Source organism: Acartia tonsa, chromosome 8 (genome assembly GCF_053477335.1).
Source record: "Acartia tonsa isolate MP-2025a chromosome 8, ASM5347733v1, whole genome shotgun sequence".
Taxonomy (NCBI): Eukaryota; Metazoa; Arthropoda; class Copepoda; order Calanoida; family Acartiidae; genus Acartia; species Acartia tonsa.
In genome coordinates this window covers 28180-100268 of record NC_137267.1, presented here as the reverse complement: position 1 = coordinate 100268, position 72089 = coordinate 28180, and the positions used below count along the sequence as shown (strand labels likewise).

Sequence of the window (72089 nt, the reverse complement as noted above, 5' to 3'; positions counted from 1 at the left end):
GCTGCCAAATACATTTTATTTTACGAAGATAACTCAATTATTAAGGGAGTAATAAGCGTTTTAAAAAAAAACAGTTTACGAGGGACACCCTGTAGTATCAAACATTATCATACAATTCTTACAATTTCCAAAGGCATGCAAGATACATAAATATGAAATAAATGTATCTAAATTATTTTTGGTATTGCTTGACCAAAGATTGTTATCTGATCTGCATTTCTAACAAGCCATTTTAGTTTTAGTCATGTTATTCTACTACTCTATTTAGACATTTTAGAGTAGCTTCAGTATTTTAACTTATATAAGATATTAATTGTGATATTAAATGATGAAAAGAATAAATTTGAACATTGCATACCTAATTATAAAATATTATTAGATGAGGAAAGGTGTTCTGAACGACAAGGTAACAATTCATATTCTATTTAGATTATATAATACCTTTAAGCTTAATAGTGAATGTAAACAATCTTAAAAGCAAAGCTCACCAAATTAATTGTAATTAATTATGGCATATATTTTTAGAATCTTTTATCTTATCCAATTTATCATATCCAATTTCTATTAGCATGTATTCAGACAGACATAGTAGTCTAAGAATGATCTACACAATGATCAACACCAAGCAAATTTCACTATCCTATTATACGAAGTAGTAAGCTTTTTTTTATCTGTAGCAAAGGATCTTGCTAACCACTGAGCCAACATGGTCATCCTTTACAGTGAAGCTTCTTAAAGGATCTAGGATGGTTTTAGGCTATTTTTTACAAAAGCTTGGGTATGGTTTTAAAATATATATATGCCATATCCCTTTGACTATATATTCCCTAGATGCTAGGGTCACAGAAGTTAGTTAAATAATAAGTAAATAAAGACAGATGGAACAAAATGAGGTATTGTGAAATTGTTCTTCCCCTATATCCCAATGTGCCCATACCTAAACATTTAATTTTGGTTTTTCCTAAAGTACTTGGTTATCACAACCCTCTCCTCCCAATTATTATTTTAAAAGTTCTACACTTTCCCGTTTATCCAATCTATTTCAAAATAAGAAGGGGAGGGTAGATTGTTTACTGTAAAACAATGCTGCTAAAATTTGTCATTTATTGGCACAAGAACCCTGAGGCTTGGATTAATGATTTTTATGATGATTTATGTATATACTTGAATTTTTATACATAATTTTTGTGTACAACACACATAAATCAGATTCAGACAGTTAGGTGGTTTAAACAGTTTTATAAAAGCAGAAGTATAATTTATGATTTGACCTTTGACAATATGATAGACTGAACTGGAATAATTTCAACCACCTAACTGGAAAAAACTTTTTTATATTTATAAAAAATTATACTTTTAACCATACTTTTTTTTTAAATCAAAAGCATTAGTAATTTTTGTATTTCTATTTTAGCCTATATACCAAACACTAAATGGGATTGTTCTAAATACATGGATTCTTCATATTGCAAGGTTAAGAAATAATAAAAATAATAAAGTTAGAAAGAAAAAAAAGAACAGACAATTTCTATTGGTAAAATTATGAAAAGAAACAAGACAAGGTCAAAAATGACAGACAAACCTTAAATAGGATTGTCTAAATTGCATTAAAGTAAGAATATTTTTTTTAAATATTGTTTCAGGGTGGTGCTAGTGTCATAGAAACAGAAATAAAAACAGTTAATCTAAAAATAGACAAATTATTTCTCAAATTAGATATTTGAAATAAAAAAAAACCTTTAAAGTGCCATTAGCCTATAGTATACCCCTTAAGTTTTTAGCTAGTACAGAAACCTCCAACCCTCATTATTTTCAGGTAAATTTAAAATTTAAATGGGTTTATTTTTTGGTCAGGTGATATTGAATATTGAAAGACACTTCACCTATGGGCACTCCAGGGGTTGGGTAAACAAAAAGATTCCTTGTTCCATATTTAAAATTTATTTTCAAAATAATGGAGTAGGGAATTTATTGTGCTTTGAGGAAAAGCACCTATAAGCCCAAAGGTAACATCCTAAATAAATATATACACAAACATACAATTTCCAAGAAGGGGTTTTTCCATCTCTCTTACAAAATTTTCTTAGTAATGATTACAAGTTCATTCCTCCCCCCCCAAGCTCTATAAATAATTCATATTTAACACTTTTTCAAAGATTTAAACATTATGGATGCTTTTCTCTTTTTTAAATTAAAAAAAAAAAAAATCAGCTCTGTAAAGAGTCTAATTTGTAGTGTATTTATCTAAATTTTCAATCTCATAAATTTATGGTCATAGCTTTTATAAGACTTGAGTAATTGGTAGAGTAAGCTATTATATCACTTGTTCTTTTTTGTACTAGAAACACCTGCTATCCCAGACTACTGTGAAAATGGAAATAAATCTCTAAAAAAAATATACAATTTCTATTTGTAGAATTATTGTAAGAAATAAGACCTTTATAAGGTTTTCTTCATGGTATCACTTGAGAATGAATTGGTTTATTTTGTATTAATTTTTGACCAAAACTGAAGGTTTTTTTTATATTGAAAAAAGTGAAGCAATATTTTTTAAAACACACTTTGTATTTGAAAAGTTGAAAATGAAATGGGTATTTATATAAAGAAATGGGATGTAGGAATCAAACCCCTCTTGACAGGTTTCTCTAACCCATGATTTACCACTCTAAAATTGATTTCACACATATTAAAATTTATGTTGGTGTAATATGCTTCCATTTGTTCATTTTGAATTTTATGTTTGTCTATATAAATTTATTATTTAAGTATATGATTTGATGTGAGATTTATTTAGATAGCTATACTTTTTATCATTTTATTAAATGTCCACCCTAAGGCTTGACTACCAAACCATACACCTGACACTGATATAACATCTTCTTGATGTCTGTACATCATACTTTATATTAATTTTTATACTTTAAAACTGAATAAAAACCTATATTCTAAAGCACCTTTATCTGTACTAATCAACCAAAAACATTCTCTTAACAAATACATTGAAAATCTCAACATTAAAATTATTTCAATGATGATAATACTCTTTTTTTATTTTGTTAGATGATAAAAGAAAAAACTTTTAGGAATTAAGATATACTTTTATCAGACTGTACTTTTAACAAAAAAATTTACATATACTGATATTGATAAAGTAGGGCAAGAGATAGGCCAACTGAAGTTAATTGGACACTTATAAAGAAAACAATTGCGCAAAATTAAAACCTTTTACTGGCCCCCCTCCTCCTTATTTTCTGTTCAGGGATACATCAATTACTAAAATCAGTCAATAAATAAGGAAATTATGCCCCAAAACATGAATATCTCGTAATAAGGTTTCCCCTCTGGCATACTGGATTTACTTGATTTACCTCACTCAACTTTCTGGCGTGTTGTACAGTGAAAAAACTACCCCCCCCTTATTTTTGATTTTCTTCAAAATTAAGGGGGGGGGTTAATTCTTTGCCTTGCCGTGCTTTTTTCCTCCTTGCCGTTTTCCAGACATTAAAAAACTACCCCCCCCTTATTTTTGATTTTTGTCAAAACTAAGCGGGGGGGGGGGGGGTTTTCGGTGCTCCAGTCTACCACATGTAAGCAAGTACCAAAAACACTGTATAAACCTACTGCAGGGGTGTTGAGACAATCCCTATTCTTTGAGGCACTGCACTGCTGTACTTAAAAAACAAAGAAAATAAGCCATTAGTCATTAATTTCTGATGACTAGAAGTGAGGTTAAATAGCTTTCAAAAAGTTCTCATAAAAAACACACACTGTAGTTTATTAACTTGATATCATGATGCAACTAAGCCTATCTTTGGGACATAGGACTTAGGTAATAGAAAATTATTGTTTCTAAATGATATCTTTCTATTATTTAGATATTTCAATTAGAAACTACCACTTCTACTACAACAAATACTACAACTCTATCAACAACAACTACCACCACTACTACAACAACAACAACTCTATCAACAACAACTACAACTACTACTACAACTCCATCAACAACAACTACCACCACTACTACAACAACAACAACTACCGCTACTACAACAACAACTACTACAACTCTATCAACAATAACTACTACAACAACAACAACTCCTACTACATCAACTACCACTACTACAACAAAAACTACTACCAATAGTAAAACAACAAAAATAACTACTATTACCACTGCTACAACAACTACTACAACTCAATCAACAAAAACTACCAGCACTACTACAACAACAGTTAGAGAATGTACCAAAATAGGTAATAAAATAAATCAATAGACAGAGCATACATTGAATTCTTGTCTTTTAAAATAGATTAGGCATAAAGATGTTTTGGGATTAAATCAAAATTTAAGTTAGAATTTCCAAAGAAAAGTAGCAAACAAAAGGTTAAATAAATAGTACATAGAGTTTCATAGTTACATTTAATTTATGTTATCTTTTACAGATAAGCGGGGTATGGAATGGGTGGCATTATTTAATGAACTAGCAATAAAAAACTGTTCTGAAAATTCCAATTCCGCAGGTGCAGTATACTGTCAATTTCAATTTTAAAGGTTTTGATTAAACATATTAGAAAAAGCCATGGTTTATTTTATGATTTAGATTTTAAGTTATTCTTTCAAACCTGAAATTGTAAATGTAAGTTTGAGTCTGTTTCTAATTTATCTAAAATTGATTAAAGTATTAAAGTATATAAAAGTATATAAAAGTCAGTTGTTTGAATGATATTAAGGTTAACCAAAATAATGACTTTTGGTATATAAATGCTACAGGTTACTGAAAAGTATTTTGAGAAAAGCAAAGAAATGTTTTCTTATGAAACTAAAACTTAAATGTACATTGAGATATAAGTATTGAGGTACTATATAAATATTTCAGAAGGATATGCATATTGGTTTTGTGATGGAATAATAGGAGACTTCAACAGTTCAGAGCCTGATAGGTAAGTTATTATCCAAATCAACGAAAATAGATTAACATCCTAAAATAAAAAGTGAAATGTTCCTAGAGGTCCTTAAAGTGGCTGTGAATTTGCAAATAACGTTATATATATAGGTAGATAACTGACAATTGAAGATAAAACTTTAAAAATATTGCCTTAAAAAAATCATAAATATCTGATTAGATGAAAAAGAATTTTCAAATTTTGTGAACAGTTCAATACCGTTCGTATCATTTTTATCAAAACTGAATAATAAATGCATTAAATACGAACAATGGCAGTGTTTTATAGAGAATTGCGTTCAAAATAGGTAAAACATTGTGTTTTTTTTTTAAATGTCATTTAAAAGTAACATACATTACAATCATTTTAATGATAAAAAATGAAAAAAATAAAAATAGCCAATGGTTCGAAATTTAAAATCTATTTTATTATCACGGGATTTCCTCTCTCTCTCTCGATCGCTCTCTCCATAACTCTACCTACCTTGGTAGCTCAGTGAGTGTGTCATGTGTGTGTGTGTGAGTAATGTACGTAGTGTGTGTGTGCGTTTAATGGGAGGTATATAACAAAACTATCTATCTATCTATTTATCTATCTATCTCTCCATCTCTCCTCTTGACATATTTGAGAAGATTTGTAAAGAAATAAAAATGAATATTTTTATGTAAATATTATACACTGCTAAATTTTTGCTGAATATGTCCGGCAAATATTATTTGTTTATTCTATTTAAACAATTCAATTCTTAAATATCATTCTTTCTAGGGATTTAAACAATTTTTCTATTGTCTTTATACCAACTGAAACATACCGAAATTTGGTTAATGATTTTATAAAATAAACCAAACTTTTTTATTACATTTTAAAGAAAGTTTGAAGACAAATATTAATAGAGGTTTATTACAAAATTATTTCCTAAGTATTGATTTTTTTTTTTTTTATCTGCAAGCGAAGAAATGGCTTATTTTCTTATAGTTTAATTGTTGCTCAAATTTTAACGTTAACTTCGTGTTGAATTGAACTTGGCATTTTAATCTAATTTTTTTCTAACTTCTTGGAGCTTTTAAGAAATTATTCCACGAAAATTACTTAAAAAATAAGGAAAGGTAAATAAAAATGAATTCTGAAAAAACTAATTCGTGATCTCTTTAAACAAATGGCCTTAACAATTGTGAGAAAGGATAAAAAAAAAATTGTTTTTAGGAGCCAATGTTATGAATCCTGGGTAGCGGACATAGACAACATGATAAATGAAGGTGAAAATATTTTGAACTGTTATTTTACCAAACAATGGATCAAGGCTACTTTTTACAAATTATGATTATTTAAAATGATAAGATTATTATTGTGTTGATACAATATCTTAAAGGACGAATATAGGTCCGATATGATATGAGCTTATATCAAAAGTGCCATTACATACTTTTAGAATATCTATGCCAAATTTAATAATTCAAAAAAATCCTTAAGTAGATTTTGCAATTTTCTGTTTCAATTGAACATATAATAAATGAGATTGCCAACAAAATTGATTATTTTAGCCCTTTACAAGACTTTTTTTTTTACTATTTTGCTTAAGTTTGATTGACTATTACATTAGCACACATCTTAAATGATAATTTAAATGTTTATTATTTTAGATTAAATACTATTTTATTTCATTTTTAAAAAGCGTAAAAATAATCTTAAAGTTTATTTTCTGTACAAAAGATAATTGATTAAATCTAGATGATATAAACACCCTTAATTACGCATTTTCAACACACACACACAGGGCCACAAAAAAAACAGGGATTTGAAATCATTCTTCCTCCAAGAAAATTTTATTGATTATTTTTTTTACTTTTTACATTATTTGATGTTTTTTTAAATATTTTACTTATACATTTTGTATGAAGGTAGATTGAGGGTATATTTACCCCTGATTAATTCCCGAAACCTTTTTCTCATTTATTTGTACTGCTTAATAACAACAGTATTTAGGCAAACTCTACACGCATCCTGTTGTGAATATGGGTATTTCAATATGTTAGGGAACCACTCCTCTGACGTCTATAGAATAGTTATTTAGTATTCCCCTGTATATCTCTCCTTTTGTTTGTCAGTGTGTTGTTCTAACGCATGTAATTATATTTTTTTGAGCTATGATTGCTGATTTTTATGATATCTTTGTATTTATAACAATGTATTTCTATTTGAATGCTACCCTGTCTCTCTTTTGGTCAAAAATTAGATATTTTCAATTTCTGTTGACAAATTATTATCATAGTTTTTAGGCTTTTACTGACAACCATCTAAACTCTGTTATTCTAAAACTTTACTTTACAATTAAATAATCTAACACAATACTTTTAAATCCTTTTTGAAGGTTCCAATATTGACATTGAAATTGTTGATTACATCAATGAAGAATTGAGCAAGGATAACAAGGTATTGACCATTTTCTCTTCTCTAACCTAGAAAATCTAAAGTAATTATCATTTTAAGTTATTTATTTTCTTATATTGATTAGGAGCAATTTGGGGGAACTATAATAAGATTAACAGATGCATTAGATAAACTTGTTTTTGATGGACAAAATGAGTCCAGGTAAAGTTTGTATTAAATTGTTATTCCAATTGAAGGTATTTTTAGGGAAGCCATATTGTTTTCATTCTTTCCTGTTGTTCTTGTTTAACCCTTACAGATCGGGCCCCTATTCCCACCTTAATAGATCAGGGGGGGGGGGGTCATATTGACCCCCCCCTCTATCTCGGCTCCTGTTACAGTTAGAGACATAAAATTTTTTTCTGGTGGTTCATGTGTATTTTTAGAGAAAATTACTTTTTCTAGTAATAGCGGTCAGACCACTCCTTAGCCGCTTTTTAGCGGCCAGCCGCTAAATATTAAAACAGCTGTAGAGCGGCCAATTTTGCAGCTAGGATGACCAAATTTTAGGACGAACTTTTATTTTTCATAACAAAAAAATTACTTTTTCAGATCATCGCCGAAAAACAGCAAATTACGGAAACCGCCATTTTTGGCGGTTACGGCGGTAAAACGGCGGTTGGCGGCGCCAATTAATATTTTTATCTGTTTACTGTTGCTCAAGGATTTACCAAAAAAAATTTTAGGCCTCTAGCTGTAATAGAAGCCACGATATTCATGATATATGTCTGTAGTAAAAGTCGGACAAAAATCGGTCATAAAGTCGGTCAGGGAGCGGTCAAATGGTCATAACACCACTTTTCTCAGAAGGTCATTGATATCTAAGTATTCACCAAAAAAATTTTAGGTTTCTACCTTATAAACAAAAGTCATAATGTAGAAATTAAGATTTATTTAGAATTTTTTCTAAATTTGGTTCCACCTAACCGACTTTGACCGGACGCCACGACCGACACAGACCAGATATCCTTATAAGATCAACTCTTGCCGACGTATAATTACTAAACTTAAAAAGTCATGAAGTCACAACTCTCTATCTTACCTACAAAAAAAATGACATTGAAAAAACAGAGGGGGGGGTCAATATGACCCCCCCCCCCGATCTGTAAGGGTTAAAGTTTTCCACATTTAACATCAGACAGTAGGTAAATCTGAAACATGATAGCACTGGATGTTGATTTAGATTTGTCTTAAAACTTGACATGGTGATTCCTGTAACAGATTAGTACAGTTTATAAATTGCAGAAACCTTCTTTTATTTACAGAGATTTGTACACAGTCTCTATATTATCTAGTTTATATACTTTCATATTGGTTCTTTACTGTAAATTTTTTATCCGATTTTATATCTTGTAAAGATCTGCCACTCTCCTGATTTTGAGTCTAGTTTTTATGGAAAATGTAAACTAAAATAAAACTTTTTTTGCTCTTGGCAACATTTGTTGCAAGAACATATTGTAGGTACTGTATTATGTAAGGTCATATAATGTATAATTTACTTTTTTGTTTAAATCATTGAAAAATTAATTTATAGTTTGGGTAAATATGAGACTGATATTTCATTTCATTCAGCCTTTGCAGAACTTTTCTACATATTTGATGCTTTGATGCTGTTAAAGTGCCTGTCAAGCATTGGAACCCTCCACCTCATTTTAAAATGAATTGAAAATAACGAGGGCTTAAAAGTCTAATATTTTTTTATGTACTATAGTGAAGATGGCTATGATAACATTTTTGTCAACACATACCTGAATGTGACAGATCAGATTTTTAGGTATAAAAAGAATTCTATAAATAATTTATTATGTAGAAAGATGTCGAAGCTTTTTTTATTATGGTAGGGGTAATTTCATTTAAGTACATTATTTTCAGAAAGAGAAATAATATATCAGAACATAAATCAAAAGTTATATAGATTACCAAAGAATATGGTATCATGATTATGCAAAACGAATTTTTTTTTCATGTCCAAAATCTATTACTCTTCAAAACTTAGTCACTACATATGTTAGCAAAACAAAATGAAAATGAAAAATACACCATGGGAAATCTAATTAATGATATATCTAGGTCTTATCTTGGCTGGGAGGAAATTACTGATATGGAAACTAAAATGAACACTGTAGTTAAAAATCTAGGTATGAATATATAACAGTAATTTTTATCCACTTCCATTTAATTTAAATCTTTTTTATTATATTTACATTGTATTTTAGAAACAATTGATCAAGTGGGATACAAGCTGGGAAAAGCATTTGTCAATACTAATTCTAGGTAATCTCATTTTATTTTATTAATCCTATTGTAAGAGAATTCTCTCATAGTATTATAATTAAAAGCATATTAAATAGAACTATAATTACAAAAACATTTTAGTTTATATTTTTTATTAAGAATGTGTAAAGCATCTTGTCTTTACAAAAATTTTGTCAAAGTAAAATCAAGTTTTAATTCTGTTTTTCAGATGTGAAGACTCAGTCACTGAACAATTTGCAGCAATAGAGCTTCAAGTTAAAAATATAGTCCAAAATCAAGATTCAAATGAATACTGTTTTCAACTAAACCAAGTAAATATGTATTAAGATGTTATGGATAAATAAACTCCAATTATAATACTAATCATCTTTAATTATCTTTATGATTGTTATTTAGGGAACAATATGTGTTGGGTTGGAATTGGATAATTTGGATTGTAATATTTTTGTGCTGACATCAATAAAGTCAAAACAAGATGTTAATGACAAGAACTCTCCCATATTTGCAGAGTAAGTTGATATCATTTTTATCAAGTATGTAAATTATAACAAGGATAAGGTTAATACACTTGAGAAGAATACTATTTTACTACATCTATTTCTTTAATTCATCTAAATTCTATTGTTTACTAATATGCTAAATTTATTGCAATTATTCATGGCTCAAAAAATATTTTCACTATTAAAAAAAATATTTTATTACCATATTATCTATTTCATAATATTTCAAACATTATTGTTTTTCTAAAGTTTGCCAATGGATTCACTGAACAATGGAGGTATGCTTGGTGATAGACTCCTAGGTAATTTAAGATAATATTAAAGGGGATGTACACTTTAGTATTTTAATAAAGTTTTGAATCAGAATATCTTTTTTAGCAAAATATAGTCTCAAGATTTCAAATCTTCTGACTTGAAATATATTATAGCATCTAAAAGCCCTCTTCCCTCCCCTTTATAATCTACAAAAGTGTTTATTTCACATCCATATTTTGATAAAAAAAACAAACATGAATTTCACATTCTTTTCATTAAGTCATTAATAAATAAACACATTTTAAAATCTAATAGGACTGACCATTAACAATGGAAGCTACAGCAAGGACAAACTGATCTCAACTATAACTTTTAATATGGGAGAAGTATATGAGGTAAACTTGAAAATATCTAAAAAATATATCAATAATTTCATTTTATTTACCATAATTTTTGTAGAATATTCCTGGATGCCAGTTTATCCCTGGGTATCCAGATTGTATATACTTGGATACTGAAGAAAATGAGTGGTCTACTAAAGGATGTGTGGTAAGAATTATGTATTGTATGAGTTGGAAGATTGAAACCAACTTCATGTTAAAAAAAATATAATTTATGATGAATATTTACAGTTACTTTACACTCTTGTCTCATATTAGTTTTTGTAATCCTAAGTCCTAAGTACAGTTTGTTTTTCTGTTTTTTTTCATATACATAATCTAACCCTTGCCCTTATTTTGATATAAATAGAAAACAAGAGGGTATTGTTATTTATGTTTAATACTTTAGGTTATGGTTAAGATTTTATTAGATATATTTATGTTAATATATTATATTAAAGAAATAGGTTTTAAAAAAATTAAAGAAAATAATAATAAGAAAAAAACATGACAAATGGTGTTTGATCACATCAGCTTAATTATCAAATCTGCTCAGAGTTGTACATTCAAAAAAGGACCATATAGAAGAAACAAAAATAGAGGGATTATTTTTTTAAAAGTGGGTAGCTACGAATTTTCATTTGGTAGATCATAAATGAACTGTTGTATTTTGTCCATTCAAATTTTAAGATTTTATGTGGTATTGATATACCACCTTTATAAACACAAATACAAAACTAGTTCCATTTATAAAAAATAAAAAATTTTAGGCTATATACAGAAAACGCCTATCTCAAAATACGCCCATCTCAGAATTCAACTATCTTAACCCTTACAGCTCAGGCCCCAATTCCCACCTTAATAGATCGGGGGGGGGGCTCCAAGAGCCCCCCCCTCTATCTCGGCTCCTGTTACAGATAAAGACGTAAAATTTTTTTCTGGTGGTTCATGTGTATTTTTAGAGAAAATTACTTTTTCTAGTCATAGCGGCCAGGCCGCTCCTTAGCCGCTTTTTAGCGGCCAGCCGCTAAATTTTAAAACAGCTGTAGAGCGGCCAATTTTGCAGCTAGGTTGACCAAATTTTATGACAAACTTTTATTTTTCATAACAAAAAAATTACTTTTTCTGATCATCGCCGAAAAACGGCAAATAACGGAAACCGCCATTTTCGGCGGTTACGGCGGTAAAACGGCGGTTGGCGGCGCCAATTAATATTTTTATCTGTTTGATGTTGCTCAAGGATTTACCAAAAAAAATTATAGGTCTCTAGCTGTAATAGAAACCACGATATTCATGATATATGTCTGTAGTAAAAGCCGGACAAAAATCGGTCATAAAGTCGGTCAGGGAGTGGTCAAACGGTCATAACACAACTTTTCTCAGAAGGTCATTGATATCTAAGTATTCACCAAAAAATTTTAGGTTTCTCCTTATACACAAAAGTCATAATGTAGAAATTAAGATTTATTTAGAATTTTTTTCTAATTTTGGTGCTACCCAACCGACTTTGACCGGACACCACGACCGACACAGACCAGATATCCTAATAAAATCAACTCTTGCCGACGTATAATTACTAAACTTAAAAAGTCATGAAGTCACAGCACTCCATCTTACCTACAAAAAAATTGAGATTGAAAAAACTAGAGGGGGGGGCTCTTGGAGCCCCCCCCCCCCGATCTGTAAGGGTTAAAAAACGCCTTTTTCATAAGATGCCTACTACATTTTTAAATATTATCTTGTAGTGAAACATGTCAGTCCAAGAAGGTATTGTGAGTATTGTATAATATGTACATTTAAATCTTCTTTTTGAAATATCTATCCCTAAAGTATAATATCACTCTTGTACATTCCTTAGGCACTTTTTATTCTTTTAAGCATTTTGATAACAACATACTAAAGGTTTGCTTTTTGAAAATTGATCACAATTGACTAACAAAAACTTTTACATAGTTAATTCTTGTTTTAAATTTTTTTTTCTTCATATATCTACTGCAAACAACCCAGTTAACTTTTTAGTTATTACAATAAGATGAACAACTATGAGCTCTATTAAAACATACTTTTTATTTATTTTCTTTATCATTTGACCTAATATCTTGAATTAACAGAATATTATGTTGAAATGTTGTAAATATGACTAAACCTAGTAAATCCACCACAAGCCCATGAGAGCTTTCCTAAACAGGAAAACTCACTCAGTTCAGTAGTTATTGAAATCCTAACCTTCACAAATAATTATATTATAGAATATTAGAAACAAGCAAACAAAAACTAGAATCCAAACACTAAATTTTTAATTTTTTCTATTCTCATCTAGGTACTCAACTTAAGGGAAAGTATCTAAACTAAGTTTACCTAATTGTTTGGGAGTACAATAAATTATTTGGATCTGTTCTTTTTGTGACAATGCCTCTTGTGGCGTTTCATCCTATTTTCATATTGGCTTTTGATAGGTTATTTTAGGTTAGGATGGTGATTGCCCCACAGGGTTAGGCAATTGGTCCCGCAGGATTAAAGCCCCTTGCAGGGCCTAGAAATAGTAGAAAATTAGAAAAACACCCCTTAAGAGTGGCATTGCTATGAAAGGGATTATACTCTAAGTGATTGTTACTTAAACTTACATATCATTCAGAGAAAAGAGGTGTTTGGGAAAAATGTGACATGTGTGTGTGATCATCTCACTAGTTTTGGAATCATGATGGATTTTAACAATGAAGTTAAAGCTGATGATCCTGGTAAGTTAATTTTTCAATAGTAAAGAAAAAAACCAAGACTTGCTCTACTATACAGATTATTCATTTAACTTTCTGTTTTTTAATGCTTCATTTCAAACACCAAGCTTTTATAAGACTACAACTTTCTACATAATGCTGACAATGAAACCTGCAGCCATTAAAGATTAATTATTTTGTATGGCTATCTTTAACCTACTTCTAAAAAGCTCTACTAATAACATTAAAAGGGTATGAACAGTATTTTTTTCAGTACTTAAGCTTCTCTCCATCATATGTGGTGCCTCCTCCATCTTGGCTATCCTTGTCACTGAAATATTACTTTATTTTGGAAGGTAATTTTAAAAACTGTTTGAAACTTATGTTTATCCCTTAATGCCCCCCCCCTTCGGTTTTTCTTTTCTCATTTTATGTGTGTGAAAGATAAAAAGCCCAAACTGCATGACTTTTAAAGTATGGGTATGACACATAACTAAGAGTTGGAATTTTTTGAATTTCTCCATCCTGGCAGGATTCCAGCAAAACTGGCAGGGTCATCCAGGTAAAGAGAAAAATAACTTTTTGACTAGTAGTACATTCTCATATGAAATACAGGTGTTCAAGTCGATTTCAGGTTACAGGTATGATCCTGCAGGTCCTGATCCTCCAGGTCTCCAGATATCTTTAAAAGGCTCCTGTGGCCGCAATTTTTGACTCAAATTTTAAACTTAAGCTTTTTTAACATGTCTACATAACGTATTTAAATTTCATAAAGATCCACTGTCATTTTCCCACCCACTGCGGCAGCTGGCAGCTGCCAAGTACATCTGCGGCCGCTGAAATTTATATTACGATATTTTAATATAAAATTTACATAAAGATAAACATTTTCTGCAAAATAGTTGTTCTTCTAGCTTCAAAATTAAGAAAATTACAGCTGTTTGAAATATTTAAGTAAAAAAGGGCCAAAAAACAAAGGTTGTTAAATAAAAGGGTAAATTAAACGAAAATTGACCTTGTCTTACTTAAAGTTGGAAATTTATAATTAATCAGGGGACTTGTCCAAAAAAATTTAGCTTTCTAACTCTAATAGGAACTGAGATAATAGGGGGGGGGTTGTTGAACGCCCCCTCCCTCCATGACCAATTAAGGTGCGGCAAGGGGCCTGACTGTTAAGGGTTATTAATATTAAAAAGGAGTGGATACAAAACAGTGACAGTTACAAAACCGCACCATTACAAAACCGACCTATTACAAAACCGTGACAATAACAAAACTTCGACAATAACAAAAATATAACTATGTAGGAATTTTTGTAGGAATACAGGGCCGCAGTGCTAGGCCCCCTGGCCTGCCTAGCCGCAGGCGCTCAGCCCCTTCGCCCATAACCTAACCTAACCTAAATATTGTAAAAAAAAAATATTAAAAATTTGAAAAAAATCTACCAACCACTTTTTGTAAAATCCATGAAATTCTAAACTATAAATAAGTTAATGTACAATAAACATTCAAACATACAGGTTAGGTTAGGTTATAGGCAAGGGGGCCGAGCGCCCGCGGCTAGGCAGGCCATGACCTTCTAGCATTAAGATTTTTTTTATTCTAGATTTTTAGTATTATAGATTTTTTTGTAATGTCGCGGTTTTGTTATTGTCGCGGTTGTGTAATGGGGCGATTTTGTAACTGTCGCGGTTTTGTATCTACTCCAAAATAAACATTTCTCTCTAAATTGAATTGAATCTGAATTTTTCAATTTAGAATGTTTTTTTTTTTGTTAGGGACAAAGATGATGATGAAGTGAACATGAAGAGGTCTGCCGAGAAAAATCTAAACTTGTGTATGGTAATTGCACAACTTGGATTTATAATCTTTGTAGGTAAATAATGATTAATGAAAGAAGCTATCTTAAATTCATCTTCTGTAATAATACTCTGAAAATAAAAATGTTTGTGTATCTGACTGAATTATTTATTAAGCTTTTCTTTAATGGAAATTAAATATATTATTTACAAACATTTTAATGGTAAGATAATAATCCTATTTTATATAAGAATGTATAATTAGAATTAGGCCATTCCATTTCTTTTTTTTTTTGTTTTACAATAAGCTATAATTTAATATCCATCAACTTTCTAAGCTGTTTTGAAAATTCTTTTTTATATTTCTTGTTCTCAATATCTCTCATTGACTTTCCCTCTCTTAAAGTAAATGTATAATAAAATTGACCTGGTATATCTATAATATGTAATCATTTAATACACAGCCCAATCTCCACCCTCTTAAGAATTAAAAAAATAATAGGTTATAATAATATAAGCAGGGATCGGAAGCCGCGTGTAAGCCTCACTGAAATCGTCATTTTATCACTATAAAATTTAGCTGGATGTATAAAACTGCTCTTTGGCAGACAATCCTTCTTTTTGAAATTTATTTTTCTGCTCACAAGCAGGTTTATTCAGGTTTATGCGCAGCTGAGGTGCGGCTTCCGAACCCTGAATATTCTTACCTACAAAAACCATGCATGGTTTGGAATTATTCTCTAATACGAATGGACAGACAATGTTATACTCTGTGTCAAAAATATTCATAAATTCCTAGGTAGAAATGATATTTTACCCTGTGCTATTTGTGAGAGTTTTGGAGCTGCAACCCATTTTGCGTTTGTGGCCTGCTATGCATGGATAGGTAATAATTCTTATATTTCTAACCCAATGTGGTTGTTGATTTTATTAACAGAATTAAAATATTCATCAACAACAAGTTTCATAATTTACAAATAAAAAAATGTATGTTATATAATCTATTGGAAAACTGCAAAAAAAAAATGTTTTTGTGTCATTATTGTCCTAAGAATCACCATATTAAAAATTACATAAAGAGGAAAAATTTTATTTTGAATTATTTCTTAATGCTCCAGGAATCCTTATGTAAGATTTTAAATGTATAAAATGACAATAATATTTTAAAATTCAAAATAAGATATATCTGAATGATGAATTAGGATTGTTCTTGTGAATTTCTTCTTTGAGAAATAAGAGTTTCCTTCCAAATTTTTATCAAGCATATAATTTTATGCTTGAAATTAGTTTAGGTAGAGTTACATTGGGTATGCACTATCATATTAAGATACTAAACCTTAACAAATTTGTTATATTTTTAGTAATAGATTGTTCACAAGTGTACTACAAATTCTACAACAAGAGGGCACCACAGACAAATCTTCTCTACCTTTCCATTGCTTCATATGGTTTAGCATTTGCAATAGGTGAAGCATATTCATTAGAATCTTTTCTTATATATTGGAATTTATTTTAGCTTTCAATTTTAATGAAATTTTAGTATTATTTGATCAAAAATAATTTATTATTAATATTTCTTATTAGCTGGAGGAGTGCTCATCACTAGTCTAACAAATGAAGCCTATTTCTACCTGAGGAGGTATACAATAGATACATATAATTACAAAAAAAAAAAATTATGTCTCTTTGTCTGTCCGTTAAGATCTGAAGAAATGCTAAATTAACTTGCATTTTTAAAAATCAAACAAACACAATACTTGTTATCAAATATGAATGTACATACATTAAAATACAGATACAGAAAAAAACAAATAGAAATTTATTTTATTTATGTTTCTCTGGTCAATATTTTGAAATGCATGCAGCAAAATGATTTTCTTCTAAGAGGAAATAATTTAGAGTTATGAATAGAAATGTTTGAATTTTAAAGATTGTAACTGTAATATGTATTTTCAGAAGTGTGGAAGGCCATGTGGACAGTTGCTGGTTGAATGCCTGGGCTGAATATGCAATCATCATTCCCATTGGTTTATTTTTTTTTAAGTATTTTAAAGCAAATCTTTTCTGTAAATCTGAATGAATTGATAGCTGTTCATGTTTAATTAAACATGTTAGAATTCTCATAGATATTTTAAACTTGTAATAATTTAACAATAACAAGATACAATATTTTAAGCAAATCATCTCTTAAACAAAGTCCTTAAATTGTAAAAATGTAAGTTGTAACCAATTTATAGATAATCTTGTTGAGACCAATTATTTGATATATTGCTTGTAATTTGTAAATTATCTGTTTGATGAACCCAATAATTTGGACATTGCAACAAAAAAGCTTATTGTTTTCATAATCAAACATAAGAAAGCATCAGCATTAGTATGCTACAAAATCATTATCATTTGTTTAGAAAACTATGAAAATCTTAACTATTATTGTTTTCAAATAGACAAAATGGTGCAAAATATTTTTCCAACACCCCCTCCTCCTGAATTCTCTATCCCCTTAAAAGATTTAATGTAATTTTTAAGGAGTTGCTTTGCTTCTTTGCTTAGTTAGAATGGTCTTGACATATGTTTGGGTAAAGAAAAACTCAAGGTAAATGTTTTATTTTTCACTTGAAAATTTAGATTGCTAATGCTAAAATATTTTAATTGGATAAAAATTTAACTTATTTAGTGACACAACATGTGAAATAATCTTGGATCTCCTGATATCCTTCAGAAGTACACTGGTCCTAACCTTCGTGATGACTCTCAACATTGTCTTTGGTAATTTTGTACACTTTATAAACTTGAAATATTTTTCTTAAACTTGAATATAAGAAATTTTAATATCTTATTTACATAATGATGAACTGACTTTATAAAAGTAAAGATAAATGGAATTATTTAATTGATACTCCTCCCCCTTAAATAAATTTTAAAGATGGATGTGACCTAAATGTAGTCACGCCAGGACCTTGGTAAAAAGGTGTTTGGAGTAATATAAAATCTACTCTAATGTGGATATATGTACAAAGATGTATCTTTTTAGCCTTTGTTGCTGACTCCCATGTCTTTGGCTACATAATTGTTGTTCTCAATGTTTTCCCTGGATTCTTCATCTTGTTGAACAGCACTGTTTTCAACTCTGAGGTAACTCTTGTTTATATCTAAAATCTATTCATGATTTTGTTTCATTTTGTTTAATAAGTTATCTAAAACGGTTCTTTAGTGAATTCACATTTGCAATTACAAAGGCCATTGTTTTCATGTCTTTTTGCTAATATGAGAAACTTTGAAATTGCAAGAAATCAAAACACTTGTCCTGTCTAATTTTTATTGTGTAATGAATGCCAATCATATGAATAGCATTTATTTTATTTTCAGGTAGACATCTTTAGAAATCTGAAGAAGAACTTCAGAAGAAAGAATGCTTAAGATTATAAATTTGATTGGATTTGATATTCAAATGTCTAGGCAATAAAATCAACTTTTATTTCTAATAAATGGATGATTTTTTTTTAATTACATGAAAATAAAACCTTAATTACAGAAAATAAAACCTTTGTGTATAATCCTTTATATATTTGGAAAACCTATTATGAGACATTTATGTTTCAAATATTTAAAAATGATTATTTCAACAAATTATTCTTTAAAACTGGTTTGTCCAAAAGCCTTTTTTTGAAGATTTATTGATTTAAAGGTTGTAAAAAATGTGTATCTTTTTAAAATTCAAATTATGCAACTTGTGTTAATAGTAGAGAAATGTTATGCATATTGTTAGAATCATCATAAGCTATAGTTTTTAAATATATAAAAACCAGTCCTGTGCTACGTATAGTATAGGAGCTATGTGGTAAAATGTTCCTATTACTTAAAACTTTTAAACCTTTTTTTACATTTTTCAACATAGCTCCTAAACTATAAATAGCCCAAAAACGGTACTTATATTTTCAAGAACTAGAGCTTATGACGATTCTAATGGTGTGCGCAACATTTTTCTACTATTAACACAAGCCGCGCAATTTGAATTTTAAAAATATGTGTATTTTTGCACTATATTTTAAGTCTATAAAACTTTGCAAAAACAGGTTTTTAGGGCATAATTTGTTGAAATAATCATTTTAAAATATTTGAAACATAAATGTCTTATAATAGGATTTTACATAATTGTTTTATTTTCTATGCATAATTAAGTTTTTTTTTTAAATCATTTCTCTTGAATGACCCTGTAAATTAAAAGATAGATTTGAATATTATTACCAACATATAATATTTTGTACAAAGCAAGCCTGTAGGATATTCAGATATTTCAAAAATAATTTTTTTCTTTCCATCTGTTGTAAAGTTTTTCACTTATTAAAAAAAAACAGGTATTGTTGGTTGTGTTACATCACCTCCTAAGGGGCGTTTGGTCGTATTTTCACAATAGCTTTTCTCCTATTTCTACCCAGCATGTATTGATGTGGTTTTTTTTTCAATAGTAATGTTGCATTAACATGGTCTTAATTTTTAAATATGTCATGTTGACTACAAATTTATTACTTCTATTCCCCTGGCTTGCTTAGTCTTGTATAGTTCCAGGTTAGTTACACCTCCAAGCCAATAGAAGCAAAGCAAGGGGAACAGCTGACCAATAGGAATCTTATACTTCTGAAGCCTCCATAACTTTTAGTTCAAACTTTTACTACTAGGTGGCCAAATGCTTTTTGTATATATGTATTACACACTCTAAAAGCACATATTTTCTTTTATAATGAATCAAAAGTACATTATTAAAGACATATCATTGCCACATGTTTATTAAAATAATGCCACATTGAAAGCTTCTGGGCAGCAATACCCAAAAATTCTTATTGGTTCAAAAACTTTATATTTTTGTTAAAAAGATTTTAAAATTTTGTAATGAATTCAACTCAACTAGAAAATAAACCTGGATATTACCTCAGGCATGCTTTACTGACCAGGAATTGATTAATATAACAAATTAAAGAATAATGGATTGGCCACAATTAGTAATTTAGGAATTATTAATTGTTCTATGTATTTTTTCTATTTTTTGAATACAGTTGTTTGCATTAAAAAATTGTTTTTATTTTTCTTATTCATATTTTTTAAAGCAAAGCTTTTCTATAATTAAGTTTGGTCCGTCCACCCATCCATCAGTATGTAATGGTCAGCTTTTTTTGCTTAGGCATGTTAGAATTGTCCTATTGATTTTGAAATTTGCATGGTGATTCCTGTAGTAGTGAGGTACAATTCAGAAAGTAAATAATTGTTACAAACATGTTTATGTGATATGATTATTCAATTGATATGATTTTTAGAATACTGAATCTAATGTCAACAAAGTAAAAATTGAAAGCAAAGCATTTCTATAATCAAGTCTTTAAAATGTAAATATGCTGTTAAGCATTATCCTGCATTTATATAGTTTTAAAACACATTTACCAACAATTTAGTTTAGACTTTTATTCATTTATAATCTGAATATTCAGTTCTGACACTTTAAAGTGTTAATGTTTGTTTTTCTTTCTACTTCAGAGTTTGGCTTTATGAATATTATCTTCCTTGTTATTCAGAATATTAAGAATTAAAACATAAAGATGTATCTTTAATATATATATTTTTGTTGACAGTTTTGTTTAAAGCTTTTGCATGTATAGACTCATTGGAATTTATGAGGATGAAACCTTAACTTAATTATTACTAAGTAGATGCTTTACTTTGCAATTAATGTTATAATCGTCCTACATATTTAAACCTTGCATAAAGAATACTGTAGCAATATTGTGTAATCTCAACAGAGTAGCAACTCTATAATAACTACTGTAGAGTCAGAGCATCCATCAAATTTTTAGGACTAGGAGATTTTATAAACTTGATTTTTTAAAATTATAAAATAAAAATATTGTACATAATGTTTTACTTGTAGATTAACTATAATTATGAAGGAAGTAAGTATGTCCATCTACAATGATACAAAAAGATCTTAAGGCAGTTTCCCTCAAAGTGTTTGAAAGAGTACAGAACCCCCTCCCTATTATATTGGAAAAAAGGTATTTTTGTGCGTGTTTATTTTTAAAAGTGAAGCTTTTCTATAATTAGGGTCCGTCTGTCTGTACATCTGTCCATAACAGCTCTTTTCGTTAATTTAAACAGGTTAGAATTGTACTATTGATTTCAAACTTTTTATGCTGATTCCTAATAGTTAGGTACGACTTAGAAAGCGCAGCAATCACTGGCGGACACGTAGCAGGAGAGGATCCTGGGTTTGGGCTTCTAAAACTCGTTCTGGATCCAGGCGTACTGCGGCAGGCCTGCCGGGCGCAGCTGGCGCGGGTTCCACTAGCTGGCAAAGGTGGTGGAGGTACTCAGCCTCCTCGGCTACTTCCTCAGTGGAAGGGGCAGGCATGTTGTCGTCCTCTCAGCGACTGAGAGTGCCGGCGCTGGTGTTCTGGGAGCTGGGGCGATAGCAGACTTTGAAGTCCAAGGCGGCCAGCTCCTATTGCCAGCGGGCTACCATTCCTGTGGAGGCATTGAGTGACTTCATTTGCAGCAGGGCAGAGGAGTCTGTGTTGATCTAGAAGCTACGGTAGGACAGGATCCCATGGAACTTGCGGATCCCGTACATGATGGCGGCCATTTCTCCCTTCCAGGACGGGTACCGGGTCTCAGGGTCAGTGGTCTTGCGTCCCACGGCAGCAATGAGCCTCTCCTTGCCGTCCTGGCACTGGCTGAGGATGGTGGAAATGGCCCGGCTGCTGTAGTCGGTGGTTAGCTGGAACACGGCTGGCAGGTTGAACCGCGGCAGCGCCCGGATCAGGGTTTGACAAAACTTGTCCTTAGCTGTGCCAGCTGGGCATCCATCTTGCCGGTCCACGTCAGTGCTTTGGCCGTCTTTTGCCGATTCATGTCGTAGGTGAGGTCGGCGTACTCCGGGATGAACAGGCGGTAGTACCCAAAGAACCCCAGGAGAGCCAGCAGGTCCTTGGGTGTACTGGGGGCTGGCCAGTCTAGGATGCGGTCGATGTAGTCCTCCTGCATCGCTATGCCCTCTCTGCTAATGGTGTGGCCTAGATAGTCGACCTTGGCTCGGAACAACTTGGTTTTGGATGGCTTGAGGCGGATTCCTCCCCGACGGAGGGCTTCCAAAACCTCTCAGAGTCTAGCCAGGTGGGCCCAGGTATCGTTATGGAAGGACAGGACATTGTCCAGGTAGGACTTGAGGTTGGATGTGCCCAGGGGGTTGAGGACCCAGACGATGAACCTGGAGTAGACGGAGGGGGCGGTGGCCAGGCCGAAGGGCATCCTCTTCCACTGGTACAACCCCCTAGGGGTGGTGAAGACTGTGCAGGGTCGGCTATCCTCGGACACTCGGATGGTATAATAAGCGGCCACCGCGTCTAGGGCGCTGTATACGCAGTGTCTGCCGGCTCGCTCTACCAGCTGCTGAATCTTTGGTAGAGGGTAGCTGTCTAGCTTTAGGCATTTGTTGAGAGCCCGGTAGTCGACAGCCCAACGGGTGCTCCCATCCTTCTTCTTGATGGGGACCAGGGGGCTTCTCCAGGCTGAATCGGAGGGCTTGATTACTCCTTCCTGCAGCTAGGTCTCCAACTTGCTTTACAGCTCGGCCTGCTGCCGAGGGTTGAGATCGCAAAATTTCTGGCGGATCGGCTGGGTCCCAGGCTTCAAGCGGAGCTGTAACTCCACAATGTCAGTGCAGCCTGGGGTAGAGTTGGAGAAAACATCTCTGTACTTTGATATCATCGTCCAAACCTCCTTCTTAAGCAGGGGGTCCTTGTGTAGGAACTCGTTCTCCTCTAGCTCAAGGTCTGCCCACAGCTGCTGCATATCTGGGGGTTCAGCGGGTTCTTGGATGGAGTGTATGATAGGGGGAGGCTCATCTGAGACCTCTAGGATGTCAGGTATCACCAGCTCCCCTGCCACGGGGAGGCCGGCATCCAGTAGGAGAGGCTGCTCCCCCTCATTTACCACCAGCACGCTGGCGGAGCCGGGCCGATGCGCATACAGGCCTTACGGAATGATGAGATGCTCCCCAAACCGTTGTTCTGGGGCAGACAGCTGGATGGCGTCCTTAGTGCGTTGCCCCACCAGCTGGACGGGCACGGCCACTACGCTGCGCCCAGGCAAGGCCACTTGTTTGGCCGTCCGGAGTTGGGGCGGCTGACCGTCGGTTGGGGTGACGGCGTTCAGCTTGTAAGTGGCCGCCCGCCACTTGCCAGGCTCCGCCCCGGGGGCGTCCGGCCGCGACTTGACAGGCTCGGCACCCAGGGGTGGCTGGATTCCGAGGGTCGAGTGTGGCTCCGAGGGCATCACACCACAACTTGACGGGCCTGGTCCCGGACTTAGCTGACCGAGACTCGACGGGTTTGATCCAATCAGAGATAGAATCAGCTATTTTAGCAGGGCTCGATTGAAACACGCTGACACCAAATTGTGGTAGGGTGAAGGGTTATGTAGCTAATATCACTGAATATGATGTGCCTATTATAGTATAGCAGAGCCATAACCCTGCAGGGACTATATCTACGGGGCTACTATGTAGCTAATATCACAGAATATGATGTGCCTATCATAGTATGGCAGAGCCCTAAAACCCTGCAGGAACTATACCTACGGGGCTATGTAGCTAATAATAAAGTAATTAACAAACAAACGAAAAAACAACCCCTACCTCTATTAGATTAGGGGAGAGGGTTTCTGTGCTCGACCAGGCAATTTGAGGAAATACACCAATTATTATAATTCTACCTGTATGAAAAGTAATGAAAACCAAGCTTGGAAGATTATTCAAAAAATAAAAATTTTTATTTGAAAAAAAAATATCCTTATATAAAAGTAACAGGGTTTCTGTGAGTCTTAACCCATATGCTTCATTTTAACCCTTTACAGTCGGGCCCCTTGCCGCACCTTAATCAGTCGGGGGGGGGGGGGGGGGGGGGCGTTCAACGCCCCCCCTAATTATCTCAGTTCCTATTAGAGCTAAAGGGCTAAATTTTTTTGTGCAAGTCCCCTGTTTGATAATGAATTTCTGACCTTTTATATGTCTAAGTCAATTTTCGCTTCCTTCACCCTTTTATTTAACAACCTTTGTTTTTAGGTCTTTTTTTATTTAAAAATTTCAAACGGCTGTAATTTTCTTATTTTTGAAGCTAGAAGAAAAATTTTTTCCCAGAAAATGTTTATTTTTATGTAAATTTTACATTAGAAATATCAAAATATAAATTTCAGCGGCCGCAGCTGTACTTGGCAGCTGCCAGCCGCCGCAGTCGGCGGTCGGCAGGAAAACGGCGGCGGATCTTCATGAAATATAAATACGTTATGTAGACATGTAGAAAAAGCTTAAGTTTAAAATTTGAAGTCTCTAAGTCAAAAATTGCGGCCACAGGAGCCTTTTAAAGATTTCTGGAGACCTGGATGATCAGGACCTGCAGGATCATACCTGGAACCTGAAATTGACTTGAACACCTGTATTTCACATAAGGATGTACTACTAGAGGATTTTTTAGTATTTTGGTATGATAAAATGCTTTGTTTTAGTCAAAAAAATATTTTTGCTCTTTACCTGGATGACCCTGCCAGGTTTGCTGGCATCCTGTGCCTGCCAGGATGTAGATATTCAAAAAATTCCAACTCTCAAATATGTGTCATACCCATACTTAAAAAGTCAAGCAGTTTGGGCTCTTTATCTTTCACACACAGAAAATGAGATAGAAAAAACCCGATGGGGGGGCGTTCAACGCCCCCCCCCCCTGACCGTTAAACATTGTATCTTCTCATAGATTCTGAGAAGGTTTATACTATTTTCGGGGAGGGTACCACCACCCTCCTAATCTCCTCTAGAAAATTCAGAGAGAGAGAGAGGGTAAAATGAACTATTAATTACAAAAGTCACCAAAGTTTTAAAATAACGTTTTCTTAACCGCTGGCTTAACAACTTTGTGGACTTGATAAGTTGGTTTATTAAATTGAGTATCCACAGAATCTACAGAAGAGATAATTTGTATATTAACATCGGTGATTGATATCAATTAATTGGCCAGTGTCTTATCCCTTTAGAAACCTGAGAAAAAATTGTGAATAATAAGGAAACTAAAACTAACTTTTTTTACAAATTCAATATAAATAGGGAGGGAAGGGACATTAGACTCTAAATTACAATGATTCTATATAATTACTAAATTTAATTACTAAATAATTCTAAAACTTTGGGTACTTGCAACTTTAAGCCACAGTTGCAACCTACCTAAGCTGTTTTATAGAAGAGCTGTAGTAATGGATATAAGATATAAATGGATATATTGACAGGGAAAATTTGCATTCAGCCATACAGCTCCAATTTTCCAGTATATCCTTTATTTTATCTTAAAATATCTCCTCTCCTATATTCTGCAATAGCGGCTACACCCCTATATAGAGGCCTCTAGGATGGAGGGTAAATGTATCCTCTCCAAAAATAGTTAGAAACCTTCTCTGGACCTTTATTTAGCTTCACTGTAAAGGAGATTCTTATCAAGATCCTTTGCTACTGACAAAAAAACTTAATACTTTATATATTAGGATTAGTTTTCTATAAGTTATTCTAAACAAATTACTAATCCAACTTATTATGGAGGGGTAAACTTATGGAGGGAGTGGACATTGGACTGTAAATTATGTTGGGACCCAAAGTTTCATCTTCAAACAATCTTTTTCCTTGCTAAAACTTTGGATACTTAATTGAATTTTGATTAGTTAATTCTGACAGTGTCCTAACTATTTAACCAATAATTTGTATCTAGAAAATAATAAGGTTGTTGCCATACTTTTGGACACAATCATTCTCCTTATAGTTAAAATATGCATTCTTATTTTTGCCTTAAATTTAAGTTTTTGGTGTAAAATTTTTCTGCTTATCTCTAAAAGTAAACATAATAATTCCAGGGACATAGATATAGGGATATTAATTATTTTAAAAAGAAGCAGCTTATAGTGCTTATAAAAAGTTGTCACACAATACAAATGATCAATGGTGGTAATGATGACAGGGGGGGGGGTGACGCTTCAGGTTCAAGTCCTCTCCACGTAACCTTTGAACATACTCGGCATGTTAAATGGCTATATAACGGGCACAATTGCCTAGGCTAACCAACACCCATCAAACTAACCCTTTGATTGCACGACCTTTTTGCCTGTCTTGGACTAACGCATTTCCCCTACTCTAACTACTTCGAACCTATCACCTTCCGGATGACAAGTTGTTGCGCTTTGTGTTGAGCCAAGATCGAGGGTAATGACCAATGATAGGCCAGTATACACTATAATTGACCAATTGTAGGCATCTTTGATTAAACTTTTTTTTATCCCTGAATAGTTTATATCAGGCTGGAGGGGACATTGGTATGTTTATTACACCAGTCCCCAAAGTTCTATTATAATGCTTTCTCATTTGTTGGCTTAATAATTTTAGAGATTTTTTATTGATTTTTTATTGATTTTTTATTGATTAGTTCATTAAGTTGAGTGTCTAAACATTTCAACAACAAATTATAATCTACAGAAGAGGTAATTTAGTGTATCATGATAGGGGATATAGATCATTTCATTGGCCATTATTTTATCCCTTTAGATCCCTGAATAGTTTATGTAGTGAGTCTAAAATTCCACACAAGTATCACATTATTAAGTCAATAGAACAGGATAATTCTTATATAAAAGCAACAGTCTTGTATACTAATCTCACTAACCACTGGACTGAAATGGTTCTCCTTTACAAATGTAGATCCAGTAAAGATTGATAACTATTTTGGTGGAGGGAATATTTACCCTTCCAAGAAAAAATAAACACTAAAAAAGAATCAAACCCCTAAAATTTTACCTTATATAAGGACTAGCGCCTACGCCCTCTAGGGGGACTGATAGCGGATAGGAAAAAGTTGCCCTCCCCCCTTATTATATTTCTTTTTAAGTTTGTTTCTTCAGTCAAACCGACACAAACATACACACACACATACAAACAGACACCCAAACAGACACCCAAACACACACAAACATACACACACACACACACTCATATAAACACAAATACACACACATGGGTACACACGCACACACATACAAACAGACACACAAACATACATACACACTTACACAAACAGACACACACACATACACACGAAAATACACACACACACAGAGGCATCCTGTTACTTTTACATAAAGGTTTATGTGCTTCATGTAATCATATGCAGAAATTATAACTTACCCTAGACAGGGGCTGTCATTCAGCCAATTAATTCCATTTCAAATTTACAAAATTAAATATTTTGTTTACGTAGAGATGGTGTAAAATTTGTTTCTGGATGTAGCAGAAAGGAAGTGGGTAAGAAAGGAAGAATGAGGGAAAAGGGTTGTGGGGAAATTTTGACTTATAATTGTTTGTCTGAATCCCATTCCTTTGTCCCTAACCTTAAATAAATCCGGGTGAGATTATATTGTAACAAGAATGACATAATCTATTACTTTTAAGTTGCGAAACATACAAATAAAAACTATATATTATATGGGCCATTTGTGGTCAACAAAACTGGCATCTTAATTTTTCTATAATATAAAACCTACAATACATAATCATTTAAATCGGTTTTGAAGCCATACTGAAGTAGCTATATTCGCAACGTATTATAGACAGCTTTCCACAGATATTAAAAGTAAAATTTTAAAATTAAAAACAGTTTTGTTAGACACCGAGAGGTCGAAGGCATGGCCTAATAAGACCGGCATCAATATTATGACTTTTATTTTAATATTAGTTGAAAATTGTATATAATTTAATAGGATTTTTCATTCCTGAGAACCAATTCTATTCCTGCGGATATGAATTGGTTTTGAAGCCATACTGGAAAGTCTATCCGTAATAAATGCTGAGAAAATTCTTCACTTTATGAACGTTTTATGTTTAAAAGACAGACCAACGTACCAAGTGATTTCTATAGAAGATAATTTATTTTTATAATATAGCCGTCTATCTTTAATAGCAGCTTGGTAAATAAATAGAGAAGTTTCAATACTAAAAATAAACAATTTTAAAATTATTTGAATTTCGATAATCGATACTATTATTTGGATGTTGCACCAGATTTTCATGTACTCTAATAAAGTTATACTCGCAGTTGACTAAAACAATGATAACCCCAATCAACCCCCTTAAACCCATCAGTTTTCCTGCTACTGGATGAACGAAGGGACCAATACATTAAAGTCATATTAGCAATAAAAATAGTAAATTGACAACAATTTTTTCCAATTTTATAATCTTCACGTAATAGTCCAAATGTCCATTAACCATCTTGAATATTTAGAATTTAAAAGAATGTTTTGTTTTTTTTGATGTTGTCATCCTTGTTTCATTTTAAAGCAAAAAACACTTAACTAAACAATACAATATTCATGTAAACCAAATTTGACAAGCTTTACAGCATTATACATTCAAACCTACACCCTCACACACACACACACACACACACACAAACCTACAGACCAAGTGAGTAACAAAGAAGATTTGTCAATTCCATATTTGCCATTTATAGTTTTATAAGGGAAGCTTTTCTATAATCAGTGTCGGTCTTTCCGTCCGGATCAGATATCTTTTCTTTCGTTAAACTGTTTTTAACCTATTATTGAAAGGTATATTAAAAATATACTCTGACACCTGCAGAATTATACTGCAAAGCCAAAAATGAGAACAATTGCCCACATTGATTTTTATTAGGATTTTAAAAATTATTTTTTACTATGGATTAGATAAATTTTACTGAATTGTGATGTTTCTTTCCTTTGTGGGTAAAATACTCAGCTTTTAGATTGTCTTGCTTCATAAATATTGTATGCTAGTATAGAGTAAAGTTATGTCTTTTGATTTTATCTATCAAAACTAATTAAAAATTAATTCTTTACAATATATGAATGAATTAACGTAAAAATGTTTCATGATATATGATATAAAATAAAATTATTCAAACTTATTTTTTAAAATATTTTTTTAAAAATATGTATCTTTAATGTACAGTTTTCATTCTTTTCATTTTAATTAAATAAAAGTTATTCTATTATATTGGAAATAAGTCACTTTGTGAAAACACTATATTTAAAATTTAAAGATTTCTAGCTTTGTCATTGGTTAATGCTGAATCCTCATAGTTTTTATGTTAATTCAAAGATATATCCTACATCTTTCACTTTTAATGAATAATTATAAATATAAAATCAATAAAAGCTATTTTTTTACTATAATTATCTTTTTATCATATTATGAAGAAAAATGCTTTGTAAGCAAGAATTTTACCCAAAAAGAAAAGACAGTTAATGTTTCAGTAAAATTTACCTAATCCAAAGTAGAAAATAAACTTTAAAATCCTATTAAAAATTGATGTGGGCTATTATTCTCATTTTTAGCTCTGCAGTTCAATTCTACAGGTGTCAGAGTATATTTTGATAAACCTTTCAAAAATAGGTTAAAAAAAGTTTAATTTAGGCATGTTAGAATTGTCCTATCGATTTTTTTATATATCACTTTGCATTGTGATTTCTGTAGTAGTTAGGTACAGTTTAAAAAGTGTGGCAACTCTATAATCATTACAAGAGTGTCCGTATGTTCATTTTTAACATGTTGATTTTTCATCTTTTTTAACAACATATTTTTATGTGATCTAAATATATTTGTTCTGATTTTTGGTATATTGATTCTCTATAATCAAGTCCTAAAAATGTAAGTATGTCCATAAAAATTATCCTATTTCAAGCAGTTTTTCAACAAATTTGCTTCAACTCTTATACATTTATATTCTGATTATTCAGTTCTGACACTATACAAGTGTTAATGTCCGTTTGTCTTACTGTTTCAGTGCTTTGCTTTAAGGATGTTGTCATTCTTGTTTTTTTTAATTTTAAAGTTGGTAAAATGAGGGGATAAACACTCCTGGAAAATCACAATTTTGACTTGGAGTTTATTCACTCTAATTGTTAATGTTCATGTGTATGAATATCTGTTTTCAGACCTTTGTTATATAAAATTAAATAAATACAGGGATAAGACAAAGGTTACAGAAAATTGTAAAATTAACCGGTTCCCAGTTTCTCAATTGCATCATTCTCAGTATGAATCCCCCCTCTACTACCCTGGTTTTCATTTCCCCAGTTTTGCTTACGTCTGTTTGCTGGTATAGCTCAAAAAATTTGAAAACCAAGAAAAACAAGGTGATTTCAAAATACCCCTCCTAACTTTTTTGTTTATGAAGTAAAGTTGCTGATTTTTTTGGTGAAATGTAAAGTTTATTGGCAAGTACATCCATTTGTGAATTCTATTTATTCAAATTATTATTTTTTATATGATGTTTTTATCATTTTTTTACGTTTTATTTAGGCCCGGCTTGGCTTGGTTAAAAAAGCCTGCTAGTTTTATTACCCTGCTCGGCTTGGTTATAATTACCCGGTTTTAACTTTTCAACCATTATATATAAAAGTTTTAAAACTCCTAGAAACGGGCTTTTTTAACCAAAAAGGGTGGCACCTATAGCCAAAACACTAAATGTGATATAAATCATTTTGTATCTTACTTGTAGCTCTATAACTTTGGACGTTCAAAAATTACATTTTAATTAAAAAACATTAAAAAACCGGGTATTTAGTAAAAACGGGTTTTAACCCTTAATGGTCCGGTTTTTTCTTTCTCATTTTCTGTGTGTGAAAGATAAAGAGCCCAAACTGCGTGACTTTTTAAGTATGGGTTTGACACATAACTGAGAGTTGGATTTTTTGAATATCTCCATCCTGGCGGGCACAGGATGCCAGCAACCTGGCAGGGTGATCCCGGTAAAGAGCAAAAATAATTTTTTGACTTAAACAAAGCATTTTATCTTACTAAAATACTAAAATATCCTCTAGTAGTACATTCTCATATGAAATACAGGTGTTAAAGTTAATTTCAGGTTACAGGTATGATCCTGCAGATCCTGATCCTCCAGGTCTCCATAAATCTTTAAATTTATACTTCAAATTATAAACTACATGTCTACATAACGTATCAAAATTTCATAAAGATCTGCGGCCATGAAATTTATGTTTTGATATTTCTAATATAAAATTTACATAAAGATAAACATTTTCTGTAAAAACATTGTTCTTCAATCTTCAAAAATAAGAAAATTACAGCCGTTTTAAATTTTTCAGTAAAAAAGGACCTAAAAACAAAGATTGTTTAATAAAGGAGGGAAGGAAGCAAAAATTGACTTTGACTCACTTAAGGTCGGAAATTCATTATCAAACAGGGGACTTGCACAATTTTTTAGCCCTCTAGCTCTAATGGGGACTAAGATAATAGGGGGGGCGTTGAACGCCCCCCCCTCCCCTGAATAAGATGCAGCAAAGGCCCGACTGTTAAGGGTTAATACCGAGGGAAACCGCCCAAAAATGGGTCCCTATGCCCAATGAGAATTTTATAACCAGGTTTATTTGCAACTTTCCTGTGAACGCCACTAGAGCACTACCATAATAAAGCTTCCCTGAAATTTTCCCATCTATAGTTTAAATTATTGGTTGAAAAGTTTGTCCCCTACCTATCAGGATAAAAATATTTAAAGCCACCTAGTTTTGATGTTAAACTTTCAATCTGTTTTTTTTTTAAAGCGAAGCTTTTCTATAATTATTTAATAAAATATTATCAAAATTTTATAAGAAACTTTTATCTATCTATCTAAATAACTATCTATCTTTCTAAATAACAATCTATCTATATATCTTTCTAAATAACTATTTATCTATCTAACTACATAATTATCCATCTATCTATCTACCTACCTACCTATATAAATACCTATCTATGTATCTATCCATCATTTATCTATCTGGCGTTATCCTCTTAGAAAATTTTTTCATTTGATGGCTTAACAACTCTGGGCACTTTATTCAATTTTGGTTCATTGGTTCATTAAGTTGATAGTTTAAATGATTCAACTTCTAATTGTAATTTATAGATAGGTAATTTTGTATATTACATAAATTTATTGGCCATTGTCTTATCCCTTCAGATTCCTGACGTTTTTCAAGTATATTATTAAACAGGAAGACATTGCTTTATCAATGAAGTAATAATAAAGTTAGTTACAAAGTTAATGTTCAGTTGTAATAAAAAAAGAGGGTAAGGAAAAACAAAATAAAATCACAAACATTAACATGTCATATAACAAGCATGACAATGTTCATAAAAGCAAGAAATATGAATATTTAACAGTTCAAAGACAATTTTAACCAAAATATTTAAATTAGTTATAATATATAATATTATAACAAAATACAAGGTGTTTAAAAGAAACTGGGTTTTCCAGTTTCAAGAAACAACCAGTAGGAGTATGAAAAAAATAATTATATATTCTTTTTCTCTATAAAAATATTATAAAAGGTGTTTTTTAATATCTTTTGCAACAATAGTGCTATTTAGAGCTTAAAGAATTCAAAATGTATGTGTGTTGCTTTATACTTGTAGAATTTAGGGCTATAACGTTTAACTAAATTCTTCTTTTTACTTCTTTTCATGTAGCTGAAAAAAAAAAAATATGTAAAAACTCTGAAATGGTGACATTGATTATCATTTTATTACTTTAATATTGTAATTTTCAACCTATATGTTGCAAAATAAATGCATTGTTTGGTTAGAATTGTTATCAAAAGTTTTAGCATCAGGCAATTTTACCCTACATGTACCTTTCAGTACAGCTGCATTTTTAAGATATCAAAAAACACCTTAAGTAAATGTTATGTACATTTTTATAGAAAATATGAACTTTTAATCTTTTGTTCATGCTCCTTCTGGTTGATTAAACACCATGTATAAATGTGCAGTTAATTGTCTTTTTTTTTCTTTTAGAGATAAAACTAAACGTTTTGACATAATTCTCTATTTTTCCTAATGGTTAAGCTGACTTTTAACGTAATCCTTGCTATAAACTAATGCAAAGTTACTTAGAAATTGATAAAATAAGCAACATTTTCTTTTTAATATCAAATACAATAACAAAGCAAAAAACATGTTTTCTTATTAGTATCCAAGTAACTTCAGTTGACCAATCTCTCGCCCACTTTCAATCAAAAACTTGTAAATGATAAAGATGCAATATTTCTTTATTAACAGTCTGACAAAAGTGTAATCCAAATATACTAAGTGGGTTAATTATTTTCAAACACAATATAAAAGGATATTATCATTTTAAATAACCTCTGGGATTCATCCCTTTGTAGACAATGAGGTATTTTTTTGTCAATAATATGAATTTAAAATAAATCTTTATTACCTAATTACTACGTTATTAAATCATGAATTGGCAATTTTATGTCATAAAATAAATCCTGAAAAGTAAGTAAATTGTTTATACTACAGCATGACCCTCAAAAAAGTATTTTTAAGCATCTGCAGCCCTTATTTCTCAATGAATTATAAAAAAATGCATATGTCCTTGTTCTCCATAGTATTCCACATAGGTAGATATAAAAATATTTTTTTTACCTCCATTAACACCGGAGATTTTTAGAGCTAAAGTTTTGAAAAATTGACTGAGGAAAAAGTAACTTTTAACATGAAACAACTTTTTTAGCAAAATCCTTTTATTTTTGTTACTAGCAGAAACTTTATACAAAAATGATATAAAAAATTTAGTTTTTGAGTAAAAAGCATTTTTTTACACATATTTTTTGAGTCTTTTTAGTTTAATGATATTTTAAAAAACTTACTTATTAGGCAAAATTTTTTAAGATTAAAAAACCAAATAAATCTTTATGAATATAGCAGGAAAATTGTTTTTGTTTCACAATCCTAACTTTAATAACAAAAAAGTTATGAAGAAAATAAAATTAAAACATAATGATTTTTTTGTCTAAAAAGCTTAATTAACCCCCTATTAAATTATTGAGATGTCAGAAAAGTAGGCGGAGCAACTGTCATAATTAATCCTTTTCTCAAATAAGGGTTAATAAATAACCTAAAATTTGCAAATAATCAATTCATTCAGTAGTATTTTTTGCCATTAAAAATTTATATTTTTTGGTGGAATAAAAAAGAAATAATTAGTTAACTTGTTTTTCTTTGTGTCTCATTATTCAGTTGCCAGAAAAACATGATATAACCATCCAAAAAATAAGAGAAACAAAAAAAAATTCTTTTTCTCAGTCACTTTTTCAAAACTTTAGCTCTAAAAATCTCCGGTGTTAATGGAGGTAAAAAAAATATTTTTATATCTACTTATGTGGAATACTATGGAGAACAAGGACATATTCATTTTTTTATAATTCATTGAGAAATAAGGGCTGCAGATGCTTAAAAATACTTTTTTGAGGGTCATGCTGTATATATGACAAGTTAAATATCCCTAGAAACATTTTTAAAAATGAAAACGTTCAGATGTTTCCTGTTTTTTTTCCGTTTTCCCTCTGAAAATATCGGAAAATCAAGGCATAATCCTCAATATTGTTATCATTAGGACGTTTTTGGTTGATCAGTATAGTGATATGTGCTTAAGATTTAATCAGATGAGAATTTTTACATACACACTCCCTTTAACTAACTTAGTTTTCCATTTTATCTAGTTTTATAAAGCAATCAATGTTTTCAAAGTCATACTGTAAAATATCTTACATTATAGCTTATTTTCTTCATATTCTATGTTAAAAGTATATGCTTATAGAAAACATCCTTGAGAAGAGAAGCACAAAACCTTGCAAAATATTTCTTGTTTTCAATCATTAGTTAAGTTAATTGTAATTATATATTACATAAAAACTATGAAAATAATTATATATTATATATAAATAATTTATTAAAAGTAAATGTGGTACAATAAAAGAATTAGAAAAGTACTAAAAGTTATACGCAAAAAATATTCAAAATAAAAATCTGCCCTAAATAGATTGATGGCAGAATGTGCAGTCTAAATATTTTCAGATGATTAGACAGACAAGAAGACAATAGATAGATATATACATAAATGTTTGGGTGCTTTCACACAAAATGCCTGTTGTGCACCAAAAATCCTCTCACACCTTATTTTAGATGCAGGACAAAGGATAGAGATTGTGAAGTTGGTTGTGGAAAGGTCAGGGGGGTTTACCAAGTTTGAGGAGGGGAATAGTTTGGATAGTTTTCAAATAGCAGGGATGTTAGCATAAGAGATGGTGAGGTTTAGTGGTTTGGTAAGGTAGGAAATGCCATTTGGAAAAGGGCAGGGGTTGGAAGGGTGGAAGTTTCTGATGTTGCTGTTGATTTTGCGGATAATTTTTCTGGGTTAATGGGAGGTCTTTGGTGATGATGAATTCAATTTCTCCAGTTAGCATCATCTAAAAAAAATCAAAAACCTTACTTTACTTTAGGACTAGTGGATACACCCCTAGAAACCTCAAATGGTATTGAGGGGTATTTGTTAGACAGGCATTTACTTTATTATAAGGATTGTATTGTACAACAGGCACTAATAGGTATACAATAGATATTAGAATTTGTTTGTCTTTCTATCCAAGATAATTAATATACTTTTTATCTAATTTTTAAAAAAATCTAATTTAAGATTTAAACATAAGACTGCACAGATCATGAAAACAAAGAGGCAGGTTTTGTCATAGTTTTATTGTAGCTTTTCTCCTATTTCTAGCCCCTGTGGGGGGCTCTAAACAATTGATGCCAATTTCCTAACCCTGCAAGGAAATTAAAATTTACCTATCTAAAATAACCTATCAAAAGCCAATTTAAAAATCAGACAAAACACACTATTTCCTTTTCTTTCCATGATCCAACTATACTTCAATATCAATAAATAAGGGACAAATATGTTTTTAAGTAACAATGAATACAAACAAGCTTACCATGTTGTTTTCTAAGAATTTCTGCTATTTCTCTCTTTTCTTTTCTTATTTCTTTATTGTCCCAAGAAAATTCTATATGAGCCTCATCTAGAGCTGTTCTGCCTATAATATTTATTGATTATTTAACTTATAGATAATCAAATTTATTGGAGTAATATGGTTTGATAGTTTGGATAGGTTATAGTTTAAGAAGAGAGATAGAGAGAGAAGATTGTATGTAATAAAAGTACATCATAACATTTGTAATACAAAATGATACTCAAATTTAATTACATATAGGGTTTTTATTACAATAAATAGATTAATAGAAATAGACAATTAGGCAATAGACAGATAGATATAAATAAAGATTGCAAGATGAATAGGATCAAGTCATGCAGAGTTTGCCAAAGACAAAAAGTAAATCAAAATGTGCCAATATTTTGTCAAGTAAAGCAGAATATGCCAATATACCCCTAAGTTAAGCAGAGTTTGCAAATATTCCCCCAAGTGAAACAGAGTGTGCCGAAACAGGGTATTGGCACATTCTGCTGTACATGATACAATGCATAGATAATTATATGGATAGAAAGATGATTTGAAAAAAAGGCTGAATAGATATATACATAGATATTGTAAAAATGGTTATTTAGTTAAAATATAATAAAGATGTAAATAAAGTATATAAATAAAAAGTACTATGTAACTAACCTCTTTTATTCATAGTTTTGACATCAGCTCCATGTTCAAGAAGTATCTTTACTATAATAGAGTTTCCATAGAGTGCTGCATTATGAAGACTGGTAGTTCCTAGATATACATATATTCACTAATCGCAAAGGTTTCTTCTAAGTTACATATATATTCTTTAGTTATATAGATAGATGTATACAGATATGGATAAGTTAAAAGATTTAGAAATATATAGATAAACAGATCAATAATCTAAGGTATCTTAAGAAAAGTAATTCATCTTAAGAAAATATAATCTCTTACCTAATTAATCAGTGGCAAAATGCCTACCCCTCTCCTTTTTTTACAAACCAATAACTCTTTAAGTTGGGCAATTTGAGACTTGGGACAAAAAACTGTATGAAAATTCTATCTACAGCAGTCATGGTAACTGATCAAAGTAATCAATTATTTTAGATCATATTTTTATTCTTAGAATATTTAACAAGTAACAAGGAAGAAAAAAGATTTAGATGTTGAATGTAAATTTTTTATAATTTCATGTTGCAGGAAGATAAAAATGAAAACTTACTGTCTTTGTTCTTATCATTCACATCAGCACCATGTTGTATGAGCTCTTGAACAATATCTTCATGTCTGTTCTTAGCAGCATAGAGCAATGGAGTGTTTCCTATTCAGAGATATCACACAAATTTTAGTTTATGAAATACTAGATTAAGTATCCCTATTCCAGAAGGGAAAATGATACTATATAGAATTTTTGACTATATTATAGATTGGCCCATTTATTGCTTCTTAATCCCTTTTATTTAAAAATGTTTGCCTTTAGGTACTTTTTTATAAGTATAAACCTGAAAAACAAATCATTTATGGTATTACAGACCAAGTGAGCATTTTAGTCCCCATTTGTCATGGTATTTTAATTTCAATAATATTAATCTATCAATCTCTAACATTAATTGAGTAAAATTTATGAGATAATATACATTATATTATATCAATATTGGGTATAGTCCTTTTAGGAATATTTTCCTAAATTTAAAAATTTTTATACCATACCTCCCCCCCCCCCACCCTCTACAAACTACAAAATAATGACCATGGCCGCATCGCACAGCCCCCTGGCCTGCCTAACCCCAGGCACTCGGCACCCTAGCCATATAACCTAACCTAAAATTTGTAATCAGAGGGGTTGGGGTGTGTGGTTTAAAGCTTTTCAAATTTTCCAAAAAAAATTCCAAAGAGGATAATGCCCAATATTAAGTAACTAACCTCCTTTATCCTTCGTGTTGACATCAGCTCCATGTTCCAACAGTATCTTTACAACATCAGTGTATCCATTTTTTGATGCAGTTATAAGAACAGCCATTTCTTAAAATAAATTTAAAAATATGTCACAAATTTTTGTAGTTTACGGTAATATATATATATTTATTTAAAATGTATTGCATTAAAAGATATAAACTATCTTAGATGATTATATAAATGGCAAAATACAAAAGGTATTAAGAAAGTTAATTCAAAATATAGTATTGTAATAAAATATGTATGACTTACCATCATCTTTTGAATTAGCATCAACCCCATGTTCTAATAATACTTTTACAATATCACTTTGACCATATTGTGTTGCCCATATAAGACTGGTGTATCCTAGATAAAATATGTGGGAGAAGAGACTTGCCACAGGGGGGAGATACTAGTTTGCCAGTCAAAAAAAGCTTTTTAATTTTAACCACTTCTAACTCCCCTATTCAAACCCCCCTTATTTAACTAATTAAACAAAGGCCTTTTCATACAATTTAATTATGTTTTTGCTTGTTTTTGTTTTTTTTACTGCAGCTATAGAATTTATCAACTTTTTGTGTTTTTTTTTACAGTGTAAACACAGATGCACCTTAAAACATAAAGCATTTATGAGTTAGATAAAAACAAATCATCAATCCTTACCATCACTATATTCTTTGTGTCTTTTCTCCATTGTAAACTGCAAACTGGTAAATCCTAGTTTAAAAGTTTTACATTTTTGTATAAATAGATTAAATATTATAATGTAATGTATATTAAATAATTTATTGTAATGGTATTATAAAACTAACCATAAACATCATGAGCACTGACATCAGCTCCATATTCTAATAAATACTTTACTACATCAGTGTAGCAATGATACGCTGCATACATAAGACTGGTCCATCCTAGTTAGATATATATATTTAGAAAATAAATAGATATTTTACACTTTTTTATTTTAATTTCTTTAGATATTTTACTAGAGATAAGGACCTGACCTGACACATTCCTATCATTCACATTAGCTCCCTGGATGATGAGGAACTTTACAATTGCTTCATGTCCTTCAAGAGCTGCCAACATCAATGGAGTCCATCCTACATAAAGTTAAGTTCATGGTCTTTTTATTGATTAATGTATGTAATGCAAAGGTAGCTAAATTAAAAGAAAAGCAAAGCAATAAATGGGTCTATCTATGTGGTTGTTTTGAGAAAATTTATAATAAAAAGGGATAATCAGCCAAAAATTTCTAAAATTTCTTTCTCATTTTAGGTTACTTTATAAAAGGGTCAAATTTGGTTTTAGTCACAGCTTATGTAAAATAAGACAACGCACAAAATCAGACAACTAGCTCGTCTAAAAGTTAAATAATATTAAGAAATTTACCCCAAGGTGTGGTGAGGTTTCCCTCCCACTCTCTTGTTTATAGTTTCTTACAAGAAAAAAAATTTGGTGGGAGGATAATATTTTCTTTCTTGGAGTTGTCCACACCCTCAAAAATAGCCCAAACTCACCACAAAATCAAAAGCACTATTCTTTGAAGAGTGGAGCCTAATCAGTTCTTTGGTTACTAAGTTTTGAAGCTTCAGATTGACAGACATCAGGGATAGATGGTTTACAAGTAATCCAATGATTTTGTTAGTAAAATATAATTTTTTATATGGTAGAAAAGGAAAGCTTACCATCTTCATTCCTATGATTTACATAAGCTCCATGTTTAATAAGCTCATGAACAATATCTAAATGTCCATTCTTAGCTGCTAGGATCAATGCAGAGTTTCCTATACATTGGTAAATTTTAGTTTAGTTTATAAATTACAAGATTAATGATATTGCAAATACTTTCATATGGCAAAAAAAAACTGTGTGTCTGTCTTTTTTTCTTGTTTGGCTGAACCCTGAAAAATTGCCTTCTGTCACACTCCGCCAACCCCTTACTAATTTGTACCCCCAATCAAAAGAAATGATAATATTAAAACCACAAAGTAAGTTGAGGTAAATCAGAGTTTACAGTGGATATACAGGCTGAATAAAATTATTTGTTCAGGATAAACCAAACATATTCTTAAAATCAAAGACTTTTTTTATCATATTTTAGAATATCTATATAGATAGATAGATAAATATGATATACAGAATGATAGATAGATAGAAGTATAATAATGTAATTTATAGTAAAGATAGAAATATAAGCAGATATAATAAAGGGACATTAAGATGATATACATATCATAGAAATATTGTATTATAAAAATAATATGTAACTAACCACTGATACTCTTTGCATTGATATCAGCTCCATTTTTTAACAAAATCTTTACAACATCAGTCTTTCTATCCCTTGCTGCAGCATACATTAGACTGGTCTCTCCTTGATATAAATAAATTGGATTATCATAGATTTATTTATAAACAAAAAGAAAAATTAAGATTCATATGATAGAAATATTGTATTATAATAATATTATGTAACTAACCATTATCACTCTTTGCATTGATATCAGCTCCATTTTTTAACAAAATCTTCACAACATCAGTCTTTCCATCCTCTGCTGCATGCATAAGACTAGTCCTTCCTAGATATTGATATATTAAATTTATTATATTAAGTAGTTTAGAGTAGAGTTATAGATCCACAGAGAGATAATATAAGATATAAGTTATAAAAATAATGTATTAAAATGATAATAATAATCTAACCATCATTATCTTTAGCATGTATATCAGCTCCATTCTCTAATAAAACCTTCACAACACCAGTCCCTCCATTCTGTCCTGCCCACATAAGACTGGTCCATCCTAAATTTAAATTTATTAGATGTATTATATTTTTAGAAGTTTAGGGTAGAGTTATAGTTTCACAGAGAGATAATATATTTTAGTAAGATGAATACATTTGTATCATAAGAAAAATAGAGAGATAAATGGATAAAATATTTCGATGGATATTAAAAAAATTTTCAAAATAATGTGTTATATGGATAATAAAAATCTAACCATCATTATCCTTTGAATTGATATCAGCTCTGTTTACTAATAAAATCTTCACAACATCAATCTTTCCATTCCTTGCTGCATAAATAAGACTGGTCCATCCTAGGTATAAATATATTAAATTTATATTAGTAGTTTAATTTATAAGTAGTTTTGTGTAGATACATTTTAGTTATTTTATTATAATATTGTGATTTATAATAAAATAGATAAACCCTGGATAATTTAGTTAGGCAATCTATATTTTCCTGGATATTTTGTTTTTAGTAGTCCATTATTGTACAGCTTTACAATACATTGTTTACATTTGTAAACGCAACACGTATGATAAAAGAAAGTGATTATTATTAGAGTAAAATGCCTAAATATAATATCCTTTGCATTGAGATAGATATTTTGATGGATATTATGAAAATAATGTTTAAAAATAGTAATAATAATCTAACCATCATTATTCTTTGCATGTATATCTGCTCCATATTCTAATAAAACCTTCACAACACCATTCTTTCCATTCTGGGCTGCCCACATAAGAATGGTATATCCTAGATATAAATATATTACATTTATAATAGTCTTTAGTAGTGATTATTTAAGTAAGATGAATGAATATATATGTATAATAAGATAGATAGAGAGATATACAGTAAGATCCACGAAAAAGTATCTTTTTGGGTTTACTTTTTTCTTAATGTATCATAAAAAGGAGCATATATCTGTGTTCTCTGTGCATATTTCCACACAAGCATATATAAAAAGATTTATTTTACCTCCATTAACACCAGAGATTTTTAGAGCTAAAGTTTTGAAAAAGTGACTGAGAAAAGAAATTTGAAATATGTGTTGAAAAAATGCTTTTTAATCAAAACCTAAATTTTTTATTTCATTTTTGTATAAAGTTCCTACTAGTAACAAAAATAAAAGGATTTCTACCTTAATTTTGCTAAAAAAGTTGTTTCATGTTAAAAGTTACTTTTTCTCAGTCACTTTTTCAAAACTTTAGCTCTAAAAATTTAATGGAGGTAAAAAAAAATTTTTTGTATCTACTTATGTAAAAATCTATAACAAGGAAATATACATTTTTTAATGATTCATTGAGAAATAAGGGCTGCAGATGCTAAAAAATACATTTTTGTGGGTCAATTGGTATGAAAATAATGTATTATAATAACAATTATAATCTAACCATAATTATCCTTTTCTTTGATATCAGCTCCATATTCTAATAGAATCTTCATAACATCAGTATTTCCTTTCTCTGCTGCATACATAAGACTGGTCCTTCCTAGATATAAATATATTAAATTTATTAGTTTAGGGTAGTTATAGATACAGATAGGGATAATATATTTTAGATAAATAATAAAAATGGATATATAAACAGATATATCAATGGAAAATTTGAGTTATAGATACACAAACAGTTATATAAATATATTAGTTGTAATATTGTGATTTATGGTAAGATAAGTATATAGAAATATAGACAGATTTGATAAGGAAACAATTAAGAAAATAGATATAATAGAAAGTTTGCATAATGATAGTATTATGTAACTAACCATTATCACTCTTTGCATTAATATCAGCTCCATTTTCTAATAAAATCTTCACAACATCAGTCTTTCCCCTAACTGCTGCTTCCATAAGACTGGTCCTTCCTAGATATAAATATATTAAATTTATTATATTAAGTAGTTTAGAGTATGTAAGAATTGTGATGTATAGTAAGGTCAGATCTCCAGCCATTTTTATTTTAGTTTGAGGAGGGGATTTTTTTTTTCTAGGGCTACAAAATATTAATAAAGCTATGACAATTAAGCTACATTGCAAAGGAGAAGCATATCAGTTTAGCAGTTAGTTTTTGGTACAGAAGACACAGTCACAGATCCTGCTAAATAGTATATATAGTTGAAACAAATTACTAACTGTTAATGATTCATTTTATGACATAAAATTTACAATTCATGTTTTAATAACGTAGTAATTAGGAAATAAAGATTTTAAATTCGTATTATTGACAAAAAAGTACCTCACTGTCTTAGTGGTAATTTAAAATGATAATATCCTTTTTTATTGTGTTGGACAATAAATAACCCACTTGGTATATTTGGATTACTCTTTTATCAGACTGTTTATAAAGAAATATTGCACCTTCATTATTTTTTTATTATTATTCTATAATTTATTTGGTTTTAGTGAAATAAACATAAAATATTGATTAAATACGTATATATTAAAAAAAGATAAGATAAAGTAAAAGCGGTGAGATATAGTTTTACTGGTTTTTAAGTTTAATGGCTGTATTGATTCCATTTTTCATGTTGATGTTGTCATCCTCTGCATTGTTGTTGGTGTTGATGATGGTGTTGCTGTTGAAGATATTCTTCTTTGATAGCAGGGAAGAGAGCTGTACCTGTAAACTCTTCTTAAATCTGGAAGTTGGTTTGTTGAGTTTGGTTGGCAGACCAAACACAAATTTTGAAAGTGTTTGTGTGTCGCTGTCCTGTAGTTAAACGCCGTCGGTGTGGTTGATGGCAGCAAAGTTGTCACCAAGCACAGCAGGATATTTGATGTAGTGAACATGTTCGTGGCTGAGACCGGGTGACATGTCAATATACTTGGAGACAGCAAGAGTGTAGTTGATCATGTTGACTGGGTTGCCTGTGACGTCAACAAAAGCATGGTCACGGTTGTCAGCGCATTTCTCTATTTGTTTTGGAAAAGGATCAAGCATAACTATTTTCCCTATGAAAATACTTGTTAGTTTGACAAGTATTTGTGACAGCAGGACTATATGAAGGGCAGCTTGTTCATCATTGAGGAGTTGTGGGTAAAGAAGGTGATACTGTCCATTAGCTAGTTGGTGCTGTTCTTTGACTAGCATACTGTTGCCAGTGGCATGGAGGATTATAATATTATCTTTGTTACACTCCTTTAAAGGAGACAAGTCAAGTTTTGTGAATGAATCAAAAAAATCACCTCCTTTGGACCAGTTTATAGTCTCAACTCCGGATTCAACTGCTCTCAATATTTCTTAGGCCAAGAAATATTTTTCTGCCAAGATACCTAGCGTTGCATAAGGATTTGTGAACAAGTTCAGAAGTTGGAATTACCACACGTTCAAAGGTGTTTGTGACTTCATTCTTCTTGAGTGTGGATATAATATATTCTACAAACTATGCCGCAATGTGTTTGGGCGGTCCAAGTTGCCATTTGCCTCTGAATCCTGTCACAAATTCCATACTGCAATCATTATTTTTAATTTTGTAATTGAAGGTAGGTGAGATATAGGCCAACTTAAATTACTTGGTTACTAATAATAAACCTGTTTTTAGCTTTGTTATTGTATTTGATATTAAATAAAAAATAGTGCATATTTTATCAATTTCTAAGTAACTATACATTGGTTAAAAGCAAGGATTATGTTAAAAGTAGGCTTAACCATAAGGAAAAAAAGAGAACTATGTCAAACAGTTTAGCTTTATCTATAAATGGAGAAAAAGACAATCAACTGCACATCTAAATACTCCGTAAATATTTCTTCCAATCTTGGATTTAGTAAAAATCAGTAGAAAAAAACATTTTTTAGGGAAACAAGAGCCCTCTTTCATCAAGTTTGATGATTATTGTATGTCACTGCTATATAGTAATTTTTTCCTGTATTATGTCTTATTAATTAAACTGCAAACCAAAAAAATAGGCAAATCTGAATTTGTAGAATGGTGGCTTTAATATTAATTTAGGATGATTTTACTGTAAATATAAAATGTAGATGCATCTTTTGGTTACAAGTTTCCACCGTTAATTTTTCATTAACCCATTAGTGCAGAGCACCACTTTTATGGGCCGATCGAGCTGAAAGTTTCAGGGAAGCTTTATAATGGTCAAAAGGGAATTCTTATTTTTTTGTTTTGCTCTAGTGGCATGCACAGGAAAGTTGAAAAAAAAACCGGTTCGGCTCGGCCATAAATACCAACCAGGCATTATTACCCGTTTTGGGCTGTTTCCGCCGGCGTTAAAACCCGGTTTTGCTGTAAAAACCCGGTTATTTCGACCAAAAATCGAAAAATGTAATTTTTGAACGCCCAAAGTGAGATGAACACTTTTTAGAACTTTGATACAATCCGAAATTGAAAACTACACAACCTCATGTAATCTATAGAGCTACAAGTATAATATGAAGCGATTTATTTCAAATTTAGTGTTTCGGCTATAGGTGCCGCCGTTTTCGGGTAAAAAAAACCCATTGCTCGAAGTTTTAAAAGACACACACTACAAAAAAAGAACATATAAAATTTGGGTGTTACATATCAGAAAACGAGCATAAAACTATTGGGTGACACCTATAGAGATTACTAGGGTTATTAGGGTGGCTCAAACCCTTACTAATGACGTAAACTGTTATTTTTATTGGTTTAAAAGTTAAAACCGGGTAATAAAAACCGAAACCGAGCCGGGTTTTAAAACTGTCAGGTATTTATGGCCAAGCCGAACCGGGTCATAATAGGGCGTAAAAAAACGATAAAAAAATCATATAAAAAATAATAATTTGAATAAAACGAATTCACAAATAGATGTACTTGTCAATAAACATTAGATTTCACGAAAAAAATCAGCAACTTTACTATAAAACAAAAAAGTTAGAAGGGGTATTTTGAATTTTCATGATTTTCAAATTTTGTTGAGCTATACCGGCAAACGGAAGTAAGCTAAACTGCCTGCTCCAGGGGGAAATGAAAGCCAGGGTAGTAGAAGGTGGATTCATACTGAGAATGATGCAATTATGAAGCCGGAAACCAGTTTTTTTTCCATTTTTCGGAACCAGGTTTTAATGCCCGGTTCGGCACTAATGGGTTAATCAGCACCACGGAAGCACAAGATCTCAAAAACAGCATTTTGGTTAAAAACTGGTGAACCAAAAAGATATGCAAATCCAAAACAAATCAATGGAAAAAACGATTTTTTTGCACTTTTCTTCTGTTTTAAAGATTGATTCTGATAAATTAACAATTTTTTAAGGGATTTATGCATTAATTATTATGAAATGTAGTATAAGGTAGAAATTAATGATTTTTTAAAATAAGAAATATTAGAAAAAAAGAAATTCGACCCCTATCACTTTAGAGGACAGCTGCTGACTTCCAGTCTTATGGAGCTAAATACATGTTAAAGAGAAAAATTACTCCCAAAAGTATACAAAAATTATTTTTAATGTGTTAAAAAAATCCATTATAAAATCTTGATTTTGATGATGATGGACTTTAAGATGCTCCTACAGGTAGTGATGGTGAGCCAAATGTTATCAAAATGCATGACCATGATGACAACTTATATATTGAACTATGGTCCAATTTTTGTATTCATAGCAGCCTCCAGCAAAGCAGTATTAAAAAAGAAAAAAATTGCAATTTCAATTACTCCAATTCATAAGGTAAATACTGTTATTTTTAAAAGATGTTTATATTTCTTGTCGTGAGGCTCTATGGAGATTGCTATGACTACAAAAAATGGTATATAGGTTGATAGACAAGTTGTTGTAATGGGCATGTACTTAGATAACATTTAACTCACCATCATCACCAACAGGAGCATCTGAAAGGTCATCATCCTCAAAATCAAGATTTTAAAATGGATTTTTTAAACACATCAAAAATAATTTTTGTATACTTTTGGGAGTAATTTTCATCTTTAACATGTATTAGGCTACATCCATAAGACTGGAGGCAAGCAGCTGACCTCTAAAGTGATAGGGGTCGAATTTCTTTTTTTCTAATATTTCTTTTTTTTAAAAATCAATCATTTCTAACTAATACTATATTTCATAATAATTAATGCATAAATCCCTTAAAAAATTATTAATCAATCTTTAAAACAGGAGAAAAGTGCAAAAAAATCGCTTTTCCATTGATTTGTTTTGGATTTGCATATCTTTTTGGTTCGCCAGTTTTTAACCAAAATGCTGTTTTTGAGATCTTGTGCTTCCGTGGTGCTGATTAATAAAAAAATAATAGTGGAAACTTGTAACCAAAAGCTGCATCTACATTTTATATTTACAGTAGAATCATCCTAAATGAATATTAAAGCTGCTATTCTGCAAATTCAGATTTGCCTATTTTTTTTGGTTTAGATAAGTACAATGCCAGATACCAGAGCTTTTACTTTGAAAAGTTTTTTAATGATATATGCAAAGGAATTCTGAAATCTGCATAATATGATGGTTCAGTAAATTTCATGAATTATTTGTTATTTTGGCTATAAATAGATTAAAACCTTAATTTTGATTTAATAACTGTGGAAAAGTGTTTAGTAATGAAGCATGAATAAAATTCCTCCAATTCCATAAAAAAATGAATGAAAACATATTGCACTACATTATTACACCAGTAGTAATATGAATTTAGATAACACAAATGTATATAAAAAATGTTTATAGAAGGATGGATGGATAGATAGATATTGTGACAATAATAGTATGTAACTCACCATGTATATTCTTCGTGTTGACATCAGCTCCATGTTCTAAAAGAATCCTAACTGTATCTGTGTGACCCATTTCTACTGCCCTCATAAGACTATTTCCTGTATGTATATATATATTAAATTTATGTTTTATATTTTGTTGTTAGATTATATTTATATATACACAGAGATAAATGCTTAGAATTGTGTAACTCACCCCAATCCCTCTTTATTTTAACATTAGCTATAGATAGATGGATAATTATCATGATATTAGTAGTATGTAACTTACGATATTCATTTTTAGCGTTGATGACAGCTCCATGTTCTAAAAGAATCCTAACTGTATCTGTGTGACCATTCTCTACTGCATGCCCAAGACTATTTCCTGTATAAATATATATTAAATTTATGTTTTATATTTTGTTGTTAGATTATATTTATATATACACAGAGATAAATGTTAAGAATTGTGTAACTCACTCCTCTTAGTTTCAACATCAGCTATAGATAGATGGATAGATAGATAGTTATCATGATAATAATAGTATGTAACTTACCATATACATCGTTAGTGTTGATGTCAGCTCCATGTTCTAAAAGAATCCTAACTGTATCTGTGTTACCAGAACTTGCTGCCTTCAAAAGACTTGTAGTTCCTATTTATATACATATTTGATTTAAAATATACTTTATTGTTTTGAGTACAGTTTAATATTATAACAGTGTTAAATAATTATGATTTAACAAAGGATGAGTAACAGAGGTTATAAGTAATACACTGTGTTTCATAATGATACTCTTCAGTTACAATAACAATTTGATTCTCATAAATGTATATAGATATATAGATTGGTGAATAGTTAGATAATGTGACAATAATAGTATGTAACTCACCCAAATCACTCTTAGTGTTGACATCAGCTCCATGTTCTAAAAGAATCTTAACTGTATCTGTGTTACCCTGCTCTGCTGCCAGCATAAGACTGGTATATCCTAGAAATAGACCAAATGATGAAAAGAAGATATTGATTATAAATTTTTATCACTGGTAAATGGGTAATATTAAGTAATACTTTTGTTCTATTAAAAAAGAAACACAACACACTGTACATATAATTATAAAATATATAGAGTTGTATTTATGGATGGATATATATATTATAGTATTAATGAAAATGTGATAAAAATAGTATATAGCTTTGACAAGAAATTTTTTTTGTAAAGTCTCATAGCTTTAATAAGAATTCTTAAAAATGGAGACTTCCCAGTACCTCTTGGGGCAAATCTTTTACAAAGAATCTTCTTAAACCAATCCAACTAATATTCCATGAAAATTTTGAAACAATTTATTCAGCCTTTTATCAGATCTTGATGGATAGATAAAACATACACTGCTACACAAGTTTATTGCAAAAAAAATTATTATTATGATACTGCAGTAAATAGTATCACACCAACCTTGTGAATCCAAAGCATTGACATCTGCCCCATATTGTAGAAGGAGGTAGATTAGTTCTTTATTTTCTGATGCAGTTGCACAAATAAGACTTGTTTTGTTCACTTTCTCTCCAAAAGCAAAAGGATGTCTATTGCTAAATTCTAAAAAAGTATTTCTATGAACACATTATTATATTAAAGAAAAATTTTAAGTAGACAAATTTGAATAAAAAAGACACTTTAAAATCAATTATAGCCCATTTATGTTTTTGATATTAGTCAAAATGACAAAAGGTGGGAGGGTGATTGTTCAACTAAAGTAATTATGATAAAAAAATTTTTATTTTGTAATTATATTTTGTGTCAATTAAAAAATGTTACTTGTATCAATTTATAATACAGCAATTTATACATTTTCATTAAAAAAAAACTATATTTTGTATCTCATTTTTGTAATATTGTACATACTGGAATAGATTTCCAAATTATTCTGTCAATACAGTGAACATAGGGCAAAACTTGTCTACAAAAGGGAGAGAGAAATTTAATGTTTGCCTTGTGATCACACATTACCAGAATATTTTCAATGTTCATTACAGTATGAGCAATATTACAAAAATACAGTATGACCCTCGAAAAAGTATTTTTAAGCATCTGCAGCCCTTATTTCTCAATGAATTATTAAAAAATGCATATGTCCTTGTTCTCCATAGTATTCCACGTAAGTAGATATAAAAATATTTTTTTTACCTCCATTAACACCGGAGATTTTTAGTGCTAAAGTTTTGAAAAAGTGACTGAGGAAAAAGTAACTTTTAACATGAAACAACTTTTTTAGCAAAATTAAGCTAGAAATCCTTTTATTTTTGTTACTAGCAGAAACTTTATACAAAAATGAAATAAAAAATTTAGTTTTTGAGTAAAAAGCATTTTTTTACACATATTTTTTGAGTCTTTTTAGTTTAATGATATTTTGAAAAACTTACTTATTAGGCAAAATTGTTTAAGATTAAAAAACCAAATAAATCTCTATGAATATAGCAGGAAAATTGTTTTTGTTTCACAATTCTAACTTTAATAACAAAAAAATTATAAAGAAAATAAAAATAAAACATAATGAGTTTTTAGTCTAAAAAGCTTAATTTACCCCCTATTAAATAATTGAGATGTCAGAAAAGTAGGCGGAGCAACTGTCATAATTAATCCTTTTCTATAAATAAAGGTTAATAAATAATCTAAAATTTGCAAATAATCAATTCATTCAGTAGTATTTTTTGCCATTAAAAATTTATATTTTTTGGTGGAATAAAAAAGAAATATTTAGTTAACTTGTTTTTCTTTGAGTCTCATTATTCAGTTGCCAGAAAAACATAATATAACTATCCAAAAAATAAGAGAAACAAAAAAAAATTCTTTTTCTCAGTCACTTTTTCAAAACTTTAGCTCTAAAAATCTCCGGTGTTAATGGAGGTAAAAAAAATATTTTTATAGCTACTTACGTGGAATACTATGGAGAACAAGGACATATGCATTTTTTAATAATTCATTGAGAAATAAGGGCTACAGATGCTTAAAAATACTTTTTCGAGGGTCATACTGTACAATAAGTAATTATCATCCTATATAAACTAAAATGTATCAACTACATTTATTTTTTTATGATTTGATATGCCAAAATTATCTATTAAAATTTTTTAATTTTACACAGTCAGGAAAAGACGATTTCCAAATTAATCTGTCAAAATAATGTTTAAATGTGAAAAATTTAAATTTACATGTTCTCATTGTGAGAGATAAATTCCTAGCTTAAAAAGCAGCAAAACATGCTAAATCTACCTTTCCCACTCAAACTTCTTTCTTCAATATTGGCTCCAGCATCCAGTAACTCTTTTACAAGTTCAGTTGATCCATTTCCATTACAAGCAGCTTTTATTATTTCTAAACAAGTATATATATATATATCATGTGAAACCTTTTTATTACCACAGCTACATTTTTTCTGTCCTATATTACTTTTTACTTTTTCAGGTTTTCTATTGTTAGTGCCATTTTTTAAAGAAAATATTATCTGAAATTTATTATGAATTACTTTGTTTCTGAGATATGATGGGGGAGGGGGCAGCTGAGGGGGGTTTGGATTTGAATTAACCCATTAGTGCATTAAAACCGGTTTCCGGCTTCATAATTGCATCATTCTCAGTATGAATCCACCCTCTACTACCCTGGCTTTCATTTCCCCCTGGAGCAGGCAGTTTAGCTTACTTCCGTTTGCTGGTATAGCTCAACAAAATTTGAAAATCATGAAAATACAAAATACCCCTTCTAACTTTATTTGTTTTTTTAGTAAAGTCGCTGATTTTTTTCGTGAAATCTAATGTTTATTGACAAGTACATCTATTTGTTAATTCGTTTTATTCAAACTATTATTTTTTATATGATTTTTATGCCCTATTATGACCCAGTTTGGCTTGGCCATAAATACCCAACAGTTTTAATTACCGGTTTTTATTACCCGGTTTTAACTTTTCAACCAATAAAAATAACAGTTTACGTCATTAGTAAGGGTTTGAGCCACCCTAATAACCCTAGTAATCTCTATATGTGTAACCCAATAGTTTTATGCTCGTTTTCTGATATGTAACACCCATATTTTATATGTTCTTTTTTTGTAGTGTGTGTCTTTTAAACTGGGTTTTTTTAACCGAAAAGGGTGGTACCTATAGCTGAAACACTAAATTTGAAATAAATTGCTTTGCATATTACTTGTAGCTCTATAGATTACATGAGGTTGTGTAGTTTTCAATTACGGATCGTATCAAAGTTCTAAAAAGTGTTCATCTCACTTTGGGCGTTCAAAAATTACATTTTTCAATTTTTGGTTGAAATAACCGGGTTTTTACTACAAAACCGGGTTTTAATGCCGGCGGAAACCGCCCCAAACGGGTCATAATGCCTGGTTGGTATTTATGGCCAGGCTGAACCGGTTTTTTTTGCAACTTTCCTGTGCACGCCACTAGAGCAAAACAAAAAAATTGGAATTCCGTTTTTACCATTATAAAGCTTCCCTAAGATTTTCAGCTCGATAGGCCCATAAAAGTGGCGCTTGGCACTAATGGGTTAAAGCTTCTGAATACTTCACAAAGAACAACATTAGAGGGGTGGGCTCTTATCATTTCTTGAGGCAAAGAGAGTAATATATTGAAAAAGAAATATACTTTAGCAAAAAATGAGAATTTAACTCACCAGGTTCTCTTGCCCTTCTATCCTCATAATCTAATCTCCTTTTCTCTGCTTCTAAACCTAGTAAAACATCTAACTGTAAAAGAAATTGTAATCCTATGTAAAACAACTAGCATATCAGCTCTTAATCATAAAATTAAGAAAAACAGCCAAGCATTTGGAAGAACAAGTTAACACAAGATAACTGAGAGACAAACAAGCAAAGCTTCTTCTAAAGAACTAAGTCTTAGTGAATATGTCTTTGTGTGCACCACATGCACCCCTCACACAAATTTTGGTGTGAGCTTCCTATATCTTTACAATGAATAACTTTGCTTCTGTCTTTATATTTCTTTTAATTTCCAAGATATAAGGGGGAAGGGGGACTTTTGAAATTAAAACTACAGATTACATCAAACAGAACAACAAAAGAGGCTTGGGAAAAAAGAAAATACACAGGAAGACCCACAAAAAAAGTATTCAAGTAAGTTTAAGAATGCATTACCGTTATTCCTAATGATACGGGTTACAAACACAGGCCTGGTTCCTAAAAAGATTTATATATTAATGTAAAAGAATAGAGGGAGCATGCACTTTATGTAACTCTACACATGAGGTAAGGATCCTTTGCTGACTTTCAATTTGGTCTTTGAATATCAGCAAACAGCGTCAGAAATATAAAAACAGCCAAGTCGCTACAACAAAACAATAAAGAAAGCAATTTGCTAGCAGACAAAGAAGGTCCCTACCACTTGGATGGTAGTTGTCTGGTTTATATGTATATTATTATACATTCATTATAAAACTTAAATGAAACTCTTTAAATGTTGAAAAGTATCAAAATTAATAAACAAATGTATAGAAATTTAAGAAATAATTTCAGAATGGACATATTGACAATAGAAAATTTGTAGTCAATTTAGCTTGCTAATATGGTCAGTTTGTTCATCCAGTGGGAGGGTAGGGGATGGAGGGTTCTTTATATAAGCCAGCTGAGAGCATAACTTTAATAAAGTAAATAAAGATATGGTGCAACATCCAAGTAATAATTTATCGATTATTTGAAGTTAAGCAAAAAGTTAGCTTTAACTTTGCAACTTCTGCATGGGCTAGCAGAAGAAAGCTTCTGTTACATCAACTACAAAAGTACCTAGATGCTAGGTGCATATGCACTGTATATTGAAATAAATTTAAACTTTAGAATTACAAAAATGGTAATATAACTTGGTTCACTAGACTTTCTATCCTCATAATCTAATATCTTATTATCTTCTATTTCATGAGATTCAGCTTCTAAACAAATGACAATACAAATTACAAATAGGATATATCATTGGCTGGTAATATCACCCAAATTTGATTTCACAATTTTTTTTTTCATTTTAAACCATGCTTTCCCTCATAATGCCTAGGTTTTATAGAAAATCTCCTCTCTATCTCTAAAATGTATTGAAAATAAGAGCTACACAAGGTAAACCCCAAGTCATTGGTAGCTTGAAGAGTTTGGGCATGTTCTGCAAAATTAAAACAAATCTTACCCCTAAAATAAGAAGGATAGAACAAACTATTGCAGGATACCCTGCCTCCAACATACAATATCAAACAAACCTAAATATTAGTAAAACATGTATTTGAAGTAGAATAATTTTCATATGTAAAACAAGTAGCATAGCTCTTCTGCAGCAAAAGACAAATACAATTATTTGCAATAGTTAGAAATTTTTCACAAAAATGAGCCTTTTATCTCAAGTGAACTACACTTTTAGGAGTTTTTTACAAATAAATTCAACAATCTATCTCAAATTTGTTTCTTAACTTTTGATTGAGTATGTAGATTACATAGGAAATGTATACATAGTGGATGTATCCACCATCCAAAAGCTCACACACTCTCAATTATGGTTTAATTTACTAAAAAAGTGATCATATAATTGCTACACTTAATTAATCACTTAATTATAAAAAGTGATCATATAATTGCTACACTTAATTATAAAAAGTGATCATATAATTGCTACACTTAATTAATCACTTTATTATATATCTTTAAGGCTTAAATCTAAATATAAGCATTTCTGAAATGAAGAACCCAGTTGGTTTAGTATTTATTAAAATCTTAGGCTTCAGACAAATAACCTTATTACGTTATGAATTAGGATATGATATGTGGATTTAGGTTGACAAAACAATATAATGATTACAAACTTATGTTGATATAATAACAACACAATAGTTTGACAAGGAATAATAATTAGTTATTTCATTGTATTACAGTTCTGTGGAGATATGGAAAAATTTTAGGATTAAATTAACTTTAATTCGCCTCAAGGAGCAAAATTTTCAGGCCAAACAAAACAAGGATTAATTTCTTAATCTTAATTTGAGTTTTCATAAAAAATTCTACACAATATATTATAATCACTGCATTAATATAATATCCCATTACATAAGGATTATTGTCTATAGTAAAAAATGTCATAAATTTCTAGTTTGAATGGGTTGTAATTTTAAGAAAAATATCTTAGGTAGGTTTTGGGCTATTTTTCTGAAAGGCTTCAATATAGGCCTAGGTTTAAGCAACTAAATAGTAAACTTACAAAGCTAAGTGTTTTCATGTTCACAGACACTAGAGAACTGATGTTAAATAACCTTCACTATTTCCTGTTATTTTTGTAATTCACCAAGTTTAAAAAAAATGGTGATTCACCAAGATTCTAACCAATATTTCAGGGGTCGTACTTATATTGTAGAATGTGAGGTGTTGTGTAGGTGTGCGTCCGTGCACGTGTGTGTGTGTGTGCTTGCGTGTATGTGTGTGTTTGGGAGTGATTATTTAAGTGTGTGTGTGTGTGCGTGCGTGTATGTGTGTGTGCGTGTGTGTGTGTATGTGTGTGTGTGTGTGTTTGGGAATGTTTATTCAAGGGTGTGTGTATGTTTTCCTGCGTTCAAGCCCTTATGTGCGTGTTTGAGAGTGAATATTTAAATGTGTGTGTGTGTGATACCAGAGAGAGAGGGACAGTTTATTGCTCTAGTCCCCAAAGTTTTATAATATTTTTATTATTCATTGGCTTATATTTATTGTGGACTTTTTGTTGAATTTTAATTGGTAGGTTAATTAAGTTAAGTGTCCAATTGTTTCAACCACTAAATGTTAAATATACATAAGGGGTAATTTTGTGTACTAAATTTTTTGGTCATTGTCACTTAAGATCCCTGGTAAACTAAAGCAGGAACGTTTTTATTTTTTTGTTGTAAACAGGACCTATACTTATATAAAAGTAACAGGATCTGTGTATGTGTGTGTCCATCTGTCATGAAGGATCTCGCTAATGGCTGAATCAATATAGTTCTACTTTACAATGTAGGTTCTCATAGGTCCTAGAAAAGTATGACTTTGGATCATGATTCCTGTAGCAGTTTTATAAAAAAGATTCCTAGGACGACAACCCCCCCCCCTCTCCTTTACCACATTCTCTTCTCTCTTGCTGGATGGACAAACTGGCCAATATATAATATCCATGATAGCAACCACAATTTTGTCCTGTCATAATATCCACGTATATTCTAAATCCATTGTAAAAATGTTGTTAGCCTTGGTAAACTTGATTTTTTTATAGATAGGCCAAATCTGGAAACAATAGGGCATTGAAATTCTAACGCAAACTTGACCAGGAATTTATTCACTCTACATGTTCATTTGTTTTACTATCTGATTTCAGACCTATGCCATGCATATAAAAAGAATTTTTTTAGGGGTAAAATTATGATTTTAAAATGATCGTTGGGGTCTGTGTGAAAAATCATAGTTTTAAACAGGAGTTTTTGCACTCTACAAGTGTTCTTTTGTATGAATATCTGTTTTCAGACCTTCGCTTTATATAAAACTAGCGGCTTCACCCCTAGCCTCTAGGGGCTTTGCTCCAAGAGGTATAATTACTTGTTACCTGGAGAGCCCCCACTCCACCACTAATTTAAATTTAAAAATGGTGGGGGGATTTTTGTTTTTTGAGGGGGGGGGGGGTAGATATACCACACTTTTCTGGGATTTTGCCGAGTCAAGTATCAACAGTGGGGAATACCAAAGGATGACTCCATGCAAAATTTGAGCCGGATTTGGCTAAAACCGGCCGAGATTTTTATAAAAAACTGTTTTTTTCCGGTTTTTAGAGGGTATCTGTAAATCAATTCAGCTGGAGCAAAACCGGTTAGAGGTACAAAAAATTTTACTTTAGATAAAATTTAGCAAATGCAATTGCCTACAAAAATGTACTTCATCATCAACTTGATTGGACAACTCTTTCCCCTCCTAAATGTCCATCAAAACCTCGGAAACGGCAAGAATCGCCAAAAATCAAGCCTTCGGCGGCAAATAACGGCTGAACGGTCAGCCGGAGGCGAATCAAACACGAGTAAAGAAATGTCTGCCTCAAACAGTTGTTCAACATCTAAGAGATGCTTGAAGTCTCTAAAACGACTCCTTCCCCTCCTTTAAGGGGAAAAACTGAAAAAACGCGATAAAAAACTATTCAGTTATAAATCTTTCTCAACCCAATTTAAAAGGAAAAAAAGTCTACTTCATCATTCCGAAATATATTTCAAGTAAAAAATACTCATTATCAATCGCATCTGGAAAAAAAACAACAAAATAAGTATATGATAAAACATTCTTTAAGGGTAAAACATTTAAACCTAACTTTGATAACAAATAATTATGATAAAAAGCAAAAAAAGCATTATATAGGTACTAACAATTCACTAAGAAAAAATATGTATGACTTTACTATAAGATGGTTGTACAAAAAATGAAGGGGGAAGCGGTCAAAATAATGTGAATTGAGAGGGGAAGGGGGAAGGTTTGAGTTTTGTGGGGTGTCTATAGTAGCACAGCTGCTCTATAACTGGTGATTTTTAAAAAAAATTGCAACTGCATTTTGACTAACAAATTTACATTCTGCGATTTAACAAAGGTTCAAGTTTTCTAATATAAAATTTTTCTCTGGCTAATCTTAAATAATCCTTGGATTATTGCTTTTAATTTGTTCAAAAGGAATAAATTGTAAATGACTGAAATTATGGCCACTTTCTGAAAAATGTTGGCCAACTGCTGTGATTGCGTTAGGTGAAATTGAATTTTTATGCTCAGAAAATCTTTTGACTGCTTTGCAGCCAGTCTGTCCAATATATTGTGGGTGTGTTTTACAGTTTCCATTGTCTTTGGTACATGTTATACAATAAATTACATTCTCTGAGTCACAAGTCAAATAAGATAAAATTGGAATAGTTTCATGTGTTACAGATGATACAATATTATTAACAAATTTAGGCGAAAATTTACATAACATACAATTGAAACCACATTGTTTAAACCCTAGTTTATTTCTGGAAGGTCTATTGTCTTTAGGCAATTGTGCTCGAATCAAAAATTCTCTAAAATTTTTTGGCCGGGACCAGCACACCATCGGCGGTTCTGGGAAAACTTTTTTCATTTGGGGATTTTGTATCATAACCTTCCAGAATCGAAATAAAATATTTGAAATATGGGGAAGGCGGGGATCATATTGTAAACTCAAAATTGGCCTGTTTACAACTTTTTTCTCAACTTTTTGAAGTGCTGTTGTTCTGCTGATTAAAGATACACGTTCAAATGCTTTTAATATATAATTAAGTTTATAACCACGAGATAATAATTTACATTTCAAAAAATCTAATTGTTGTACAAAATCTACGTTTAAACTACATATTCTTTTTAATCTAAGAGCAAGTGAATAAGGGATGTTCTCAGTAATGTGCTTTGGATGTGAAGAAGATAAAAGTAAATAAGAACATCTTTTGCCAGGTTTTACATAAAGATTTGTTTTTATAAAACCATTTGAATCAATCGAAATTACAGTGTCCAAAAAAGCTACAGATTTTGTCTCAAAATTATACGAAGCTTTAAATTTAAGAAATGGGTGAAAATTATTAAGGTGTTCTATAAATTTTAGCAACTCTTGTTCTGTCCCATTCCATAGAAAAAATATATCATCAATGTAGCGTTTATAAAGGTTAGGTTTTAAACCTTTCCAAGATTTTAACATCATATATTCAATACAGCCCATAAAAAGGCATGCAAACGTAGGGGCAACACGGGTGCCCATGGCAGTTCCAATAAGCTGCAAATAATGTTGACCATTAAAAACTAGAACATTGCATTTAAGAACTAGTGTTAGAAGTGTTATTAGGAACACTGTGGGGACACTTTTATCACTACGAGTGTCTAAAAAGGCAGTAAAGATTTATATTCCTTGAGCTAATGGAATATTAGTGTAAAGACTTGATACATCAAGGGTCACAGGAATGGATCCTGGAGGTTGTGGCCCTTTTGAATTTTCTTTCTCAAAACAACGTAACATGTCTGGTGTGTCTGCCCAATAACTAGGTAATGATTTGACTAGATCATTAGAGTGAATATCAACAAAATGACTGGCATTTTCGAAAGTTGTACCACTAGCTGATTCGACAGGTCTTAAAGGTGGGGTTGTTGTCCCAGGGGGCCATTTTTCGGGATCAACGTGGTCTTTAACAAGACCATAGAGTCTACCGGGAATAGGCTCATCAGGTACAAGCCATTTGGCAATATCGCCATCTATCCATTTCATGGATTTTGCTTTACTAACCTCAGATTTTAATGTTTCAAAATCATTAAATTGTATCTGTGCAGCCTGGTTGGGATCTAGCTTTTGAAAATAAGGGTGATCAAAGCCGTCAGAATCTGTATGTTTAGCTAACAATAGAGTATGCCCACTTTGTGGGTGTGGGGGGCACTGAACCCATCACCCCAGTTTAGGCGGCCCACAATGCTAAATTTTCACCAAGTGAAAGTCTTGTGTCATTATCTCTTATGAGAAAAAAGTTATTAATTAATTAAAATTTCAAATTGTGATTTTTTGATGGATTTCTTTGATGAAATGACAGGCTGGTAAATTTTTAGGCCATTTTTTGCGGTTTTTGGCCCGCCACGCCCAAACGGTTTGAGATAATCTCACGGGACCTTTTGCCCAACCTAAGTCTGGTTATTTGTGAGGTCTAAGAGAAAAAAATCCCTGATTGGATGAAGCACGACGTCGCTGTGCGCCGTCAAAAATCGCTTGTCGGCTCATTTTGCCCCCCTAACTCTCACCTTGTGCCATTTTTCTGTGTAAAGATAATGATTATAATCTTTTGCAGTCTGATTTTTATTCCTAGACCTCACAAATAACCAGACTTAGGCATTGTCTTATCACTTTATATCCCAGGCATTTTTATTTTTAGAACATATTATTACACAGGAAGACCTTGTTTTTTTGAACACTAGCGGCTTCACACCCTAGCCTCTAAGGTGTATTAAAAAAATTTGCTGCCATTTATTGTGAAGTAACTGCCTAAAATCAATTTTTTTTTCTACTTTCTACTTTTGGTCCTGTGGTTGATTACAGCTATTTTCTTGGGAGGGTGGGAGATCCCCAACCTCCTCTCCAAAAAAAAATTTTAATTTTATATATTTTTATACATTTTTAAATCTTTTAATGTTTATTTATATTTTTTTATACTTTTTTATATCTTTTTATATTTTAATTTTTTTTTTTTAAATTTTTTTTCTTCTTTTAAACTTTGTTTTTTCATTAAAAAAGATTGAGAAACCTTCCTACTCCTGTAGGGGCGAAGCCCCAAAAAGGCTAATGGCAAAAAATATTTCAAAAACATTAACCCTTAACGTTTTTTTCTATCTCATTTTCTGTGTGTGAAAGATAAAACGCCCAAACTGCGTGACTTTTATAGTATTTGTATTAATCATAACTGAGAGTTGGAATTTTTTAATATCTCCATCAGGATGCTAGCAAACCTGGCAGGGTCATCTAGGTAAAGAGCAAAAATATTTTTTTTACATAAACAACGTATTTTATAGTACATCCTTATATGAAATACATGTGTTCAAGTCACTTTCAGGTTCCAGGTATGACCCTGCAGGTCCTGATCCTCCATGTCTCCAGAAATCTTTAAAAGGCTCCTGTGGCCACAATTTTTGTCTTAGAGACGTCAAATTTTAAACTTAAGCTTTTTTAACATGTCTACATAACATATTAAAATTTCATCAGGATCCGCTGCTGTTTTCCCGCCGACCGCTGACTGCGGCAGCTGGCAGCTGCCAAGTACAGCTACGGTCGCTGAAATTCATATTTTGATATTTCTAATTACATAAAAATAAAAAATTTCTAGAAAAAAATTGTTCTTCTAGCTTTAAAATTCAGAAAGTTACAGTAAAAAAAGACCTAAAAACAAGGTTTGTTAAATAAAAGGGTAAAGGAAGCAAAAATTGACTTAGACTTATAAAAAGTTGTAAATTTATTATCAAACAGGGGACTTGCACATAAAAAATTAGCCATCTAGCTCTAATAGGAATTGAGATAATAGGGGGGAGGCGTTAAAAAATATATAAATAAATATAAAAAGTTATAAAGAGTTATAAAAAGTAAAACAGGGGACTTGCACAAAAAAAATAGCCATCTAGCTCTAATAGGAACTGAGATAATAGGGGGGAGGCATTGAAAAATATATAAATAAATATAAAAAGTTATAAAAAGTTTTAAAGAGTTATAAAGAGTTATAAAAAGTTATAAAATGTTATGAAATACAGAAAACATATAAAAAAAAGTGTAAATTTTTTTTAAAAATTAGGTAAAAAAGCCACTAGAGGCTAGGGGGAAGCCGCTAGTTATTTATAAAGTACTAAAGTATAGATTAATAGTTAATGTTACAGTACAGTTATATTACTAAACTTAAATATAATTCTGATTAGAGTAATACATAATTTAAACAAATTTTAAAGCTTTATTTTTTGATCAATTATATTTATCACTAAAAAGATTCATTCCATTGCATTAGGAATATTTAACATTTAACATCTTCACTTCTTTTCTTTGAAACATTGAAGATATTGAGTGAAGGATATTTAAAGAATCAGTCAGCTGATTAGTCCTATAAGCAAATAGAATATACATATTATATGAAATTAAACATCTAAGATAAAACCTGTCACCTCCCCCCCCACATCCTTTTAGTAATAGCATATTATTAATCTCAGTATATAAAGTAAGGCTTTTTGTCTGTAGCTTAAGATTTCAATAATTACTCTTCTGATTTGATTCTTCATTTCAGGAGAGCATTGGTTTTAGGCTATTAATTTTTAGATTATAGGATGGTTTTAGGCTATATTTCTTTTATTTAGAGTGATAGATTTAGATTTATGTAGCTTAGATATTTGATAAAATTAGATAAACCAATACCAAGTAGCTACTAAATTACAAACAGCATAAAGATAATATGTATATTTTAAAAATCTAGCGCTCAGAATGGTTCTAATGATTTTCATAGTATTTTTCTACTATTAACACTTGCTTTACTATGTGTGTCTTAGAAATAGATGCCTTTTTTGTACACCCTATAGATAAGTAGTTAGAATAGGAAACATAAAAATTAATAAAGTAAATAAAGAATAAAATAATTAGATAGATAAAACTTTAATTATTATCTTCCTTTTTAATGCAACATGTTTAAAAAGATTTTAGAAAGGTATAATAGATCTAGATTACTGAAGATAAACTTTGATAGGCAAATTTACCATCTATGTGTTTTAACCTTTAAATGTTTATTTCTATATATGTCTTACCTGCTTAATCTAGTAAATATTTTTATTCAATCTCACTTCCTCTTTTACCTCCTATAATAATATAACATATAAACTTATAAGTTATTCATGGATCTCAGGGGAAAAGACAATTGAACATATGTAAATCCCAAATTATGTAAAAAATAAGGTCAAAATTGGTCAGAACATGCAAAGGTGTATGTAAATGTATATATGAGAACAAAATTTAAAGAAAAAACATGATACATCATTTGAAATAAAGGAAAATTTTAAACGATATATGTATATATCATTAAAAATTTTCTTTTAATATATTATATCCACACCCACTTTAAAACCTTAATTTTAAGAAGAAGTGGGGTTAAATTTTTATAAGGTTGATTTTTCCATACAACCTCCCCACAATCTATGAGAAGCTACACTGTTAAGGAGAATCATATTAGTTCAGCAGTTAGCAAGATCCTTCATTAGAAATAGACAGATAGACATCCTGTTATTTTTATATGGGTATAAGAAATCTATATTTATATAATAAATATGCTCACCATGTTTTCTAAGTATTTCTGCTGTTTTAGAGCTCCACTCTCGGGCAACATCTAGAGCTGATATACCTATGAATTTGATTATTAAATACTAGATGTTTCTCCCTAGATGCCTCTTGGGGACCATCAGGGAGGGGGCGTGAACCCAACACTTTATATTATAGATTTAAAAGAAAAAGTTAAAACACAAATTTATTAATATGCAGAATGATAGATAGAAGTATAATAGTGTGATTTATAGTAAAGATAGAAATATAAGCAAATATAATAAAGAAAAATTAAGATAATATACATATGATAATTGTATAATAATAATAATATGTAACTAACCACTAAAACTCTTTGCATTGATATCAGCTCCATTTTTTAACAAAATCTTCACAACATCAGTCTTTCTATCCCTTGCTGCAGCATACATTAGACTGGTCTCTCCTTGATATAAATAAATTGGATTATCATAGATTTTTATAAAAACAAAAAGAAAAATTAAGATTCATATGATATAAATATTGTATTATAATAATGTTATGTAACTAACCATTATCACTCTTTGCATTGATATCAGCTCCATTTTCTAATAAAATCTTCACAACATCAGTCTTTTCATTCTCTGCTGCATACATAAGACTGGTCCTTCCTATGTATAAATATATTAAATTTATTACATAAAGTAGTTTAGAGTATTGTTTAGAGTTAACGATCCACAGAGAGATAATATAAGATAAGATAAGTTGTGAAAATAATGTATTAAAATGATAATAATAATCTAACCATCATTATCCTTAGCATGTAAATCAGCTCCATTCTCTAATAAAACCTTCACAACACCAGTCCCTCCATTCTGTCCTGCCCACATAAGACTGGTCCATCCTAGATATAAATATATCAGATGTATTATAAGTGTAGGGTAGACTTATAGTTTCATAGAGAGATAATATATTTTAGTGAGATGAATACATATGTATAGTAAGCATAGATAAGTAGATAAATAGAGAGAATATTTTAATGGATATTATAAATTTTTCAAAATAATGTGTTAAAATGATGATAAAATTCTAACCATCATTATCCTTTGCATTGATGTCAGCTCCATTTTCTAATAAAATCTTCACAACATCAGTCTTTCCATTCCTTGCTGCAGCTGCATACATAAGACTGGTCATTCCTAGATATAACTATGTTAGATAGGCGTGATCAATTTATCTCATTTACATTCAATTAGATTTAGATTATTAGTTATTAAGAGCAAAGCATTTCTATAAATAGATAAACAGGCAGATGTTTATGGATTAAATAGTTTAAAATTATGAATTATAGTAAGATTAATACATTGAATAGTTAGATAGATAGCAAAAAATACACATAGGATATTTTGATGTATATCATAATAAAGTATTATAATCATAATAACAATCTAACCATCATTATCCTTTGCATTGATATCTGCTCCGGTTTCTAATAAAATCTTCACAACTTCAGTTTTTCTATCCTCTGTACCTGGACTGGACCATTCTAGATATAAATATACTAGATTAATTATATTTAGCAGTTAAGCGTATAGTTATAGATACACAGAGTGATAATATATTTTAGTACAATATTGTGATTTATAGTAAGATAGATATTTTATTATGATAATATTATGAAACTGACCACTAACTAAGTTAAGAAAATAATGTATTATAATGATAAAAATAATCTAACCATCAATATTCTTTGCATTGATATCAGATCCATTTTCTAATAAAATCTTCACGACAACATCAGTCTCTCTATCCTCTGCTGCATACATAAGACTGGTCCTTCCTAGATATAAATATAGTAAATTTAATATATTTAGTAGTTTAGGGTAGTTTTAGATACAAAGAGGTATAATATATTTTAGATATTAATCATAATATTGTGATTTATAGTAAATAATATAGATAGAAATATAAAAAGATATAATGAAGGAAAAATTGAGATAACATAAGTTATGAAAATAAATCATTATAATGATAATAGTAATCTAACCATCATTATCCTTTGCATTGATGTCAGCTCTGTTTTCTAATAATATCTTCACAACATTAGTTGTTCTATTCTGTGCTGCATACATAAGACTGGTCTTTCCTAGATATAAATATATATTAAATATATTATATTTCTTAGTTTAGGGTAGTTATAGATACAGAGAGGGATAATATATTTTAGATATTAGTTATAATATTGTTATTTATAGTAAATAAAATAAATAGAAATATAAATAGATATAATGAACAAAAAATCAAGTTATGAAAATAAATCATTATAATAATAATAATAATCTAACCATCATTATCCTTAATATCAGCTCTGTTTTCTAATAATATCTTCACAACCTCAGTCTCTCCATACTCTGCTGCATACATAAGACTAGTCCTTCCTAGATATTTAAAACATTAAATTAATTATATTTAGTAGTTTACAGTAGAGTTATAGATACACAGAGAGAAATATATTTAGATATTCAGTTATTATAATATATTCTAGTTATAGACTTGGTCATATTTTCTGTTATAGTTCTTTTCTTTTGATTTGCATGCAAATCAACCATAGTAATTAAAGTATGTAAGAAAAAGTTTGGGTGGATAGCAATGGGATAATATGATAATAATAATCTAACCATAGTTATCCTTAGCATATATGTCAGCTCCATTTTCTAATAAAATCTTCACATCAGTATTTCCATTGCAGCAATTTGTTGCTGCATGCATAAGACTGGTCTTTCCTAGTATGTATAGTTAGATAGATATTTTAGTGGATATTATGAAAATAATGTTTAAAAATGGTAATAAAAATCTAACCATTATTATCCTTTGCATGTATATCAGCTCCATTTTCTAATAAAACCTTCACATCACCAGTCCCTCCATCCTGTACTGCCCACATAAGACTGGTTCTTCCTAGATATAAACATATTAGATTTGTTGAACATTTAGATACACAGAGAGATAATATATTTTAGTTATTTTAAGTTTTTTTTTAATATTATAATTTTAAAAAAAGATTTTGGGGAGGAGAACCCCATCAGTTCATCAGTTATTGAGATCCTTTGGTACAAACATACAAACACACATCATGTTACTTTATTATAAGGATTGTGATTTGAAGTAAGATAAATAGATTGAAATATAGACAATAAATATAAAAGAAAAATAAAATAATTTACATATGAAAGAAATATTATATAGCAATATTATTATAGTTTAGAGTACAGTTATAGATACACAGAGAGACAATATATTTTAGTATAATATTGAGATTCATTGAAAGATAAATAGATAGAAATATAGAAAGATATAATAAGGGAACAATTAAGATAATATTTATAACATGATAGAAATATTGTATTGTAATAACATTATTTAACTTCTTGTTTATGTAGAGTAGTTCAATGCTGCAGCATTCATTAAGATATAACAGATATAATGAAGGTTTGAATTAAGATAATATACAAATGATAGAAATATTGTAAAGAAATAATATTATGTAACATACCATCATAACTCCTTGCATTGATATCAGCTCCATTTTCTAATAAAATCTTCAAAACATCAGTATTTCCGTTCCATTTTGTTGCTGCATACATAAGAATGGTCTCTCCTAGTATGTATAGTTAGATAGATATTTTGATGGATATCATGAAAATAATGTTTAAAATTGGTAATAATAATCTAACCATCAATATCCTTTGCATGTATATCAGCTCCATTTTCTAATAAATTTTTTACAACACCAATCTCTCCATTCTGTGCTGCCCACATAAGAATGGTCCATCCTAGATATAAATATGTTAGATTTATTATATTCTTTAGTAGTTTAGAGTAGAATTATATTTAAAAAGAGAGATAAATTATTTTAATAAGATGAATACATATGTATAGTAAGATAGATAGAGAAATATACAGATAGAATATTTTGATGGATAAAATGAAAATTATGAAAATAATGTAATATAATAACAATAATAATCGAACCATTATTATCCTTATCATTGAAATCAGCACCATTTTCTAATAATATATTCACAACATCAGTATTTCCATTCTCTGCTGCCTCCAAAAGACTTGTCTTTCCTATATATATTAGATTTATTATATATTTAGTAGTTTAGAGTTGAGTTATAGATACACAGAAAGATATTATATTTTAGATAGTAATTAAAATATTGTGATTTATAGTAAGATAAATAGATAGAAAGATAGACAGAAAAATAAATGAAAAATTAAAGATGATATACATATGATAGAAATATTGTATTATCATAATATTATGTAACTAACCATTATCACTTTTTGCATTGATATCAGCTCCATTTTCTAATAAAATCTTCACAACATCAGTCTTTCCATACTCTGCTGCATGCATAAGACTGGTCCTTCCTAGATATAAATATATTATATTTATTATATTAAGTAGTTTAGAGTAGAGTTATAGCTCCACAGAGAGATAATATAAGATATAAGTTATAAAAATAATGTATTAAAATGATAATAATAATCTAACCATCATTATCCTTAGCATATAAATCAGCTCCATTCTCTAATAAAATCTTCACAACATTCTTTCCAAACATTTCTGCATACATAAGACTAGTAACACCTAGATATAAATGTATTAGATTTGATAAATTTAGTAATTTAGAGTAGAGTTATAGATACATAGAGAGATAATATATTCTAATATCATAGATAAAATTGATATCAGATAGGATATTTTGATGGATATTATAAATGATGTATTATAATAATAATAAAGAAAAAAAGAAAGAAAATAAGGAAAAAAGAGATATTGTTAATATAATGTAACTAACCATAGTTATTCTTTGCATTGATATCAGCTCCATTTTCTAATAAAATCTTCAAAACATAAGTCTTTCCATTATGTGCTGCATACATAAGACTATTATTACCTAGACATAAATAATTTAAATTTATGATTTATTTAGTAATATAGAGTAGAGTATTTATATTCCTTGCTGCAGCTGCATATATTAGACTGGTCAATATAAAATCATCCTAAATGAATTATCAAGCTGCTATTCTGAAAATTCAGATTTGCCTATTTTTTTGGTTTGCAGTGTATTTTATATTAAGTAGAGTAGAGTTATATATACACATAGAGATAATATATTTCAATATTATAGATAATATTGATATCAGATCTATATATTTTAGTTATCATAATATATTCTAGTATAATATTGTGATTTAAAGTAAGATAAATAGATTGAAATATAGGTAGATAAATAAAGGGAAAAAAAGATAAAATACTATAATTTTCAGCAATTTTTGTACTCGATGTGAGTTATTTTCTGTCATATGATAAGAGGGGAGGGAGAAGCCAAATGCCAATTTATAGACTTGGTCATATTTTCTGTCATAGTGGTTATAATAAAAGAAATTCTTTTGATTTGCATGCAAATCAGTCATAGTAAGTAAAGTATGTAAGAAAAAGTTTTAATTTTTAAGTAATTCTTGGGGTGGATATTAATAGGTTAAAATGATAATAATAATCTAACCATCATTATCCTTAGCATGTATATCAGCTCCATTTTCTAATAAATTCTTCACAACACCAGTATTTCCAGTATGTGCTGCCCACATAAGACTGGTCCTTCCTAGATATGAATATATTATATTTATTATATATTTAGTATTTAAGAGTAAAGTTTTAGATATATTCATATATTCTATACTTCAAAATACAGTTACCATATTGATAGATAGAAGATTAGTATATTATCAGATAGATAGATAGATTGATATATGGATAGACATAATTCTAGTACCCAAAGTCCAAGACAGTCAAGAAAATGAATTTTAGGTCCATTGTCCCCACTGATTTTTATATGTATTGCAAAGGTATATAGATAAATTATATACATAGGTAGAATATAATGAAGATACAATTTACAAATATATAATTATTATGTAACTAACCTTTATTATCTTTAGTGTTGACATGAGCTCCTTTCTGTATGAGCTTTTGAACATTATCTAAATCTCCATTCTTAGCAGCAAAGATCAATGCAGTGTTTCCTATACATAGATAATACAGGAGTTAATTTATGGATTACAAGATTAATCATTTAAAATGTTTGAATATGTAGATAAACTGTATGTCAGCCTATTTTCTTCTGCCCTCTCTCCCAAAAGAAGTAACACTTTTTCAACAACCTATATATAAAACATAAGTTTGTCTTTTTGTAAAATGTGAAGAAATAAAAACATTATGTATCTAATCATTATTGTCCTCATCATTGACATCGGCCCTATCTTCTAAAAGAAACTTCATAACATCAGTTAGTCCATGCCTTGCTGCATTTACAAGACTGGATTTATAATTTCCTAGATATAAGTACAGTGTGTTGTTTTTTTTAAAAATTAATTCGATTTTTTTTTCAAATAATACTTTTTGTGCCTTTTTCTAAAGCAAATAGACAGAAACAATGCATTGATAAAAATCAAATTATCAATATTCATACCATATTATTTAATTGTAACTGACTTATTTCAATGAATCACATATTCTGCTTTAAAAACATAGAGCAAGAATTATTTTATTTTACTCTAATTGAGCAATGAAACTCTATGTTTTTATAGGCACCACAATAGTCCTATCCTCTTTAGGGGGTTTAAGACCTCAACAGGTACTTTATGTGAAATCACTGAGGTCTTTTTAAATATATGAAAGGTCATTGATTTGTTAATTACATGAAAAAAAACTTACTTGGATAAGAAACCAGACTTGATTTGCTGTAACCAACATACAATAGTAAACAAATCTAAACAATTAATATTGAATTGATATCAACTTGTCCAAAATTTAACAATATTCATGACTTATTAAAAGACTATAAGACTTTATCATTTAATTTTCATTATTTATATCAAGAAGAACAATGTTTTTGTGATGGATTATATTATTTAGGAACTTTAAAAATTCCCTTTGCTATTGCCTAATTACCTACTTTAAATTTTTTCATAATGCATAGGATTTAAAAGATATTTGTATGTTTCTACATTTATAACAAGATCTGCAAATTACACCTCATAAATTTTTTGTGAATTACAAAAATTGTGTGTTTTATATAACGTGATTTACTATTGGTATACTCCAAATGATCTTGTAAATAAATGTACTGAGCATTCAATAATTTAAAGATAATTTCAAAATGGTCTAAGTTGGTTTTAAGCTATTTCACAAAATAATGAAAGGGGTCAATTAGGGTAATGATCAATATGGATACTTTTTTAAATTCTAACTTTGAAACTTAAAAACTATGATCATTTTAATTAAATAACATAACATATACATAGAGCAGCTAAATAACTAAAAAGATAACTCACTAAGCTTAGTCTAGCCATGTTACCAAGTTCAAAGATAATATAGAACTGAGTGTGAGACAGTGTATTCTGTGGAATTTGATAGTTGAATAAAGAAAAATCTGTGATTTACAATTTTTTTTTCAAGGTCATGATTAAAGCTTAGCTACCAAAATGGATACATAATACATGGATATTGTGAAAGAATCTCACATACTAATATTAAATGTTTCTCCCAGCTGGCTAATATAACACTACCCCCCCCCACAGTAGGATTTTTGGTCATTTTTTAAATTTCCTCAAATTTGAGTTAAATGTCCCAAAGGCTAGTATTACCATTCAAAAGTTGCCATACAACAGATTTTTTTATATACTACAAAGTTAGGCAAAATACAGCCGTTTTGCTGAATGTGGTCAAAGGAATATTTTTAAAAAGTGAATTTTTTCATTAAAATCATCATACATTGCTTTTCCTACTTTTTCCTAGAATAAATTGGTGTAAAAATCTGATTAAATGATATCAATAACAATATTTCATTGATATAGACAGATGTTTCTACTTCAAAATGCCAAGAAAAATAAGAAAAGTTGTCATAAATCTGTAATTTAAAATCCAAGAACACCTCAAATTGCATCTTAAATTTACATGTATTTTTTATGTTTAAAGGTTTTTCTAACTTGGGGCTACGAGGTGCCAAAAGTTATTTAGGCCCTGATTAAATTCAAGTATTCATAATTCAAGATTAGTTCATAACTTTTGGCACCTCGTAGCCCTAAAATGGTAAATTAGCTTTAAAAATGGACGATTCTTAATCTTATTTATATATATCAAGTGCTATTATAAAGTCAAAATACCATCTTTGAAAGCGTTTAATATAATATATATATTTTACTAGAGGCTGCATCCCTATCAATTAATGGCTTTGTATTAAAGGAGTGAGAAGAGGTTTAAAAAATACCTTAAAACCTTCCTAGGACCTATGTAAATCTTTCTTAAAATGAAGAACTCAATCATTTAGGTAGTTATTGAAATTTTAAGCTTAAGACTTAAAAACTTACTAATTTATATAATAAGATAAAAACCTATTTTTAGCACAACTAATCTATAAATCATAATATCTGTATGTCTGTAAATCTGTCCATTTGTACGCAAGAAATGTTATTGACGGAAACATGAATTTCTCAGTAGCTATTCAAGAGACATCTGAAAATGAATGTGAATATTCCCTACACTAATGAGCAGCCAGTTTTTAATAAAATTAGTCAGTCTATTGTTAATTCTCTGACAGACAATTGATTTGTATTTTAAAAATTTCATTTACTCGGCTGTTATTTCAAATAAACATCTGATTTTTATATAATAATAATTTTCCTCATATCTATATCTTGATTGGTACGTCAGTATTAAGAGATATAAGTTTTCCGGAATTTTAATGTAGGGAGTAGATTTAAAATCTGCATCAAATTTTAGAGATTTTTTATAAAATTTGTTTTTTGTAAAATTCTTTATCTAAAAGCGAAAATACATTTTAAGTTAATTAATTTTGACCAATAGGATAGGAAGATTTTAAACTACCTGCGCTCTAATTGTTTGAATGATGTACGACATCCAATCAGAGCGCAGATTTTTTAAATCCACCAATCACAGATGCCAAAATTAATTAACTTAATTTGTATTTCCGCTTTTAGATAAAGAATTATACAAAAAACGAATTTTATAAAAAATTCTTAAAATTTGATGCAGATTTCAAATCTACTCCCTACATTACAATTCCGGAAAACTTATATCTCTTAGTCAGTATGTCTGTAATGCTCTAGCGGTCATCTTTCATAAAATGGCTTGACAATTAGATCAAATTTTTGTGCTAGTCTTAATAGGTTTAGAATAATTTTTATATGATACTTTTTGGAGCCAAGCTCAATATATATACATGAAGGTCATGCTGCCTGCCTATCTGAAATTGTTATGGTATACATGGTTTCTAAGCCTGACAAACTAGCTTTTTTTCTACATTTTTTGTCCGTCTGTTCTTATATAGCTCTGTGTAAAATATTTAATTATATTAAAGGTAAAATTTTCAACTATCAAGTGCTATTGGTCTCTAAATGTAATGGAATTAATCTTATAATCTACTTTCATTTACTCTATTACCTCAATGTTCGTCCAACTTTTTATATTCTTAACATTTAAAAGATTTGAAAAATTTTAAAAGTTTACAATATAACAAGAATGACAATATCCATAAGTAGCAAAGCACAAAAAAATTGGAATATACAAACGGGCAAA

General features: G+C 30.3%; 3 protein-coding genes and 3 long non-coding RNA genes across 6 annotated transcripts; 3 read left to right on the top strand and 3 right to left on the bottom strand.

Moving 5' to 3' along the window:
- Positions 1–10389: 10389 nt before the first annotated feature.
- LOC145325544 (adhesion G-protein coupled receptor F1-like) lies at positions 10390–15283 on the top strand. Its single transcript, XM_080168521.1, has 5 exons — positions 10390–10435; positions 10704–10783; positions 10848–10937; positions 13404–13506; positions 15261–15283. The coding sequence occupies exons 1-5, from the start codon at positions 10390–10392 to the stop codon at positions 15281–15283; spliced, it is 342 nt and encodes a 113-aa protein (XP_080024647.1).
- Positions 15284–16079: 796 nt separating this feature from the next.
- Positions 16080–17309, top strand: LOC145325381 (uncharacterized). The gene is made up of 4 exons (XR_013881462.1): positions 16080–16167; positions 16643–16747; positions 16866–16920; positions 17238–17309. It is a non-coding gene; the product is annotated as an uncharacterized LOC145325381 (long non-coding RNA).
- A 502-nt stretch (positions 17310–17811) lies between these two features.
- Positions 17812–18738, top strand: LOC145325464 (uncharacterized). Its single transcript, XR_013881491.1, has 4 exons — positions 17812–17874; positions 17956–18047; positions 18313–18413; positions 18648–18738. It is a non-coding gene; the product is annotated as an uncharacterized LOC145325464 (long non-coding RNA).
- A 16372-nt stretch (positions 18739–35110) lies between these two features.
- Positions 35111–59416, bottom strand: LOC145325542 (uncharacterized). The gene is made up of 28 exons (XM_080168519.1): positions 59407–59416; positions 58568–58998; positions 53786–53855; positions 52753–52794; positions 52272–52328; positions 50865–50966; positions 49050–49190; positions 48486–48584; positions 48149–48247; positions 47881–47976; positions 47613–47708; positions 42689–42787; positions 42313–42411; positions 41573–41671; positions 41130–41228; positions 40833–40931; positions 40610–40708; positions 40402–40503; positions 39815–39913; positions 39131–39229; positions 38939–39037; positions 38790–38843; positions 38397–38492; positions 38112–38210; positions 37411–37509; positions 36858–36956; positions 36168–36269; positions 35111–35645 (listed from the first exon to the last, which is right to left on the bottom strand). Exons 1-28 carry the CDS (start codon positions 59414–59416, stop codon positions 35623–35625), a joined length of 2808 nt encoding a protein of 935 aa, XP_080024645.1. The 3' UTR covers positions 35111–35622.
- A 2515-nt stretch (positions 59417–61931) lies between these two features.
- Positions 61932–66513, bottom strand: LOC145325739 (uncharacterized). The gene is made up of 14 exons (XM_080168679.1): positions 66452–66513; positions 66154–66252; positions 65973–66077; positions 65279–65377; positions 65098–65202; positions 64467–64565; positions 64158–64259; positions 63873–63965; positions 63514–63618; positions 63225–63323; positions 62992–63090; positions 62784–62885; positions 62457–62522; positions 61932–61983 (listed from the first exon to the last, which is right to left on the bottom strand). Exons 2-14 carry the CDS (start codon positions 66236–66238, stop codon positions 61955–61957), a joined length of 1188 nt encoding a protein of 395 aa, XP_080024805.1. The 5' UTR covers positions 66239–66252; positions 66452–66513; the 3' UTR covers positions 61932–61954.
- Positions 66514–67286: 773 nt separating this feature from the next.
- On the bottom strand, positions 67287–68611 carry LOC145325456 (uncharacterized). Its single transcript, XR_013881488.1, has 3 exons — positions 68417–68611; positions 67996–68094; positions 67287–67386 (listed from the first exon to the last, which is right to left on the bottom strand). It is a non-coding gene; the product is annotated as an uncharacterized LOC145325456 (long non-coding RNA).
- Positions 68612–72089: the final 3478 nt, after the last annotated feature.

Excerpts from the sequence above, each read along its gene's own strand:
- LOC145325739 (XM_080168679.1), bottom strand. The coding sequence starts at position 66,238 with ATGTGGGCAGCACAGAATGGAGAGATTGGTGTTGTAAAAAATTTATTA. Across the intron at positions 65,378-65,972 it reads CAATGCAAGGAGTTATGATG|GAAGAACCAGTCTTATGTGG; the intron begins GTATGTTACATA and ends GTTTATATCTAG. Across the intron at positions 64,566-65,097 it reads ATATGCTAAGGATAACTATG|GAAAGACCAGTCTTATGTAT; the intron begins GTTAGATTATTA and ends ATTTATATCTAG.
- LOC145325542 (XM_080168519.1), bottom strand. Across the intron at positions 38,493-38,789 it reads ACACAAAGAATATAGTGATG|GATACACCAGTCTTATATGG; the intron begins GTAAGGATTGAT and ends TATTTTATCTAG. Across the intron at positions 36,957-37,410 it reads GAATGATAAGAACAAAGACA|GAACTACCAGTCTTCATAAT; the intron begins GTAAGTTTTCAT and ends ATGTATATCTAG.
- LOC145325544 (XM_080168521.1), top strand. The coding sequence starts at position 10,390 with ATGGATTCACTGAACAATGGAGGTATGCTTGGTGATAGACTCCTAG. Across the intron at positions 10,784-10,847 it reads ATATGGGAGAAGTATATGAG|AATATTCCTGGATGCCAGTT; the intron begins GTAAACTTGAAA and ends TAATTTTTGTAG. Across the intron at positions 13,507-15,260 it reads AGTTAAAGCTGATGATCCTG|GGACAAAGATGATGATGAAG; the intron begins GTAAGTTAATTT and ends TTTTTTTGTTAG.